The sequence below is a fragment of the Otolemur garnettii genome, unplaced genomic scaffold (genome assembly GCF_000181295.1).
Source record: "Otolemur garnettii isolate 467f Iridium unplaced genomic scaffold, OtoGar3 scaffold00010, whole genome shotgun sequence".
NCBI classification, from domain to species: Eukaryota; Metazoa; Chordata; class Mammalia; order Primates; family Galagidae; genus Otolemur; species Otolemur garnettii.
Window position 1 is genome coordinate 14,921,360 of NW_003852405.1, and position 72,089 is coordinate 14,993,448.

Genomic DNA, 72,089 nt, shown 5'->3' on the forward strand with positions numbered 1-72,089 from the left:
AATGGAATTCATTCCCATAACAGAACAGAATGCTTCATACCCCCTTTTTCATCTTCTTTATACCATGATTATGTTTAGGCAAGCTGTAACATGATCCTTCTCTTCACCCTTGATGATGAAACTTACTTGCCAATATGAAGTCTACCAAATACATACAACAATGTGACCAGCACGAGGGAGGGATGAATGAATGAGCCAGACTCCCTGTCCTCAGAGAGTTCACCCCTTTTGATCCCGTTTTGTTTGTTCATTCACTCAAACAATAGTTATTGAGTATCTGAAGAGAGGGCAGTAAATATAACTGGGGGGGGCACTAATGGATTTGGGGAGGAGCAAAAATATCCCACCTGAGGTGGTGACATTCAGATGGAAACCTAAGGGATGAGGAGTTGGTAAGAGACAGGCAAGGAAAATACAGACGTGATCTGATGAAACAGGACGTGCAAAGCCTAAGTGGGGAGGGATGGCCAGGTGGCTGGTGGGCAGGGAGGGAGGGCTGGGTACATGAGGTGAGGTGACAGGGTGCTTGGGTGGCTCCGGCCATGATCAGGTATCTTTTCTCCCAGAGAGCCTCCTGGTCATGCCCTTCACCTCCTCTGAGTCTGCTCTGGCCATCTTCTCAATGAGGCCTCTCCTGAGTGTTGCATGTAGATTATAACATCCTCCTTGCTCCCACGGCATCTACCACCTTCCCATACAGCAATGATTGTGTTATTTATTAGGTTTCTTGTTTGTGTCCCCTCCCGCCTCCCCACACCCAGTAGTGCATAAGCTTCAGGAAAGCAGGAATTTCTATCTGTTTTTTTTTTGAGACAGAGCCTCAAGCTGTCCCCCTGGGTGGAGGGCTGTGGCATCACAGCTCACAGCAACCTCCAGCTTCTGGGCTCGAGCGAGTCTCCTGCCTCTCCCTCCCAAGTAGCTGGGACCACAATGCCCAGCTATTTTTTGGTTGCAGCCATCATTGTTGTTTTGGTGGCCCAGGCTGGATTCGAACCCGCCACCTTAGGTGTATGTGGCTAGCGCCTTAGCCACTTGAGCCACAAGCACCGAGCCTCCATCTGTTTTGTTTACTGAAACACCCCTAACATCTAGAACAGGGTCTGGCATATCCCGTGTCTTCAATCAATAGCTATTAAATAAAAGTGATTTGAAAGTCAATGAATGTTTTGAGCAAGGTTGTGGCCTCACCTCTTTTATGTTTTTGGAAGATAACTCTGGATGCCAAATGAAAACAATGCTTGAAATCCAGAAGAACCTTTTCTGAATGGTTCTATATCAACTCCAGAATTTAAAACCAAGCCTTGGCCGGGAAGATGTTAAGCTTCTTCCCTTTTCATCCCAAGTTACCCAGGGGGAGGGAAAGCAACAACACGGGTATTACGGAGGTTTTAGGCACATGGGTGAGAGCCAACCACCCCATCAAGTCAAGTCAGAAGCACGGACTGTGTGCATGTTTACCAACAAAGCCCAAATTAACTGGGATCCGTTAAATGACAGGCTACAAAAGGTGTGTTTGTGTCTTGAGTCTCCTTGCTGGGGCTTGCTACCGCCTTGAGGAAAAAACTGTTTACTTTTTATATCGGATTTTTTTTTTTTTAATTTTCAGGTTTCACTCAAAAGCAAAGCAATTTGTACTGGTTAATTCTTTTTAAAGAAGTCTGTTGAAAGGCATTGCCTCAGGACGGAGTGTTCAGACCCCATTAAGAGGAGATTTATTGGTTCCCACTGGCTTAGGGAAGGCTGATTCATTCATTCAACAAATATTTATTGAAGGTCTTCTCTGTGCCTGGCCTGGTGGAGAGCTAGGGGTGCAGGTTCCTTACAAAGCTTGCCTTCTGGTTGAGGAAATGACATGTGTGCACAGGAAGTTAAATAAAGAGTCAACAATGTAAAACGCACCCCAAGGCGGGCTGTGATTAAGCGCCCAACAGGTGGTGGAGACCAGAAGTGCTAGAGAAGGCCTTCCCAATGCCAGCCTGAGTAGTTTTCACTACTCAGACAGTCAGTCACACAATAAAGAAAAGTATCCTGATTTCTTCTAAAGTTAAATGAATTACGTTTAAAGAACTGTTATCTGAGATCATGCCTTTGGGGGTGGTAAAATGTCTTTACCAAGATAATGTGATGGTGGTAATTTTTTTTTTAAGTTCTTATTTGGCAGAATAAAAAATGAACAGTCCTATATTGTACTTTATTGTTATGTTTTTAAAATCTTGCCGGTCCATTTAAATCTCCCGCATTTAAACTGTTGCTATTGAAGCAAGCAAGACGGCAGGCAGGAAGAGCTCATGACCAGGGGAGGTCGGCTGGGCCAGGATTTTCACGGTCAGGCCGGGGGTAGACGGACATTCTGGATTGTCTCGGCACATCTTTGTGGAGTTGAATTTTATCAGACTCTTGTGTGTGAGATGGTGCAGCAACGCTATGGACGTGGCCGTGGGGACAACCTGCTGGGGAGCCAGGGAATACCACACGCTGTGAAGAGTGTGAATAGGTGATTACAGGGAAATAAGGTTACAAAGTAAAATTAGGGCAAATTATGGAGAGCCTTGAATATTCAAGTAATAGACTACAGGCACATGGGCAGCATCTTAATGGGCAGTTTTGAGGTGCAAAAGTGAAATAGGAACGTGTTACATTTAAAAGTCAGTGTTGGTGTACACTGTGGACTTTGGGAGATGATGATGTGTCAAGTAGGTTCATGGATTGTAACAAATGTACCACCGGGTGAAGGACGCTGATAGTGGGGTGAGAGCGGGGAGGCTGTGCATAGGGGTGGGCAGGAGGACACAGGAACTCTCTGTCCTTTCTGCTCCGTTTTGCTGCAAACCTAAACCTGCTCACGAAATTAAAATCTGTTTTTAAAAAGGATTAATCTGGCAGCAGAGGGCAAAATGGATAGGGGGTGTGGCAGATCAAGAATATACAGTCCCCAATACAAAATTAAGTACAAGCTCTTGAAAGGGGTCTTTGTGTGCATGCAAGGTGTCCTGGCGCTTAAGATTTATTAGCTAAATGACAAATCCACTTCCAGAAGGGAGCAGCTCTAAAGGCAGGGAACCAGGCCAGGAAGCAATTGCAAAGTCCCGAGATGAGCAGGACCCAGAACAACACATCCGCAAAGAAAATGGAAAACAGGGAATGAGTTTGGTCATGAACAGGAAGGAAAACTTTTGGTACTTGAGGATCAGTGGGATCTGAGGGGAAGGAGGGGTCAGCAGAGTGACCCTGAGGTTCGGCCAGCTGGGTGATTAACTTCACTGCAGTCAGAAAGAGAGAAATCAAGAGAAGACATTGTGAATGGAAGGACAGAAACCTGGGAGGGGCTGCCTCTGGGTTAGCGGCAGCACCTCTCCGAGGAGGGGGGAGTGGGCCTCATCCCCCCCCCCCCCTCAGGCGCCCTGCACTTGTCCAGCATCTGAACCGGGCTGCATTTTCTAACCCAGGCTACTGAAGCTGAAGAGAGCAGCAGCAGCAGCGGGAGAACATTTTCAATCTGTGACATTCTCAATTGCATTCTCCTATGGGCTTCAAGAAGTCCTGGCGGAATAGAAAATTGTATTATTTGCTCCAGGAGTCAGAATAAAGACAGGAAGCAGGGTTGCTGGTCACCTTTTCCGGGAGTGGCTTAAAGGATGTTTACAGGAAAGATTCCTTTCTGCCTTTTGACTTTGAGCTCTGAGACTAGAAATAGAGACTCCGGAGTGGAAGACGTCTGGGGGTCACAGCAGATACCAATAATAGATAAAACTGACATGCGCTTCCTAAGAGAAAAGCGAGCAGCACACCCTTCACACAGAAAGAAAAACAAAAAGGTGGGGGGGGACTCTGCCTTCCCATGGCCGCCATCTCTGCTACTTTCTCTCCCTCTGCTGCCTCACCCTTTTCATTCCCCACTCTATCCTAAATGCCTTCAATCCACCAAACAAAAACACTTAAGTGGGGGTAGAGGCAGGTAAAACCTGTATAATAAATGTTTTCCTCAAATCATGGGTCATTTAAAAGACCAGCCAGTATGGTTGTTGTTATTGCAGTTACATCAGGTGAAATTTTACTATTTACTAAGCACACACCTAATTTAACATGAACTACAGTGACGTTTGGCCACCTCCAGTGTTCAGTGGGGTTGTAGAGTGGGCCTCAGGTGCCAGAGTGCAAATTTGTGCGTATCGCTCCCTTGTGGGGTAACCGTGGAGGAGTTATTCAGTTTCCTCCTCTCCGAAGTAGGGGTGACAATAGCACCCACCTCATCGCATGAGGAAACCATGGAAAATAATGAGTAGAGTATTTTGAAAGGCAGTAAGTAGAGGGGCAGATTCAGGTTTTGTGGGATGTGAAGATTATATGATTTTGAAAGCCCTCTTTATTTTATTTTATTATTTCAGACAAGGTCTTGCTCTGTCTCCCCTTTTGGAATGCAGTGGCACGATCATAGTTTACTATAACCTCAAATTCCTGGGCTCAAGTGATCCTTCTGCTTCCCTCCCGAGTAGCTGGGACTACAGGCACACACCTGGCTAATATTTAAATTTTTTGTAGAGCTGTGTTGTCCTGGCTGGTCTTAAACTCTCAGCCTCCAGTAATTCTCCCACCCTGGCCTCCCAAAGTGCTGGGATTAAAGGCATGAGACGAAGCACCAGGCAGGCTCTGGAAGCCCTCTTTAATTAAAAGGAGATAAACCTTACTTTTACATGTTGTATATGAATATATAGCTATGTACCACATTGCTAAGCCCTTGCCTCAGCCCCCCTCAACCTTCACCAAGGTCTGGGAAAGGCTTGTTGAAGTGAGAGGTCCTAAAGCTTAGGTTTCATCAACTTCAAGGTAAACCTACTTCTGGACAAATGTTCAAAGTAAATATTAGCTTTTGCTGTTATTTATTTATTTGAAAATGTTTATGGAGCACTTACTATGTGCCAGGTAGTGAGCTCGTAGCTGGGTGTTTGGAGTGCTGCACATCTGGAAATGCTATGCCCTAGCTAAAGAGAAGGTCACTACATATCAAAGCAAACCTAACTCCTTATCTAAAGAATGTGGTTTGATTCGACAAAACATCCCCAAGCTAATAAATGGCTGTAAAGAACTTTGCAGACCTCTTTAACAGAAACACTGCGCCAATGGACTAGATGAACTATTTGTGGCTATTGTTTTATTTTTCGATTTAAAAATTGTGATAAAATAGGCACAATGTAAAATTTGCTACCTTAACCATCTTTAAGTGTACAGTTCAGTGATATTAAGTACATCATAGTGCCGTGGGACCGTCACCACCATCTACCTCCAGAACTCTCTTCTAAGGGCAAAACTGAAATTCCAACTTTCATTCATCCCTCCCCCAGCTCCTGGCAACCACTGTTCTACTTTCTGTCTTTATGAGTTTGATTACCTAGAGTAGTCAAACGTCCTGAGGAGTATTTGCATCTTAGATCTATAATTATGCACTGAGAGATGACCTAATAGAAGTGGAATCATACAGTATTTGCCTTTTTATAATCGGCTCATTTCACTTAGTATAATGTCCTCTGGATTCGCCTTGTAGCATATGTCAGAAATTTCTTCCTTTTTAAGGCTGAATAATATTCCACAGTATATATACACCACAGTTCACTTATCCATTCATCTACCAATAGACATTTGGATTGTTTTCACGTTCTAGTTATTATGAATAATGGTGCGATGCCCATGGGTGAACAGTGGATATTATTTTTACATTGCTTTGTTTAGAATATTTGCATCTCTATAACCACTAATTAGAATATACTTAAATTATATCTTCCTTTCTTTTTAGAAACAGAGTCTCACTTTGTCATCCTTGGTAGAGTACTGTGGTATCATAGCTCACAGCAACTTCAAATTCCTGGGCTTAAGTGATTCTCTTGCCTCATCCTCCCAATAGCTGGGACTACAGACACTTGCCACAGTGCCCGGCTATTTTTAGAGATGAGGTCTCACTCTGGCTCAGGCTGGCCTTGACCCGGTGAGCTCAGACAATCCACCCGCCTCAACCTCCCAATACGTTTGCCTTTTTTCACATGTGAATTAAATAAAGCAGTCAAATATCCACTTAACCCTCGTAATTGAACCTATATCTCACTGTTAGGGAAAAGGACAGTGGGCCATGGAGCCCTGAACTAAGACTTAGAAGATTTGAGACCTGGGACCAGCAACACAGCCAGTGTTAGATAACTATGTAATATTGGGGCAAAATCTTTCATCTGGCTGGTCTCAGCTTCCTCACCTGTCCTGCAAGTGATTTGGACTAGGGTTTTTCTTTTAGAGATCAACTTAGCTCAGTTTGCCAAATTATAGAAAGTCCCATGTCCCAGAACATCCCTCATTCCCAGGCAAGCTGTGATAGCTGGTCACCCACCTTTAGCAAGTACTCAAATCTGATACCAGGTTTTTAAAAATGTACTAGATTAAATAGAATAAGGCTGTTTATCTTTTCCCCACCCCCCAGGAAATATCAAAAGAGAATTCAGCAGCCAAGTCAGACTGGGACAAAATTCCAAATGTGTAATTTTTAACAGGCTTTTTGGGAAAGGGTTGATTTTAGAAGTCATCCCCCACAAATATTCTGGTTAGGGAGGTTTGTATGTTAACGATTAGACAAGAGCTGTTAAATTCTCAGCTGAGCAACTTGAAATATTTCCCACTTTTAATAACCAGCTTGGCTTCTCAAGGAATTGACTGTAAAACAGGCAGAATTTATTTCCTCCTTAAAGTATATATACCACTATGCATGGGGTGGGGTGGGGGGGGAACCAAACAATAGCAACAAACAACAAATAAAACAAAATCAAACTAAGGTTGGCTCCTTGTCTGGTCTGTAACTAAAAGGAAAGTTTTGTTTTTGTTTTTTTTTAGAGATAGAGTCTTACTTTGTCGCCGTGGCGTCACAGCTCACTGCAACCTTCAACTCCTGGGCTTAGGTGATTCTCTTGCCTTAGCCTCCCTAGTAGCTGGGATTACAGGTGCCCGCCATAACACTCGGCTATTTTTTTGCCAGGGCTGGGTTTGAACCAGCTATCCTCGGTATATGGGGCTGGCATCCTACTCACTGAGCCACAGGTACTGCCTACTAAAAGAAAAGTGTAGCCGGGAATATGTTGAAATCATCTTCCTTTTATACAGGAATGTGCTGACATGACTGCCTGAAACCCCAAATGAGCCCCCTTCACTAGGGAAGATGATTCAGCTGGATTCCAGCTACTATCAGCAAAGAGAAAGCTGGTGTGCTCAAAATCAGTGATGATTCAGGGACTGTTAACTTCCAGGGGTGAAATGGAGGCCTGGTTGATTCAGGCACAGGAAGCATTTCAGCTCAGTCCTGTTGATTGCATATTTTTAGATTATCTGAGAATACAATCCTAGGTCTAAGGGCAGTTATAGTGGATTATTGATTTGATTGGGTCTTATTGATTATTGATTTGATTATTGACATAAGGCCTGAGGAACAATCATGGGCCTGGAAGTACAACTTTCTCTCTACAAGCACAAAGAGACACAAAGACAATTCTTCATATCAATTACTCCCTATAGGCAATGATGTAGTGACCCATTTTTATCATGGACTCTCTGTTTATAGATCAGGTTATATTTTATAAAACCTATCTACACATGCATCATTCAAATCGTATGCATTAAGACAGTGTATGTAAGGTAAGATGTTAATTACCTTCATTTTATAAATAAAGAAACAGATGTCTAGAGAAGTTAAGGAGTCTTGTCCCTAGACACAAAAATGGGTAAGTGGTAGAACTGGGCTCAAACCCAGGTCTTCTGAATCAAAATCAGGAGCTTCACCAAGATTCAAAGCAAAATGTGCTTTGATGTTTTCATATTTCTTCTAGAATTTTTGCTAATATTTCTCATACAACTGGTATCGTTTGAAGATAACCATTAACAGGAATTTAGAGTATTAGAAGGGAAGAAAGTAAAAAACAGTGTTGGATAACACGCTGGCTTAAAGGACGAGTAAGAGGAAGAGAAGCCAGCAAAGGGGCCCAAGAGGTGGTAGAGAAAAGGGGTGGAGAACCCAGTCAGCTCAGTGCTGCCTCCTAAGCAAGGGAGGAGAGAGAGGAAGATGCGCTTCCCAGACGCTCAAGGCTCACAGCTCGTCCACCTCAACAGCACTGGGGCAGCCTTGTGCTTTTGAACAACTGGGACTCCCTGGGAGTCCATTCTTAAACCTGGCACTCGCTGCGTACCAGGCACTGTTTCAGGGAGTAGTGCAGTGACCAAAGTGTTTAAGCTCTCTTCTCCTTTCATTGGAGAAATATACCTGAAACAAAAAGACAGGTAATATCAAGCCGGACGAAGTGCTGTGTAAAAAATATAGCATGGGGTGGTCAAGGGCATTATCTCTGATATAAGTCATCATGGAGGAGGCCCTAATGAAGTGAAGAAGCTAGTCATTTGGATGGATGACTAGGGGAAGAGCTTGTAGGTAGAGAGTTCAAAGGGGCAAGGAACAGCAGGAGGAGAAAGATAGGGAGTGAGATTTGTCCAGAGCCACGAGAATAGTGAAGTTGTCGTTTACTGAGATGGGAAAGTCTGCAGGTGTAGGGGTAAAGATCAGGAACTTGAGTGTTGACATGTTAGCTTTCAGGTGCTCATTAGACCTCCAGGAGGATATGTTGAGAAGGTGGGTGGCGTCTGTTTGGGTTTCAGGAAGAAACCCAGGCAGGGATTTTAATGTTATGATTATCAGCATGTAGATGGTCCATAAAGCCACAGACCAAATGAGGGATGGACGGGGAAAAGATGAGGTCTGAGGACTGAGCCCTGGGCACTCTCCCATGGAGAGTCCAGGAAGCTGCTGCCTGCAGCAAAGGAGACTGAGGAGTAGCCACCAGGTCGGAACACTTAGGGAGATGACACCTTAGAAACTGACGGAGCAAGTATTTGTTGTGAACCAAAACTGCTCCAAAAAGAGTAAGAGTAAAGTCTTTACTTAATAAAGAAGGAGGAGGTGGGGGGAGGGTGGGACCAGATGTGTACAGTGCTGATAAATCAAGTGAGAACTAGTCACTGGATTCGGCAATAGGAGGTTCATTGGTTAATTGGGACAATGGAGTGGAAGGAAAGGGAACGATGGGGAGGACAGTCTGCATGGAGAATATTCAAGAGAAAATGAGAGAAGAAGAGGAGGCAGCAAGGACAGCAACTTTTTAAAGGAATTTTGTTCTAGTGAGAGTCAGAAAAATGAGACCGAAGCTGGAAGGGGACTTGGGCTGAGAGGAAGATGGTTTTTGTTAAGGATAGGAGATATCACAGGACATTTGCGTGTTTATCTGAATAGTCCAGTAGAAAGAGAGAAATTGATGATGTAGAAGAGGGGCCAACCACAGAGCAAGGTGCTTGTGTGGGGGAAGGAGAAGAGGCCCAGGGCATAGATAAGAGCTGGCCTTGGACAGGAGCACGGTTACAGAAGAAGACGTGTGGGAGGAGGGAAGGAGCGTACCAAGTCACAGATGCACACATTGGATAGACTTTGTGGTTCATATGTGGAAGTTCTCATTTTGCTCTTATTTTCTCAGTAAAAGAAGCCACAAGCCCAGCACTCGAAAGCAAGGAGGCTTAAGGAGAGAGAAGAATCATGAAATCGTCTCTTTAAGAGAATGATAGAGGGCTGGGTGAGGTGGCTCCCACCCATAATCTTAGCACTCTGGGAGGCTGAAGCAGGATTGCCCTGAGTTCACAGGTTCGAGACCAGCCTGAGCTAGAGCAAGACCTCGTCTCTAAATACAGCCAGGTGTCATGGTGGGAGCCTGTACTCGCAGCTACTTGAGAGACTGAGGCAAGAGAATCACTTAAGCTCAAGGGTTTGAGGTTGCTGTGAGCTGTGATGCCACGGCACTCTACTGAGGGTCACAAAGTGAGACTCTGTCTCAAAAAAAAAAAAGGATTAAGGCATGGGATGAGTCAGGGGATGAAGAGAGGGTGATTAATGAGTATAAATGTATATTTAAAAGAAGACCTGGTATTCGATATGTAAGTAGGGTGACTTATCAAAATAGCTAGAAGAAAAAAAAATAGCTAGAAGACAATAATTTGAATGCCCCCCAAATAAAGATAAATGTTTTAGGTGATAGATATCCTGGGGTAATAAAATTACCCTGATTTGATTATATTAATGTATCAAATTATCACATGTATGCCAAAATATCTACATCTAATATGTAGCAATACATTTTTTTAAAAAATCAAACCACCAAACTATAGGCCTCCTATTGTTCCTACCTCTCCAATATGATCTCCTTTAAAACATAATGGCATCTATTATTTATTTGATCTCACAAACATTCATGTTGCACTTAGGTCCCTGGTGCATAGACACAGTCTCAGCCTTTACTTGGGCACATTCTCTTCAAGGACAGACTGGGAGGTGAGTAGGGAGGAGAACAGAGAGAAATCAATGTTCTTTGAAGACAACAAACTCCCCTCAGAAGGGAGAGAAGTAGCTGAACAATGTGGCTTAGATTTGAGAAGGAAATAGCTACTGTACCCTGAACTCTAGAATTAGACAGGCCCACCCACTGAGGCCCAAGCTTCAGTGACCCCTCCCAGGCCTCTCCAAGGGGCCTTGTCTGAAACTTACAGCGTAGAGCAGAAAGAACAGAAAGTCAGTGACTCCCTGCAGGCAGCTCATCACTAAGAGGAGAGAAACGAGGAAGGTGTTCCAAGGTGGTGCAGGTCCAGTTTCTCCTTCCAAAGATGCCAATCAGAAGGAGAAGTGAGGTGGCTCATGCCTGTAATCCCAGCACTCTGGCAGGCCGAGGTGGGCAGATCCCCTGAGCTCAGGAGTTGGAGACCAGTCTGAGCAAGAGTGAGACCCTGTCTCTAAAACTAGCCAGGCATCGTGGCAGATACCTGTAGTCCCAGCTACTTTGGAGGCTGAGGCAAGAGAATCACTTGAGCCCAAGAGTTTGAGCTTGCTGTGAGCTATGATGCCATGGCAAAATGAAACTCTGTCTTTTTTTTTTTTTGAGACAGAGCCTCAAGCTATCCCCTCAAGCACCACAGCTCACAGCAACCTCCAACTCCTGGGCTCAAGCGAGTCTCCTGCCTCAGCCTCCCAAGTAGCTGGGACCACAGGCGCCTGCCACAGCGCCTGGCTATCTTTTTTGGTTGCAGCCGTCATTGTTGTTTGGCGGCCGGGGCTGGATTTGAACTCCCCACCTTAGGTGTATGTGGCTGGCACCTTAGCCACTTGAGCCACAGGCGCCGAGCCAAAACTCTGTCTTAAAATAAAATAAAATAAGGAAAGACAGAAAAGCAAAGACACCAATCAGATATGTCGTTCTATCTAGTAGGAGTGGAGTAGGGAAGGGCAAGAGGGAGAATAGAATGACCCAGGAGTGTGACATTAGTTCATGTCCCCCACGTGGAAGAAAATAGCAGGCACAGAGAAGGAAGGTTCCGCCCCAAACAGCCATGAGTTGAAATGAGATCTTGGATCCTGGAAGATTGTCCTGTCTCATGCTTAGGCCTTTGACTGACTCTGCTCCCCCACAGCTTTATCCCTAAGGAAAGCACCAAATGGGTGAGAGAGAGTGAGAAATTTGAGGGAAATGAACAAGAAATTGATTACCATGTTGGCCTGTGAAATCTAAGGCCTGAGGGAAGTGAGATAGTGAAAAGGAGGTGGGATCCATCAGTTGGAGGCTTAGATGATGTTAAAGAATGATTGACTTTGAGGCTTTAAAGGGAATGTGCTAGAAAGATTATAGGCTTTCACATATTTGCAGATCATTATTATGGTCCTTTTGAGTCCTTGTGCTGGGTTAAGCACACTCGGCTGGAGGAATGTCCTTACGTGAGTCTGTTTCAAGCATATTCATAAACAGCATGGTTGCTTGCTGCTGCACATGTTCCAACACGTTCCTTTGAAAGGGTGGCACTGAGGACCACTCCCTGGCCTCGGGCAGGTAGTGACCACCTTTCCCAGGCACAGACACCGTCCTCAACTGGTGTGGAAGCTGAAGATCTCCTTCCTTTCAGCCTTTCCCTTCCCCTGCTCACTCACCATACCTCTTTCTCTACTACAATGCCTGCTGCCAGGGCAGGACTCCACCACCCCATACCTGAGCAGAGGTTTTCTCTGGACTTTATATGTCCATTACCCCTATTAAATAGCAAGGACCGGAGGAGTGATTTACCTGTGGGTCATTTGAACTCTTGCTAAAATTCCTACTTTATGACATTTTTTATCTCTTTCTAGATCATTTACTCAGGAAGTTTTAGTGCTAAAGGGAAATGTGTATTTACTTGTATCTTTATTCAGGAACCATGGATGTTCACTGAGGACTTTCTGCACGGTCAGTATTGGGCTAGAGCAGCAGGCAGGGTGGACGTGCCCCTTGCCTTCATGGCGTGTACAACATAGGATGGGGGGAAGCTCCTCTTGGTTTGTATGTTTGAATAAGGAGATCTCACCTACAGGAGTTTCTTCTTCTTCCCTCTAGTTTTAACAGAGGAACTGCCTCTGATTCCTTCAAAACCCCAGCTCTTTACTTCTACTTTGGGACCTATCTTTTTCTCCTGCCTTCTCTGTCCCTCCCTATCTTCTAAGTGATCCCACACACCTCTGCTTGTATTTCTCACCTTCAACACCCCTCTCCTTGTCTCCCATTCCCCTCGCCAGTCACTGCTCGATTCCTTTGTACTGTTCACAACAAAAACAAGAGATTCATCAGTGCATGGTGTATCTGAGGCTGGAAAAAGCGTGGACGTGTTTGGAACAGCTGTGAGTGTTATGGCAGCGAGCTGATAAGCGAGCTAGAGCTCTCTCCAGAGTGCGAGGCAATGAGATCAAAGCCCTCTGCAAATATTTTGATAGGAGGCAGCTGTGTTATAGCAGAGTGGGAACTGACTCCCCCCTTGGTGGACATTTGCTGAGTCCTGCTTCTACCACCCTCTAGCTGTTGGGACCCTGGTGAAGGTATTTAATTTCTTTGAGTCTAACTGTTCTCATCTGTTAAATGGAAAGTGACATCACGCTCATGAGTTTGCTCTAAGGATGAAATAGGGATACTTGAAAGTATGAAACTGGCTCGGCGCCTGTGGCTCAAGTGGCTAAGGCGCCAGCCACATACACCTAAGGTGGCAGGTTCGAATCCCCAGCCCGGGCCCGCCAAACAACAATGATGGCTGCAACCAAAAAATAGCCAGGCGTTGTGGCAGGCGCCTGTGGTCCCAGCTACTTGGGAGGCTGAGGCAGGAGACTCGCTTGAGCCCAGGAGTTGGAGGTTGCTGTGAGCATGATGCCATGGCACTCTACCCAGGGGGATAGCTTGAGGCTCCGTCTCAAAAAAAAAAAAAAAAAAGAAAGTATGAAACAGACATTAGAAAGTATTTATTACAGGATATCCCAAAAGTCACCCCCAAAGTCACCATACCTAGGGAGAATGGGAAATTATAGCTAAATGTACCTTTCACAAAGAGGTGGCCATCATTTAGAGAATGGTTTGTCAATATTTTGTGAAATTTTGTAGTGAATATTTTTTAAATAAAGGTACATTTAGCTACCTTTCTCATTTTTCCTGTGTATGGTGACTTTGGGGGTGACTTTTGGGACATTCTGTATTTGTACAGCAATAGCCCTCCTTTACAAGGAAGTGGTTAACCCCAGTTTGGGTCTGGTTTGCACCAAATCAGAGCCTGAGCCAATGACCCTCTGTTGCACCTTTCAGAATGTGATTCCAGGGAACAGGCCTGGGAGGGGGAGCGGTCGAATAGGAAAGAGGGGAGGCCAGTGCAAGGCTGGGGCTTAAGTTGCTCAGAGATCCAGGAAGCTGGTTCTTGATCCCATGTGACCTTCTGAGGAGCCTCCTAAATAGGTCTCAGGACTGTCCACCCAGGGGACTGAGCACCCAGGCTCTCTCCCCTCAATCAGGGGTGCCCACAGGCATTGATATCCCCTCTCTTCACTGTTGCAAGCATGTGAGTGCCAAGTGGACAGCACAGAAGTCCCGGGGGAGAAGTGACCAGTAGAAGGTGCAAGATAAGACATGGCCACGTTAGGGTGCACCTTTGAAAGTGGCTCAGAAGTAAGAGGTGGGATCAAGAGGATTAACCCATCTGACAGAAACGAAAACAAAGAAAAATGATGACATGGCTTGGGTATTTACAGCAGGTATTATGTACCATCTCTTTGACCTCAGACATTCGTTCTTAATCCCGTTTTTCCAGACACTGTGTGTTTCTGTGGAATTAAGGAATGTGATTCCTCGATGCCTCACCTGGCTTTTTGTATCAAGTTTTAATTAGAGGCAGTATGACCCGGTGCCAGACCTTGGAGAAACATACTTATATCATGCTTAATATCTCTAGTGAAGCAGGGGCGGGGAAGGAGGGTAAATGGTGACCCCTACTACCACCTGCCTACATTCTAGAGTTTGGGGGGCTTTTTGGGGAGCAAGGGGAGGCCCATCAAATAATCTAGGTGAAAATATTCTATAGATGAGGAAGGATTATTATCATTTGGGTGTTAAGTATTGATTACTGAAGTCAATCCCCCTCAGGATTCTACCATAATCAAAGTAATTTGAGTTTGGTTGACTCAATAAACCTGAGCACATACTTTGTGCCGGGCCCTGTGTTGTCCATTAAAGATGCTTAAAGAAGGCGGAGCAATGCTACCTCTTTTTTTTTTTTTTTGTTGCAGTTGGCTGGAGCCGGGTTTGAACCTGCCACCCTTGGTATATGGGGCCAGTGCCCTACTCACTGAGCCACAGGCGCCGCCGAATGCTACCTCTTGAGCACTGCTCATGACTGCTACACAGGAGCACCAAGGCTTGGCTGGCTGGAACTGCTCAGAAACAAAGTCTTACTTATGGGTTTCATCGTGCTTTGAAAAGCCCCCCCCCCTCTTTTTTTTCTCTTTTCTTTTTTAGACAGAGTCTTACGGTATCACCCTTGGTAGAGTGCTGTGGCGTCACAGCTCACAGCAACCTCAAACTCTTGGGCTTAAGCGATTCTCTTCCCTCAGCCTCCCGAGTAGCTTGGGCTACAGGCACCTGCCACAATGCCCAGCTATTTTTTTGTTGTTGTTGCAGTTGTCATTGTTGTTTAGTTGGCCCAGCCAGGTTCGAACCCGCCAGCCTCAGTGTATGTGGCCAGTGCTGTACCCACTGTGCTACGGGCACCGAGCCTGAAAAGCCTTTCTCATTATGAAAATCAAACCACTCTCCTACATTTCCATAGCACGTTTATACAACTTTTTTAATCTATGCATTTTTTTTTCAGTTGGCGAGAAGTAGAAATATAACTTTTTGTCCCCTGTTCCATAGCCACAACATCAATTTAAGGAAGCTAAATATTCTGCCTTTCTCTCTACTGTGAAATGCTGCCTTTACCTTATTTTACTTTTATATGTGGTCTCTGGTCTGGGCCGTGGATGTCTCATTCCCTCCAGCAGTAAATTCACATTATTTAATTACGGTAGCTCTACAGTTTATTTGATAACTAGCACAACGATATTATGCCTGTTGTTTTTCTTTTTCTCATCTTCTTCATTATTCATATGTATTTACTTTTCTTGACAGTACATATGATCACTTTATATTCCATTATAAAATTACCCTAGAAGAGCTAGTTTATCAGATTGTCCCACAAAGGCGGGGGCAGCTGAGTATGTATAAGAGTATCCGTGGGCAGCCTGGGCGATTCTCTTCATCTCAGGAGCAGGCGTGAAGAATGACGTGGTTGGACTCACACTGGGATTGGGTTTGGTAAAACAAGCGTAACACAAGGAGAAAGGGGCAAAAAAAAGAAAAAAAAAGGAAGATATTTTTATTTCTTTCTCTTCATTTCAGTAAAGACAGAAGAAAAACAAGCACTTGCTTTGTTCCCCAAATAAGAACGTATGTGTAGAAATGAAGAAAGGTGAGCTTTTTTGTTTTAAATATCTTCATAAGATGAAAGTGTTAACTTGTGGGCAAGAAAGCCAAATTACAACTGAGCTTTGTACTAACAAATAACTTACCTTAGGGCATATATTTTTCATCATGTTGCACTTGAAGTACTTTTCCTTGTAACAGGAGAACACTTTAGGTGTAAACTCCTAGTTTTCGAGTGTGTCTATTTTCCTCTAACTTTTTCTTTCTTTGGAACTAAGCATGCTCAGATGTGTTCCCAGGGGCATCTGGAAATGTTGGTACACATCCATTTGGCAGTTCAGGGATTTGTTAGAGTGTGGGAAAATTCAGAGGTTATTTTCAGGTTATGACATCTGAATATTTCTTTGCAGGTCGGTCCAAAGCACAGTTTATTTTTAAAGCTGTAAAGATACCATGGCCTTGGTCCTCATTTAGAGAAGAGTTTGCTTCCATCCTTAAAGACACATAATTTGAAATAAAAGCCTAAGTTAGAAAACTGAAAACCTAACATTTGTTTTTGTTTTTGTTTTTTGAGACAGAGACTTTGTTGCCCTCAGTAGAGTGCTGTAGCATCATAGCTCACAGCAATCTCAAACTCTTTTTTTTTTTTAAATACAACAGTTGTTTTATTATTATTATTTTTTGCAGTTTTTGGCTGGGGCTGGGTTTGAACCTGCCACCTCTGGCATATGGGGCCGGCACCCTACTCCTTTGAGCCATAGGCACCGCCCCAGCAATCTCAAACTCTTAGGCTTAAGCAATCTTCTTGGCTCAGCCTTCCGAGTAGCTGGGCTACTGGCATCTGCCACAACACCTGGCTATTTTTAGAGATGGGGTCTCACTCTTGCTCATCTTGAATTCTTGAGCTCAGGCAATCTACCCACCTCAGCCTCCCAAAGTGTGGGGATTACAGGCATGAGCCTCCAGCATGACCTAAACTTTGGATGAAACATAACAGTCTACAATGTCTCAAATTCTCTTGGTTTATTTATTTATTTTTTTTTTTAAAGACAGAGTCTCACTTTGTCACCCTTGGTAGAGTGTCATGAAGTCATAGCTCATAGCAACCTCAAACTCTTGGTCAAGTGATGTTTCAGCCTCCTGAGTATCTGGGACTACAGGCGCCTGCCACAGTGTCTGGCTATTTTTAGGGACAGGGTCTGGCTCTTGCTCAGGCTGGTCTCGAACTCGTGAGCTCAGTATTATTCTTTTCTTTATTTAAGCAAGTAAGCTAAAGAACTGTTAAAGAAGATGATCAGGAGGGTAAATCCTCGGATGGCCTACAGCAATCTTTTTGTTGCATTTTGCCTCCCTAAGTACCCTTTAGTACTTTAGTAGGGCAATTCTCTGCTCCAACCTGGGGGAATAACTCAAGTCTTCTTTCCTCTGGGGATTCTCAGAGTAAGATGCTCCCTATTCCCACCATAGCTCTCTAAGTCTGACTGCTCAGTAGGTGAGGAAAGACTCAAAGAAGCTGTAGGGATGTCAGTGATACGCAGGGCTCACTTACTGCAAGGAAGAGGAAACGATGCCTTGTCAACTGGCTATGAAACGGTCCCATCCGGAGGCATCTGGCTGCTGTTTTCATAGCTCCTGTCGACCTTTATTTCCTTCAGCCATGGGAAGCTGGAGCCATGTAATTCTGAATGAGCTGTTAGTCCAGTCCAGACTCTCAGGATGTGGTTGGATAGTGTGACTGCATTTTTCAGGAGCTGCCAGCAACATCACATCCAGCTCCTCTGCTCACATGAATTATGTATGATCAACCACAACCTATTCCCTGAACTTTGAGGTAAGACAGTGAAAATACACATGAAACTCCAATGTATTCTCAGGACCTACCACCAATTAATATGCACCTTTCAGGTTCTGACTCCTCTTGACACCTCTATTCTCACTCTCTCCATCTGAACATAAATCCAGTCAATTGAACCTAAAAATATAGCTTTCCCGTTCATCCCCTCCTACTATGTATCTATGGTCATTGCCAAGGTCTTGGTTCAAGTCTTCACCATTTCTCAGGGTCCATTATAGAAGTCTTTTAAATAGTCTCTCCCTCCCTCAGCAGTGCGCGGTCACGGCCCTGCTTTGTGCTTTTCCACGGCTTGTCCTTCCAGATGGAAGGGTTGACCTGTATCCCTTCATGCTCTGGTCCTTCCCTGTGTCTCCTGCCACATTTTCTGTCTTTCTCCCATTGTGCTTTGCGCTCCTGTTCCCTCCACCCAGAGGTAATAGGCAACAAATTTGGAGTGCAGAAACTGACCCGTCCAAATCAAGCCCACGACCACTTAGAACTGGCACATCAGGGCATCCTGCTCTCCGCTGCCCAGTTCCAGCACCTTGGTGCTCTTCCTGGGGAACTTCTGCAGACATTTTATATGTTCCACAGAGGACCAGCCTTTCAGCAGGGGCTGGAGGTGAGGCAGTGTCATTGAGAAAGGTTTAAGGACTTAAAGAGAGCATAATTAACATTTCAAGTACTGGTGTAGAGACAGAAGTATTTGCATCGTGGGCATTATTTTCAGAACCTGAAACGACCTTTCATATTTTTTAAGATATCCTCAAAACAACCACTGCCTCATCTCTGGCTGCTCCATGAATGCTTTTGCCTGCTTCTGTTTCTCTGAATTTAATCAGCCAGAGACATCTACCTCTCACACAGCCAACCCCCCCCTGCCAGCAGATCTGTTTTTTTTTTTAACCAGGCTCAACCTTTTCATTTCCCTGGTAAGTGGGAAGCATTATGTCCTGAACTGACCTAAACACGCAAGGACAAGCTCCAGTATCTTTTCTAACAAGAAAGGAATACGTATTTTTCTCCATCCAAATCATGTGATGCTTTGTGAGCTAGCCATCCTTAATCATATTTCCTGCATCAGCGTCATTCATTAAAAAGTTGTTACGAAGTTACTACTCCATGCAAAACAGCAAACTGCTCTCCATGAGCAGAGAGTCTGCTGCAGAGGTAAGACGTGAACAACGAGTGACTTTTATCTAAGCGGTACTACATTACGCATTGATAGAAAATGAGGAACACTAGGTAGTGAAGAGGAGGAAGTGGCCATGTCCCTCGGTTAGGTGAGGCTTTCTGAGGAGCTGGGTCTCCAGCTAAGCATCATAAAGGTGGTGAGAATCTCAGGGCTGCCCCAGCGGAGCACTGGTATATGCTTTGAACAGAGAGAAGCATCCAGATGCCCCTAGAAAATTACCTGGGGTCTGACTGCAGATCTGATTATGCCCGCAGGGAACATTTACCCTTTACTCCAGCGGTCCCAGTACTTAAGTTGTGTTTGGCAGGAGCTTAACATAATCAAAGCAGCATTTAAAAATATAGTGCAGGCAGCTCCCATAGCTCAGTGGGTAGGGTGCTGGCCACATATACTGAGGCTGGTAGGTTCGAGTGGCCCGCACCAGCTAAAACAACAATGACAACTGGAACAACACCAAAAAAAAATAGTCAGGTGTTGTGCTGGGTGCTTGTAGTCCCAGCTCCTCAGGAGGCTGAGGCAAGACAATTGCTTAAGCCTAAGAGTTTGAGATTGCTGTGAACTGTGATGCCACGGCACACTACCCAGGGTGACAGCTTGAGACTCTGTCTCAAAAAATATATATATAGTAGAGGCCAGGTGTTGGGGGCTCATGCCTGTAATCCTAGCACTCTGGAAGGCTGAGGCAAGTGGATTACCTGAGCTCAGGAGCTTAAGACCAGTCTGAGCAAGAATGACACACTATCTCTACTAAAAATAGAAAAATAAAATCTAGCCGAACATTGTGGTGGGCCTTGTAGTCCCAGTTACTTGGGAGGCGGAGGCAAGGGGATTGCTTAAGCCCAAGTGTTTGCAGTTGCTGTGATCTATGATGCCACAGCAGTCTACCAAGGGTGACAGAGTAAAACTTTGTCTCAAATAAAAAAAGAAAGAAAAAGAAAAACAGTTAAGAAAAAAGACTATAGTAGAACATCTATAAGTTGACCACCCAAGGGACTTGTAACAAACTGGTCAACATAAGGAACTAGGCCTTAGTACATGTGGTGCATGGCCAGTCTGTGAAAATTAGGTCAACGGAAGGAGGTGGTCGATGTAAGGAGGTGGCTAACTATGGGGGTTCTACTGTACATCGTATTAGGCAATGGTAGTTGGCAAGTCGTGTGCTGGGAAGGAACAAAGCAAAATAGAAAATAGCAGGGGCTTAAGGTCAAGTACTGGGTGGGAATCTGGCTCTGTCCCTTTCAAGCTGGGTGAACTTGGACCAAGTCGTTAATCAGCTTTAAGCATAGGGATAATAATACCTCCAGGGTTGTTTTGAGAAGAATAATCCTTCATGTTTTTGAGCACTTACACTGCTCTAAGCACCTTATGCTTGTGGTCTCATTTAACCTCCTGTCACCATTTTGTTTGGGTTTGTTTTGATTGTGGTAAAATGTACATAACATAAAAACTTACCATTTGGGCCACTTTTGACAGTGTAGTTCAGGGGTGTAAGTACATCTGCAGTTTTTATACAACCCTCACCACCATTCATCCCCAGAATTCTCTTAATCTTGCAAAACTGAAGCTCTGCACCCATTAAGCCATCACCACCAGTCCCTCCTCCCAGCACCTGGCACTACCTTTTGACTTTCTATCTCTGAATTTGATGACTGTTGCCACTTCGTGTAAGTGGAATCATACAGTATTTGTCCCACTGTGACTGGCTTACGTCGCTTAGAATAATGCCCTCAAAGTTCATCCAGGTTATAGCATGTCAGAATTTCCTCCCTTTTTGAGGCTCAGCAGTAATATTCCATTGAGTATCTTACATCACTGTTTTGTCATGAGGAAATTTAGTGTAGGTTAATTTGTCCGAAATAACATAGTTAATAAAAGAAGGAGCAAAGGTCTGAGGCAAAGCAATGTGATTCCACAGAGCACCCTCATTCCTCCACTATATCCAGACTCAAGTAAGGGCCCCTGCTGCACCTGGCCTGGGAAGGCATGCTACTCTTTTGATTGTCTAGCACCACTTTTCGAGCTCATACTGGAAAAACAATTCCTCTTTTCCTTGAGAGACACAAGGGTGAGTATGTTATGTTGTCCAAGCCAGTCAGAGCCTTGTACCCTGCCCCCAGCAGGGGCAATTCAGGAATGGTCACATGGGTGCAATCAGCCTCTGGGTTTGTTTTGATTGTGGTAAAATGCCTCTCTGGGGCCACGAGCAGGTAGTGAGCAGGGGTTGTAGGTGTCCATTATTTTAATTGCTTAGCAGGGAGGTGATGAGAGGTGGAATCTTGAGTAGGGTGACCAGACTTCCCGATTTTGGCGGGACAGTCCCGCTTTTCAGCAATTTGTCCCGCATCCAGCGACGTTTTAAAAAAGTCCCGATTTTTGGAAAGAATACAGGAACAGGCTGGAGAACAAGAAGGGAATATACGGTTTTCGGCCGCCGTATGGCTATTTCTCCAGAATATGAGTTTTATGTTATTTTTGTTAATTTTATAATGTTAAACTGTAATAAATAATTGCTGAGAAGTGATTATCAAGAACTGCTTATCAAAGTTTGCATTGTTGTCAGGCCCTGCCTACCCGGTCCCTTGCGCTCCACCCCCGCTCCGCCCCCCCGCCATGTTGTCCCATCTTACAGATGTTAAAATCTGGTCACCCTAATCTTGAGCAGCATCTGAGCCCCTGGATGGAGACATGCCTGAAGTCGAAATGTCCTCATCAGCTACTAAAGGGCATGATGCAATACATTCCCGGCAATACTTTCCCGGTTTTTGCTTTTAAGCTAATTAGAATCAAGTGTTTGAAACCCACAAGAGAAAGAAACCTCACTTATATACTGGATCAAAAAGTCTTCCTAAGAATGAAATGGAAAAGTGAACAAGAAGTATTATGAAGCTGTGTGGTAAGAGGAAGGAGGAATAGTCAGGAATCCCTCTGAGGCTTCTGTACCTGGTCACCAAGAATAATGCTATTACTGAGAAAGAAGAAGTTGCTGTTTGGGGTAGAGTCAGAAGTTTCTGATGATCCCAGGGGTTCAGAGTGGAGCTGTCTTCCAAAGGTAAGATGCACAATGTCACTTATTTGCTAAGCACTTCATCCTCTTTCAGAAACTCAAACTCATGAATTGTCCAACTTACTGGGCAGGGTTTTTGGACTCTGACCTTTATCCCCCAACCCTACTTAGTCACCTAGTATGAATTCTCCTTCCAAATACAATTTATTCATTAATCTGCTCATCCATTCATTTCACAGGTGCTTGCTGAGTGCATACTGTGTGACCAGTGCAGACTGGTCCCCTGTCTTCCAGGAGTTTGTAATCTGGTGGAGAAAACAGAGGTAGGATGGAATATAATTAGAAATTGTGTTAAGTGCCAGGGGGAAAAATGAGAAGATTTAATGAGAGGTATGTTGGAAGGATCTCATTTAAATGGAGGAGAGTGGGAGGATTAAGAGATGGCTTCTCTGGGGAAATAATACTGAAGCTAAGGCCAGGCCAGTGAGAGGCTGGCACTGAAATAAAATGAGAGGTGGAAACCAGAGGAGCTGGTCTCACCCACCCATAAGAAACAAGTGATTCACCCATTAGGAATGTGAGACCCAGAGGCTTGAAACTGGTTTCTTTGAAGTGGAGCTACTCAGGGCCTTTGGAGCAGGGACTAACAAATAAATTAGGTATTAAAGGGCCCCTACAGCCTGTTCTCTCCATGACTCTGGCCATTTATTCATTCACCCACTGACTCATTCAAGAAATAGTTTTGGAATACACATAGTTGGAGGGAATCATGTTTTGTTTTGTTTTTTAATTTTTTGGTGGAGGGGAAATGATGTTAAATGATGAGGATTTGGGAGAAGGAAGACCGTCTCTAGCCCAGCTCTCAGCAGGAGGGCAGAAGCAGGTGGGTCTTTCCTCAAATGGCACAAGAGACACTTCAGTCTTTCCCTAGGGAATCCATTGGCCTCTAGGCCCCAATTTCTAACACACTTGTACACTTTTCTTTCCTTTTTCATAACTCAGAGAGTTATTAAATGTAGTCCTCCCAGCAGAAGCAAAGGTCCTCTATTCACATATAGCTAAGAAAAGGGGTCACGTGGGGCAACACAGCCGACTGACACCAAGTACAGCGTGGCTGCCAGTCTCTCCAGATAAACATAAGGAAAGGTCATCTAAACACAGGAAGATAGCCGTCCCCTTCCCTTTTCCTTTACGGTCCCCCCCCACCCCGCAGCTCCCTTATCCCCCAAGGGTGGACCTAGCCTTTCCCAAAGTTTATTCTGAGAGTCCAGGCTCCCACAGCGGAACATGCTGTGGACGTGGGAATACAGCAACCTAGCCAACAGGGAAAAACCAAAAATATAAACGGAGATATTTAATAGATTTCTGTCCCCTTCCTTCACACACACACAAAAAGATCATGGCAGCAAGTCTGCTGGATCTAGGTCACCCTTCCCGGGAGGACGTCTTCTGAAATGTGCTGCGTTTGTCAGCAAACCCTTCACACAGAAGTTAAGCTCTTTCTTAGGCTCTCAGTGCCATTCAGTTGATCCACTAAACAAATGCAAGAAATGTTAAGAAACAAAGTCCAAAAAGCCTGGTGTCTCAGACACCAGCAATGAGTTCAACCAGAATACAAACAACATGAAAACTGCAGGGAAAAAAAATGAGAAGGCTAAATTTCCTCTCAGTGTACCATTGGAATTCTGTAAAGGGCCAGGACTCCCAGAGCCCATAAATAGGAAGTCACTTTGTCTTTTTTATTGACATACTCTGATCAAAACAGTGGTGAGAACATCAGCTTTGGTTTTTACTCTCCTCTTAGGAGAAAGAAACGCTAAACTACGGGCTTGTGTACCTCAATCACTACAAACCAGCATTTGTGATGAAATGTGCAGTACTCATTTCAAAACAGACCCAGGGTTTGAAAGGAAAGCATAATGGTGACCTTTCTCATTAGCTGTTGTTCAAACAAAGATATGTTCCAGCAATATCCGATGCTTCCTTCCTGCCGGGGCCTCCACCCAATGCAATTTAAAACACTTGTGTTACATCCAAATCAGAGCTGAGAACGTGGCCTAGCTGACTAGCGGGGTAGCACTGTGTTTATCGTTTATTATTGCTTTCTACGTTTTTTAATGTTTGGTTTTATTTTTACATTGTTTTGTTTTTACAAGTTTATTGTCAAGATTAAACATGTGAAACCATATAAATAAACTCATATGTATTGACTCTTTTACGGGATCATCTCTCTGTTTTTTGTGACAAATAGCATCATAGGCTCATAACCACCCACACAGAAATTTATCTCATTGCACTTTGGGGTTTTTATGAATACTTCGGAGGCAAAAAACAAAAGCAAAAACAATTTTTAAGCATCCTGTCTAACTTGTTTTGGGTAGATGCTATAAACACAAATAAACCCAGATCTAAGGACAGAATGGGAGGAAGAAACAGAGAGATGGAGAAACTGCTTATAATCCTTGTCTTTAACTGATCTGATGCTTCTGAAATAGGTCAAATAAGTTGAAAATGGTCAAAGGAGATTTTCCCAACAATAAATAATAAAGAATTTTGCTACTGACCAAAACTCGATGCTGGATCTTTACACTGTGACGCTAAGGCACAAAAACCATTTACATTTTCTACATTGGGCACAATTTTGCAATGGAAAAAAATTGAATGCATGTTCTTTTAAAAAATAATTTTACTTCTTTATATTTATGCAGCATACAGCTTTCTAGAGTATAAGTTAAAAAGAGCTATATACAGATCAGTCCCCTGAAAGAGTATTTAGGATGGTACATTGCCACCATCTACTAGAACAAGAACTATTAGAGCATCAGTATTTTCCAGCCTGTATATTATTTCATTTAATTCTCACAATAAGCAAGCAAAATTCTTTATAACATTACCATTTTAAAAATGAAGAAATGAAGGCTCAGAGAAAATAGTTTTCCGAGAGAAGGGGCCTTACTGGGTCATGTAACTGAAGTTTGGAGGTGAGGGTGCCCCAGTCTGTTACATGGGCTCCAAGCTCAGTGTCTGTAACCTTCACTCAGCTCTGCCCTTTGCTGCGTGATCATTGCATCCTTAGACCACTTCCTCCCATAGCTGCAGCCATTCCAGGCCTCCCATTCACATACCACACAGCTCAGAGGAAAAGAGAGTCTGTGCCTGAGCATTCCTAACAAAAGCCCCCAGTCGCTGACTAGACGGGTTGTGGCACGGGTCCAGCTTTGCACCATTTATTGAGACCAGAAAGGTGATTCTGATTAGCTTAACGCACTCAGGAACTATACTTCAACAATGATGCTAAGAATGGGAGATTCTCTTACTTCTGCAAAGAAAAACTGGGCACTAGTAGGAAAAAAGAGAATGGAAAGCAGAGAGTCAACAGATGCCATGCTTCCTGGAGGTTGTTGTGAAGCCCAAATGATGTTAAGGATATAAAACTTTGCCCAGTGCTCAGCACACATGTGCTCAAGAGGTGACAGCTGTAACTCTCATTTGCTATTGTGTAGAATTTTTACCAACTGAATGATGTGTGTGACCAAAAAATACCAAGATTTTCAAAGAAACTCATGAGAACATGTACTGTCATGCAAAGAAGACTTTTTGAGAGTCTCCATGAGCTCCTTACACAATGTAGTGTTTCTCCTCTGCACCTCATCCACTACTGCGCAACACCCCTATTTTGTTTTGGACAACTTCCTCTCACCCACCACTTTTGACACTGGAAAATGCGCCAGGTACAGCACTTCCTTCTCCTCCACACCCTGTAGCAGCCCGTATAGCCTATGGCTAGGAGGAGTGAGAGTTATAGGAAACACCTGTAATGGAACACCTTGGTGAAAAGGGCATGGAGAGAGATTTAGTTCTAACAAGCATGAGAGAGCTCGCCAGCTGAGAACATTGGTGAATTGGCAGTCTCTACACCTGTGGTGGTGAGAGGCACGAGCTCAGCCTTATATTAGGCTGGAGGAGCAGGCAGTCGGGAGCATGCGCGTTCTATTACGGGCATGCTTACTCTGACTCTGTCTCCTCTCCTGCCTGCAGAACGCCAGCACGGCATCTCTGCTGAAGATTACCAAGCTCTGCTAAAGACTAAGCTCTATCTGTTCTAAGAAGACCTTTACTCTCTCTAAGATACTCTGTCTCTCTCTCTCTCCAGCTAAAGTAGATAGCCCTCAAGCACCTACGAGAAACTGTTCCTGAGCAAGGGAGCTTAGTGGTCCGTGTCTGGAACCTAAGCTGGGCCTGAGACCTGGCCAGTCCTGGGCCCTGACAAGTGGTGTCAGAAGCAGGATAGTGAACGCCACTGACAAATGGTGCTGTGAGCAGGATTCAGTGAACATGGACCGAGAAGGAAATAAGCTTTAGCAAAATAAGAAAAAAAGAGAAATAGAAATACTTAAAAAAGAAATATCTAAGAAAGACTACCAACAGCAGGCCCTTCTCATTCGGTTTTTTCCTCTTCTTTCCTGCATTTTCTCTTTCCAAATTCTAACTACTACTTCTGTGGGGAAAAAGCTAGTAAAATCCTTCAGCCTCTTCTGTGAAGTGGCTGGAGAAAAACAGAAAAAAGCCTCTAAACAAGAGGGAAAGAGAAAGGCTAGACCTAGGAGATAAGAATCTTTAGCAAAAAGCCTTTAGCCTCAGGCGTGAGAAAAGCCTTCGGTAAAACAGCAAAGAGAAAAGTTTGGGAACAGGTTGCAAGAGTTTATTAAGTTAGGGAAGAGAACTTCTAACTGCCTTCCCCTAATATCTTCGCCCAATGCCAGCAGGAAGCAGCTTTTGAGAGACTGACGCCCGATTCCCCTTTTTGGCAGTTAAGAGTTCTATTTAAGGCTAGGCGCCTATAGCTCAACCGGCTAAGGCGCCAGCCACATACACCTAAGGTAGCAGTTCGAATCCCCAGCCCAGATCCGCCAAACAACAATGACGGCTGCAACCAAAACATAGCCGGGCGTTGTGGCGGGCGCCTGTGGTCCCAGCTACTTGGGAGGCGGAGGCAGGAGACTCGCTTGAGCCCAGGAGTTGGAGGTTGCTGTGAGCTGTAATGCCACGGCACTCTACCCAGGGGGACAGCTTGAGGCTCTGTCTCAAAAAAAAAAGAAAAAAAAAAAAAAAAGAGTTCTATTTAAAAAGAAAAGAACTGAGGTAGATTGAGGCTGGTGAAGAAATAGTGGAAGTAAAGTTTTGTAAAACAAGACTCCAGAGTAAAAAAACAGCTATAGAGCTCCTGTCTCTTTAAGGCAGCCAAAGGTTCTAAGAATTGAAAGGGAAAGATTGTAAAAAGTAAAAGGCCAAAAGAAACCAGTAGAGAAAAATCATGGCAAATGAGATACAGGAGTTGAAATACAGTTGAGAGATCAGGTGAATCTTATAGTAGAAGCAGGTAAATGCTATATTGACATCTCAAATTGGGCAGCTGGAAGATCAGAGGGTAAATCCCCCAGTTAACATCAAATGCCATAAATGTGGGAAGCTAGGCCATAAGAGAAAAGAGTTTAAAAGGGAAAAGAACATTGATTGCTAAAGAAAAGGAACAAAAAGCATGTAAACCTCCAGGTGTATGTCCCAAGTGTAAAAAAAGCTTTCACTGGGCAAACAAATGCCGTTATCAATTTGATAGAGATGGAACACCTTTATTGTAGGGAAATTATCAGTTAGGCCAGAATCGGGACCCACTAGTAAATGAAAGAAAAAACAGTTTAATATTTTCATTTCAAACCATTCTCAGAAAAAACAGTATAGTTCAATTCTATGCCGTGGGAGCACTCTGCCAGCTTGGTTAGACCTGTGGTGCCTCAGAGTAAAACTGGGGAAATTAGACCAATGGATGACAATGGAGAATAATTAGATTAAGTGTTTGTGAAATATTAAGTTATCCTGCGTAGTGAAGGGGTAACCGACCTCTCATCAGTGTCTGTGCACTACAACCGGGTCCAGCTAAGGAGACTGGACCCGGCCCAAAGGGAAAGTGTCACTTGGAAGCAAGTGAAGCCTTTGGGAGATTATGAGAGGTGAGAACAAAGGGAGGGAAGAGTAAAAGTTAAACCACCTCTGTGCTAGGAAACTCCATTTGAAAAAAAAGTCTGGAATCAATTAGCAAAAATTTCGCTGGAAAAGCAGGAAAAACTCTATCAAGGAATTGTGAAGGGTGGTACTTTTTGGACCACGAGTAACAGTTTCATGAGAGGAACTGCCAAGTGTGGAACCATTAATCCACGAGTAACAGTCTCTTGTGATCTGTGAAGGGTGGATTTCAGGTCCTCGAGTAGCAAAACCTTTGGAATAGCGAGAGAAAAATCCTTGCTTGCAAAGATTGCAAGTAAAGCGTTATTTTTTGTTCGTCCGTTAAGTAAATATCAAAGGAAAGTTCCTACAGTTAAAGAAATGATAAATTCTATCAGGAAAGATTTCAGTTTTCTCCATTTAAAAAGACCTTTAAGGGAATTAAACATCACAATCATTTTCCTCTAGCAGCGGCTACTAGTTTACATCTGTCTTGGGCTTCCTCATTTAAAGAGCCCATACCTGGAATTCTGAACTCTGATAATGACCATCTTTTGCCTAGAAAGAAAAGGGCTAGATAACGGGAAGAACTGCCCTTACCACGTTTAACCAGTTATTTTGTTTGTAAGGGGGGAAACGTAGCAGCCCGTACAGCCTATGGCTAGGAGGAGTGAGTTATAGGAAATACCTGTAATGGAACACCTTGGTGAAAAGGGCATGGAGAGAGATTTGGTTCTAACAAGCATGAGAGAGCTCACGAGATGAGAGCATTAGTGAATTGGCAGCATCTACACCTGTGGTGTTGAGAAGCACGAGCTCAGCCTTATATTAGGCTGGAGGAGAAGGCAGTCAAGAGGCATGCGCGTTCTATCACGGATCCACTTACTCTGACTCTGTCTCCTCTCCTGCCTGCAGAACGCCAGCACGGCGTCTCTGCTGAAGATTACCAAGCTCTGCTAAAGACTAAGCTCTATCTGTTCTAAGAAGACCTTTACTCTCTCTAAGATACTGTCTCTCTCTCTCCAACTAAAGTAGATAGCCCTCAAGCACCTACGAGAAACTGTTCCTGAGCAAGGGAGCTTAGTGGTCCATGTCTGGAACCTACCTAAGCTGGGCCTGAGACCTGGCCAGTCCTGGGCCCTGACAAAACCCTCTCTCCTCCAGGGTGGTTACGCAAACCAGATCTGGCCAACCTAGGAAGACCATCCTCCCTCCATGGTGACTCAGGGATGGGCTGAGATCCAAGCAAGAACAGTCACAGACTTCTGGGAAATTTGGTAGTGCGATGCTTGGAGAATCTCTCTTCCTAAAGGATCATCACTTGCCCTGAGATGGGCTTGTGGCTGCCAGCAGCCATCTTTATCTTTCCATATGGAGCCATGTGGAGAAAGGCTGTCTGCTGCAAGAGAGGGTGAGGAGTAGAAAATTTTAAGAAATCTTAGTGATGGAAAAAGAGCATTGATAATATCCTCCAGCTCATGGATACAGGTATTTTTGAAGCTACCTCTACCCTTGGACCTCCAGGGTTTTTTTTTTTTTTGAAATAGTCTCAAGCTGTCACCCTTGGTAGAGTGCTATGGCGTTATAGCTCACAGCAACCTCCAACTCTTGGTCTCAAGCGAGCCTCTTGCCTCAATTTTTCTATTTTTACTCGAGATTGGGTTTCAACTTTTGCTCACACTAGTCTTGAATCTGTGAGCTCAAGCTATCCATCCACCTTGGCTTCCCCAGATTGCTAGGATCATAGGCGTGAGCCACGGTGCCCGGCCAACCTCCAGGTTTTATGAACCAGTAATATCCTTTTCAGTTTAAACTAGGTTGAGTTTAGTTTATGTTACTTGCAACCAAAAAAAACACAACTAAAATCACTAATTCAAGTATCCTTTTCCCCACAACTTGTTATCTTTCTAGCTTGTCTGTTCAACTAGGCCTTATTGGGGCACCCAGTTTGCTGTCAACCCCACTGATTGTTCCCGTCCACTTTTACTTTCCTCCCTCTGCAGCTTAGGCTCATGGTCTATTGTTTCAAAAACTCCCTTGACTCTGTTTGGCAAAATTCATTCCATGGAGCTTTCCCTGCTTTTTCCCTGTACCGAAACATGAGCTGCTAAACAACACTAGGGAAAAATCATGCAAAGGGTAGATTGATTCTAAATCCATCATCAAAACAAATGGTCCCTCCTGCACAGCAGTCCTGTTACATTTCTCTGATCAGCTTTCTCTTATGTTCCCCGATGATATCAGATATTTTCCATTATTCTCAAACCTTTCACTATTTTCATCCCTTTCCTCTCTACATCTCAATAGATGTCCTCTGCTTCACAGACCAAATAGAACTCATAAAACTGCCTGTGTTCTCTGTTACTTCTCTCTTCTCATAATACTGGAGCTGTCTCTCCTATTTAAGCCCTATTCATCTACCTAAGACTTGCATCTCGTTCCATCCCGACTTGTGAGAAATCTGCGCTATGAATTTGCCCTTCTCTGACCTGTATCCCTCATTCCCTTAGGCTGGGCAGCTGTCTGCCTCTCCAGAGTTTCCTTTTATCCTTCTCTACCCTGCTTGATCCCGGGGCTGTAGGAGCCATATCAACAGGCTTCTCTGCCTGCTACTTCTGGTGGGGTTTGGCTAATGGGGAGCTCCAGGAGGGGATCTGAGAGAGGGAAGAGTGTAAGATAGGAGTATAATAGTCCCTCCTTATGCAGGGATATGTCTCAAGACACCCAGTGGATGCCTGAAACCAAGGGTAGTACCAAACCCTATGTATCTACTATGTTTTTTTCTATACATACAAAGTCTAATTTGTAAATTAGGCACGGTAAGAGATTAACAACCTCTGATTGTAAAATACTAATAGTATCATTGTGACAATGTGCCAGCATTCCTCTTGCACTTTGTGGCCATTATTGAGTAAAATAAGGATTACTGGAACCCAAGCACTGTGTTGTGATCCTGCTCACAGTAGATGTGATAACAGAGATGAGTACTGAGTGATTGATGGGCAAGGAGTGTATATGGCATGGATGTGCCGGACAAAGGGATGAGCCGTGTGCTGGGCAGGATGGTTAAGATTTCGTCACCCTACTCTGAATGGTGCACAATTTAAAAATATCAATGGCTTATTTCTGAAATTTTCCATTTAACGTTTTCAGATCTTGGTTGACCACAGGTAACTGAAACCTTAGAAAGTGAAACAGCAGATAAGAGAAGACTACTGGATTTGTTTCTGACTTCTTCCTGGCACTCTTCTTGAATTTCCCGTTTCTTTGACCAAAGTCATTGTCTCTCAAAACAGCCTTCCTCTGGGTTCTGGTAACTGCTCCCTACTTTGCTCCCCTTAAATCTAAGGTAATTGGTCCACTGTTTCTTAATCCCAGGGTACCTACAATCCCTCATGTGTTCTCTGCCTTGTAACTAGACCATTGCAAGTAGTTCCTTCCTCTAATTATTCGAATGTGGAATTAGAATACTCCATATTACATGGAGTTGGAATTCCACCTTAGAATTAGGATAGGTATTTCATCTGCTTCCTACTGGCTGATGCATGCTCCTTTTCCAGTGAATTCTTTGCATCAGGATATAAATCTGCTCAAGTATCCTAGCTTCACAGATCCTTAATCTCTTCCTATCTACTTTTTCCTAACCTATGCTCTTGATTACTTCCTAGATCTTGTTATCAGTTGGGATTGTTCCTTTTCTGAAATCTTGAACTACAGTATCAGAGTACGGTATTGTTATCAATGTATGTTTTTAAATTGCATTGAAAGCTCTAAGCCCCTTGGCTCCTCTACCCCACCCCAGTCTTTTTTCCTCTTATTGTCATTTCCTTCTCCAGGAAATCTAAAAACAAAGTTTCATTCCTTCAATCTTTCTCTTGCTTAATAGTCAATTCCAACCCCCCTCTTTCTTCTCTTTCTCATTTGGCAAAAATCTCAATCCTGGGTCAATCAAACTATCTACTTTCTCTAACCTATACCCAATTTTGATGAAGAGATACATTTGTGCATGGTGATGTCCCTGTGCTTATAAGATCTCTACTTTGGATCCTTCTAGGTGTCCATAGTCAACATCTTTCCCCTCAGTGATATGATTTCAAAGCACTAATAGGACTGGAGGGGGGTCTACACCTGCCATTTTATCTTTCTGGCCTCTCCTCTTACTTTAATTCACTCACATCTCTTTGTCTTGCACTGTCCACTGAAGTTGCTTTTGTGATAGCAATAAATTCCTAATTTCTCAATAATTGAATTTTCAGCCTTCATCGTATTTGGCCCTCTCAAAGTCATTTGACATTGTTGTCTATTGATTTTCTTAAAACTCTTCTGACCTTGACTTCCAGAACAATATTATCTCTCGGTTTCCACTTATCTCTTAAATGTTGGAATCTCCCAGGGTTCCATCCTTTTTCCGCTTCTCATCTTCTTCCTGGTTTCAAGGCAGAGAGAAAGCATAGACAACCAAACACTGGCTCCTAAAGCTTCTGCCCAGACGTGGCACACATCATTTCTGCTCACAATTCATTGGCTAAAGTCAGTCAGATGACCATGTCTAGATTCACACAGTGAGAGGCAAATAAAGATAATATCATTTGCCATGCTATGTGACCAAACCCATTCAAGTTCCTGTTTTATCAACTATAAAATAATAATAATCTCTGCATGGATGGTCAAGGTATGGATGCAAGATAATGTTCGACAACATTGTAGTCTATCAGAAAGGGTAGCTCTTTCATTTTTAATACTTTTAAAAGTTTAAAAATCCTGATATTCAGCCTAAGAAATTCCTGTAAGTAAAGCTTTTTAGACACTTAAGAATAAGTAAATTAGTTTTTTCTTCCTTTGAATTTTTTTCTTTGAAGACCCACTTAAACTGTATAAATTATGTTTCCAACCCAATCAACCCTGGCTTGATTTTTTTTTTTTTTTTCATTTCTGCCTTTCAAGTTTTTGCCAGAATCTATGAAGAAATATGTTAGATAACAATTCTATGATTTATTACTCATTTTTTTAATGTTCAAGATCTGTTTTCCAAACAAGATTATAAGTAACTGGGTACAGGACCACTACGAACTAGCACTATTTGCCATCCTGAGGATTTCTAAAGATGGAATTGGGACTTTATGTTATCATTTCATAGTAGCCACTGATTTTTCTATGTAAGTTTATAGTTAAATTTTAGCAGTTCTAAACTGCTAAAACCAGCCTGTTTGTTAAATTTCTATAGCATTTTGTCAAAGTAAAGAGAATGGTTGTATGACTTGGAAGATAGGTCAAGATACACAAATCCTGGTAATATTTCTTCTCGATTCATCCATTGAAAACTAAGTGGAAGAATACTTTATTGCCTTTTCATTATACTTCCTAGCACAGCTCAAAGAAATTCTATAAAGAATGGAAAATTCTTTTCATGATGTAATAGATTCTATTCTTTTAAATATTTGGCAACCATATGAGTTATCAAATATGATTTTAGAAAAATAAGTATACAAATTGGGGACATTCCAAAGCAAAACTTTAAAGTATATCACACATCATCCAGTTTAACCTCTTAATACATCTCCTTTAAAGTGAGGGACAGCAGACTTGGTGTCCAGAGCTCAGTGGGTAGGACACCAGTCACATGCACTGAGGCAGGCAGGTTTGAACCAGGCCTGGGCCTGCTAAATAACAATGACAACTGCAACAAAAAAATAGCTGGGCATTGTGGTGGGCACCTATAGTCTAAGCTACTTGGGAGGCTGAGGCAAGGGAATCGTGTAAGCCCAAGAGTTGGAGGTTGCTGTGAGCTATGACACCATAGCACTCTACCAAGGGCGACACAGTGAGACACTGTCTCAAAAAAAAAGAAAATGTGAGGGACAGGAGTGATGCCTGGGAGTCACAAGGGTGGCATCTTCTAAGACTTCTCTAAACCACTCAGCCCTGCAAACCATGTGTACATGACAACCAGTTCATCCCTCAGCAATGTCATCTTGTTTAGAATAAGCTTACCAACCTTGTGCAATGCTTAAAAGATAAAAAGAAATGGGACCCAGGCAGCTATTCACACTAATGGCCAGCTATATGGTACAAAGACAGCCTCCATGTTTATAATCTCATTAAAATATACTCTAGTGATAAAAATCTTACAGGGTTGATCCTGGGGTTTGGAATAATGCTTTTGTGCATTTTTTCCCTAAACTTAAATAAAAAAAATTACTGTGCCTTTACTAAACCTTTTTTAGTTGGTATATATTTATAAAGCTCTAAATACTAATGCCAAGATTGTCAAAGGAAAGAAAAGTGAGAGAAAAGATCATGTATGTAAAGGGACAGGAATACATCCTTCCTTGTGGAAAGGAGAAATACTAATTTGAACTAGAATTCAGTCATTTAGATTCACTCAGATCTGAAGTCCTAATTTTTGCCTGGAGACAAAGCACACAGAGAGGAAAATCGTCTTACTCTGTTTGCACATGGCCCATTCTTGGTTCTTCTGCAGCTCTTAGTTCTCTAAGCTGCTGGGCTTCCCTTCTCATTATCTAGAAAACCTCAGGGCCATGGACATCCACAGCAGAGAAGAGGGTTAGAGACCCAGCGAGATGGTGGGGACTCTCAAATCCCATTCCTTCTTCTCTTCTTCCATTTTTGCCACCCATTGGCAAAATTGGACTGTCACTTAGACCAGCAGTTCCCAAGCCTATTGTATTATAGAACCACCAGGAAACTTTTTTTAAAAAAGTTTCTATCCCAGACCTACTGAATCAGACTCTGAGTGGTAGGGCTCAGGAATCTGCATTTTTAAAATAAGTTCCTTGGTGATTCTGATAATCTGCCAACTTCAGAAACTTTAGAAAGGATGGCCTCGCTATGGGCTAGCTTGGGCATTGCCCTTGGTAAAAGGACTATACCTGGACCTTGGATCATTTTGGCAATTAGAGAGATCTGGTCTTCACATCACCACTCGGCACTGCCCTGCTCATACCTCCCCCACGCCTTCATACACACCGAGAAGTGCAAACCTATGGATGGAGAATGTTTTGTGTAGCCCATGTGATTGTATGCCCATCATAATGAAGGTCCTAAACCATCACGTCCCCAGGGGTGGGAGGCATCACTAGCAATCCTGCCAAAGCTGCACTTACCCTCAGAATTTTCACCCACCCTGGCTTTACCTTGTCCTACTATTTACACTGCATAGCATTTGCCCAACTGTGTGTAGCTGGTCCCTCGTTGATTTTGTCCAGAACCCCCTTTACCTGGAGTGTTTGCAAGCAGTACCTACTGGAGGGACTCATTTAAAAGAGAAGTCTGTGTATACATAATTCAAATTCTAGACCCCAGTGATAACGCTATTATGTGTGAATGCAATTCTCTAAATTCTTTGAGCTAATTTCCTGTCACCGGAGTGACGAATGCTTTGATATGTTTCTGAATTTCTGTGATGCTCTGCCATGAAGTCCTGTAACTCATCACACTGACGGTGTTGATCTCAAGGTTAGCTTTAAGTGCTAGGCAGTTCCCAGAAAGAGCAGCTTCTGGGGCACCTCCTGCCTTGGGCTTGCCCAGTGAGATGTGATAGCACAAGGGCCCCAACCCTTTCCCTATCGTGCTGTCATGTTCAGTAAACACAGGGATTTAGTGTAATCTTAGAAAATTTAAATTACTGATCCTTGTTTTAGAAAGGGAGTACAAATATGTGTGCACATGTATCCACATTAATATTTTATAAATGCATGTGTGAGAATACATGTTATGTGTGTAGAGGAGTGTGTGTGATACTAAGGTACATGTGTATGCCAGTACACTGGAAGACACAAATATTCCACTGTTTTTTGTTTCTCAGAGAGCAGTATTATGGAGGAGGAAGGGCCATGTAAGGTTTGAGAATTGGGTTTAAGTTCACAGGAAAGAATCAGGATAGGCTTTCGGCATTCTTTCTCTCCTTCCTAAAGCAACCTCCCTTCCAGCTAGTGGCCCAAAGTTGTCTTCTTATTTTTTATTTCCCTAACTCCAGGGAAAAACATTTCTGCACCTCTTTTTTCTTGTGGTAATATATACATGATATAGTGTGTATCCTTTTAACCATTTGTAAATGTACAATTCAGGGAAATTTCTGTACTTCTTAATGGTGAATTTCTTTTTTCATATTGAGACAGAGTCTCACTTTTTTACCCTATGTAGAGTGCTGTAGTGTCACAGCTCACAGCAACCTCAAACTCTTGGGCTCAAGCTATTCTTGTCTCAGCCTCCCTAGTAGCTGGGAATACAGGTGCCCACCACAACACCTAGCCAGTTGTTGTTGTTGTTGTTGTTTAGCAGGCCTGGGCCAGGTTTGAACCCACCAGCCCTGGTACATGAAGCTGGTGCCCTAACCACTCGGTTATGGGCACCCCCTTAATGGTGAATTTCATGAGACTGCCGTGCTCATTATGGCCAGCTCAGGGGGTTTTGGGGAGAGATTAATAAGAGGTAAAAGTGAGAAGCCTAGAAGCCTTGAACTTTTCCATTTCCCTTATAGTTTCCTTAGTGTTTCAATTGAACTCACATTTAATTCAAGAGACTTTTATAGTGGGGATGCTGCCTGCAAAAGGATGTGCCAGGGTGGGTGGGAAACATAGTATTGCAGACCATCTTCTGTCCTCCAAGAGCTCCTTGTCAGCTGCTTATGAAAGCTACACCAAAAAAGTAGTCATCAAAGAAAATATACTAAAAGTAAATTAAAATTCAAATTAAAAAACCCATCATAGTACACTAGTGCTAAGAAGTGGAAGGAGAAGGAAGAATTAGATCTAACTGGAGGAGATGAGTAGAATTTCCAAAGGAGGGCAACAGTAATCCTGGCAGAGCACTGCAAATAACAGCGCCTGACAGAGCAAGTGCCTAATAATTATTTATTGAATGTATAAATGAAATATACAGATAAATGAATGAATAAATGAATGAGGGCCAAATTTTTGTGAAGGCCAGAAACCATGAAAGTGTAAGGAAAATTTGACGAATGGTATGTAATAGCTGGCTTGTGCCCAGGATGAATGGTGGAAGGTAAAACGCTATGATTAAGATTAGTCTTAATCTTAAGCCCCAAACAGCAATTCTTACCAAAGTCCCAACAGAATAAATGGAAAGAAAAACCTTGAGGGAAAGACTATAGGTATAGTGAAAGCCCACATCAAACCTCTAAGGCTTAAGAGTTTCCCCCAGGGAATTGGGGTAGGCAGGCAGAAGGAGGTGGGGCCCAAGAATTAAGACAGAAATTTAAACCGGAGAAGAGAATCTCTGAATACACTTACAAGAGAGTCACAGAATAATAAAACAATGGCATGTGTTCAGCCAACATGGACTGAAGGCCTACTTGGCTATGCCCACAGTGACCACAGAAGTAGAAAAGATGCAGCCACTGTCTTCATGGGTCTCCATTCTACTCTGAAAAATACAAAGTTAAATAAGTGATTTTGATGTGATTTGAAAAGTGCTATAACAGAGATTATAGCACGAGGTGTAATAGAATGTAGTGAAAGGAGAAATTAGTATCTTTTCTTTGGGGTCAGGAAAAACCTCATAGAGGAGGTGACATTTAGTCTTCCAGTCTTTGAAGTAAAAGCTCATGAGAGAAGTCAGACAAGAGAGGCAGGGCATTCCAGGCAGAGGGTCCAGCACAAAGAGGCATGAAATTGCACGGCAAGTAAAGCATTGCTTCATACCACAAGCAGCTGCCCACTAATCTGGGCAGAAATACTAACACTGTTGGACATGAACCATCTGGAGGACCCTCACAGCTGCTCTTTGAGAACCACTGTGTTAATGGACAAAGGGAAACCATGCAAAATAATAGATCTGGCCAAAAGGATGAAAGAAGCTAGAAAGTAGGACGCTGTTGTCTGACACCCATATGAATGCTAGCCGGATTAATAAGTTGTAAGTTGCTTTGATGCTTTACAAGTGTAAATTGATCAATATTAAGGCCAGTTTATTCTCCTATGCTTTGGAAATCAATGTTTGTCCTTGTGGTCACTGAGATTGACATCTGCTTATTTATCCAAAAAGTTTGACTATAGTCCTTTACTTCCTCTAAAGCCCATGTTAACCAAAGCAGCAACAGGAGTTGTCCCAGGCAGACTTGGGGCTGTTAAGCATTTGCTTGTATTTATTGACAGCTGGGTTGGTCCAAAACCCATCTTTCCAGGCTGGTGTGCATGCTGAGTAATTAAAGTGGGGTTTTATATGGCTGAAAATATTTTAATGTGAATGTGCCCTGAGGGTCCTCAGCAAAGAGTCTGGTTAATAAATTTAATAACTAAGCCACCCTCAATTTCAACTTTCATTAGGTTAATTTTTTAATGAGTATCAGGACGTTTCTTCCCTAGATGTGGTGAGAAACACACATGCATACACGTGCACCAGGTGTGAGCGTTAATCTTTGATTTGCTAAGTACTAGCTATGCAACCTTGGGGAAATCACTGAACACCTCTGGGCTGCTTTTTCCTTATCTATAAAGGAAAAGGTTTGAACAAGGTTTTCTTTTTTCTTTCTTTTTCTTTTTCTCCCCCCCCCCCGGGCAGTCTTTGGCTGGGGCCAGGTTTGAACCCACCACCTCTGGTATATGGGACCGGTGCCCTACTCCTTGAGCCACAGGCACTGCCCTGAGCAAGGTTTTCAAAGATTCTTCCAGTTCTTACCTTTTTGTCAATGCAAAGTTCAATGGCTGTTATTGGTTCTTACCCTTTAGGGAGGCAGAGGTTCCTAAACTGCACAAAAGACACTGGGGGTGGGGGGTGGGGTGGGGGGAGGTCTGACAGAGAGACAACTGGCCAAATATGAGCTTGTGTGTGTTTAAATGACTCCGATATGAACTGGTGGCTTTGTGCAAATAGTAGAATTAGGATTGGGCTGGGTATGTTATGAGTGTGCAGATTTGGCATATGAACCTAACCACTCCGAATGTTTCTTGTTCTTAGGTGGGATACTTTTAAATTGTAAAGCACATAAATTGCTTTTCAAAGTAAATTGGACCAGCAATGGTGGTTCACACCCAGCGCTTTGGGAGGCCATGGCAGGAGGATTGCTTGAAGCCAGGAGTTCAATACCAGCCTGGGCAACATAGTGAGACCACCTTTCTGCCCAAGTTAGTGGGGCATGGTGATACATACTTGTAGTCCTAGAAGCTTGAAGTGACAGAGTCTTTTGAGTCCAAGTATTCAAGGTTACAGTGATCTATGATGAATCACTTTCAGTCTAGGTGACAGGGTTAAGACCCTGTCTCTTAAAAAAAATTGTGTACAATCTGAAGTTGCCAAGATGTGTTTATTTTTCCCAAACTACATACCCCCTTTGCTCCTGAGGGCTTGAAATGTTTCCCCTTCAGAAGCTACACTTTGGAGGACCCAACAGCAACTGATGAAGAAGAGCTCTCACCAATTTGCCTGTCTTCAGTAGGGGTTTTAGGGAAAAGCAAGTCACCAGCCTGTCCTTTCTGTCATCACCACGTTAGGCCAAGCGCATCACAGAAAATTTACCTCGGTGGCTAAAGAGAGAATTGCAGAGAAAAGGCCAAAATAAAAGTATCGACTGTTTCATTTGCTACAACAGAATGGTCCTTCTCCTTCCCAGGCAGACTTGGACAGTGTAATCATCTACTTTTTTTCTCTTCCATACTAAGACAAAAAGAAAAACCAACACACACAGGAACCCAAGATAGAATAAAATGCTGAATCTGAGCCTTGCCTACAAAAATGATTGATTCTTTCAAAAAAGTAACTACTTATATATAATATGTTTAAAACACTAGTCAAAATAGGCATTTTCCTTTCACCTTAGCAGTAATGTAGGGGAGCATGATCTGAGGAAAAATGGAAAAAGAAGGCCTGAACTGTCTCATTCAGGACAGCCAAATGTCGATTATACCAACCCATGACAAATCTGCCTCTCAGTTCCTTTGTGACATGACCCCTTCCCTCTGCATATTTAACTCATCTTTGAGAATGAGAAGTTGGCCTGCTTCCCAATTTCCTGGGAGCAAAATCTCCCCAGAATAGCAACATTATTTTGTTTTCAAGTCCATGTGAATTCCCAGAACTTTAGAAATATCCATATTCAAATGTTACAATAAAAACACATTCCAAAGTAAGATTTAAAAGTACATCCTGCTCTGAACCTGGTATACTGTTGGAGAAAGTTCCTGCTGTGTCCAAACCGGGTGAAAGTGTGCCTGTTTGCATCATCCGTACCCGGAAAAGCCTCAAGGATGATGTGGGGGGCACAGGGTGGTAATTAAACCCCGCGGTCAGTTAGTGTTAAGACATTCAAGTTATAATTAATAGGTAAAGTGAGCTGGCCCTTTACAATGCCCGGGAGCAGGATGACAAATTTCACGAAGAAGGGAATTGAGGAAAATACAGGATGAGAACTTTTCCCAATGTATAAAAAATAGGAACTATAGTGACAATGGAGAGGTGGGACTCAGGCCTTTCTAATATTTACATACTTACATATATATTTTTTAAAATCTCTAAAAGTCACCTCAATGTTATGAACAATTATAACTTAATATGATCATTTGATACCTCTATGCGATTGTTTCTAAAAGATCGTTTTATTCATATCTCTGTAGTCTAACAAGACGCTGCTCTACCTTATATTCTGAAGAAACAAATGCAGTAACTTAATATCCAGGATGGGTACCAAACCTTTATAGGTTGAAGCGCATCCCCTGCCCCCTGCTAATCTTGTAGCTCTGTGTCTATCCAAATGCTCTGACTTGGGCATTTCTAAAGGATTTCTAAAGATGGAATTGGGACTTTATGTTATCATTTCATAGTAGCCACTGATTTTTCTATATAAGTTTATAGTTAAATTTTAGCAGTTCTAAACTGCTAAAACCAGCCTGTTTGTTAAATTTCTATAGCATTTTGTCAAACTAAAGAGAATGGTTGTATGACTTGGAAGATAGGTCAAGATACACAAATCCTGGTAATATTTCTTCTCGATTCATCCATTGAAAACCAAGTGGAATAATAATTTATTGCCTTTTCATTATACTTCCTAGCATGGCTCAAAGAAATTCTATAAAGAATGGAAAATTCTGGCTCAGCGCCTATAGCTCAACCGGCTAAGGCACCAGCCACGTACACCTAAGGTGGCGGGTTCAAATCCCCAGCCCGGACCTGCCAAACAACAATGACGGCTGCAACCAAAAAATAGCCGGGCACTGTGGCGGGCGCCTGTGGTCCCAGCTACTTGGGAGGCGGAGGCAGGAGACTCGCTTGAGCCCAGGAGTTGGAGGTCACTGTGAGCTATAATGCCATGGCACTCTACCCAGGGGGACAGCTTGAGGCTCTGTCTCAAAAAAAAAAAAATGGAAAATTCTTTTCATGATGTAATAGATTCTATTCTTTTAAATATTTGGCAACCATATGAGTTATCAAATATGATTTTAGAAAAATAAGTATACAAATTGGGGGCATTCCAAAGCAAAACTTTGAAGTATATCACACATCATCCAGTTTAACCTCTTAATACATCTCCTTTAAAGTGAGGGACAGCAGACTTGGTGTCCAGAGCTCAGTGGGTAGGACACCAGTCACATGCACTGAGGCAGGCAGGTTTGAACCAGGCCTGGGCCTGCTAAATAACAATGACAACTGCAACAAAAAAAAATAGCTGGGCATTGTGGTTCTCTTAGCTGAGAATCCCAGGTCTTTGGAGTACCAAAGAACTCGAAACACAGTAATTGAGCCAATGTTTAAAGCAAAACTAAGAAATAGGAGATTTTCTCCTGCTCCGGGATATCTTTTCTTTCTCATTGCTTCCCAGCACACCCTCTCTGAGTGTTCCTTCTCCTTACCCTCTCGTTCCCCCTGCTTATAACTCTTGCCAACTGGCACCCAATGACCCTACTGGACATTAGTTTAGACCAAAGCTGGGCTAAGAAGATGGCCCACCCTTGCCCGTCTCTAACCTGGAGGCATGAAGAGGCTTGCTTGTCTTTTGCCATGTAGGGTAGCCTGGAGTAAGCGTGCAGGCATGACCCATCCAAGGTCATGTTTGTTCTGTTACCTAACAAAGAGGAGCTCCCAACCATTCTTCAGCATCTGAGGGCAACAAACAGGACTCTCACAACAGCCTATCAAACAAACGGTCGCCCTTAGATGGTGGTGATGGGAAGGTAGAAACCGTGGCAAGCATCCCCCAAATCTTAGATTGTTCCTTCTTACTTGGTAAGATGTTTGTAAATGTAGTCATAGCAATAAACAGCTGGCTGGAAAGGTTCATGCAACTTCAGAAATTCCCCTGACTGGCAGTTTCCAAACGTGGTTCACGCACGTCAGAAATACTTGTGGGGATTGCAAGTGGATTCTCATATACTTAACTCTACCTCTCAAATCACTAGGATCGGAGTCTTTAGAAGGCTTTTTTGAGTAAGCAGCTCAGAGAGAGCCGTGTTTCAGAACCACTGGTGGACTGACACCTGCTCACCCACATGCTGTACCTGCCGCTCTTTGGGGGAGAATGTAGATGACAAGCGAGAACCAGCATTGTGTCTTGCTAGAGAGGGTCAGGATTTAAGGGAAAGTTAGAGAAACTGAGACCATTAAAAACAAACTGATGTTTTCTGAACAGACCAGGTGCTACTGCAGGGCATGGGACATGAGACAGTTATACTGTAAAGAGCCTGAGACTGAAGCAGTGGGGCCTGGACAGCAAGCTGAAGCCACCATGCTCTAGCTGTTATTCAAGTGACCTTTGCTCTTGGAAAGTGGAGTGAGTAGTAGAAGCAGACAGTTGGCACTGAAACATTGGCCTGTTCTGCCAGAAGTCCCCTGATTACCAGGCCAGAGTAGTTGCCCTTTCTCTATGTTCCCTCGTATCCCAATCACTGCCTTGTCATACAGCACTCGTGCATGGAAACAATAATCATCTATTAAGTTGTCTTCCCCCAACCCCTGCAGTAAACTCCACTAAGGGATCTGTTATGACAGCGCTGCCAATATCCCAGTATTAAGCACGCAACTGGCATTTGCTGAGCGAATGAGTTTTGAAGCTTAATTAGTTTCAATTTGGTTAGAATTTTCTCTGCAGGATTCCAAATACATTTACTTTGTCTTTTATGTTTTGTTGGAGGAATTAGGGAGGGACAGGGTCTGTTCGGTTTGTCACCCAGATCAGAGTGCAGTATCGTCATCACAGCTCACTGTAACCTCTAACTCCTAGGCCCAAAAATTCCTCCTGTCTCAGCCTCCCAAGTAGCACTTGCCTAACTTTTAAAGTTTTTTGATTTTTTACGTTTTTTGGATTTTGAGATCGGGGGGTGGCGGGGGAGTCTCACTATGTTGCTCAGGCTGGTCTTGAACTCCTGGCCTCCACTGACCCTTCTGCCTTGGCCTCCCAAAGTACTGGGACTGTGGACATGAGCCACCATACCTGACCTGAACACATGTACTTTGAAAAGCAACCTGTGTCCTTTATAATTTAAGACGGTGTCCCACCTAGGAACAAGAAGCATTCACAGTGCTCAGGCCCCCATGCCAAATCCAGCTGTCCTGGTTTTGTAAATTAAGTCTTATTTGAACACAGCCCTGCCCATTCACATACTTTATAAGGTGTAGCTGTTTTCATGACATAACAGATGGAGCAGCTGCAGTGCAGGCCCAGAGACCCCACAAAGGTGAAGATGTTTTACGTGTGGCCCTTTACAGAAGAGATTGCCAACTCCTGCCCTGGCGCCACACAGACCTGACTGTGGGACACAGTGCTTAGCCTCTCCACATCTCATTTTTCTCATCTGAATAGTGGGGATAAAAATGGCACCTTATCATTCGCGGGTTCTTGTTTGGAGTAAATGAGATAATCCCTGTAAACCTGCCCTCAGTCTGTGTTGTCATTATTAACTGTTATTTTTGTAACTTTAAAAAACTTGCCTTAATTCAGCTTATCCTTCTTATGCTACTCCTCTTCGGCTTTTTAAGTTTTAATCAAAATAAAGGCAGAGCATTCCTTAGCCTTAATGGAGGCATTGATGTATCAAAGAACTTTGGTTTCAATCAGTGTTGGGTGATTAAACCACTCAGGTCCTTAGAACAAAGACTCCAAAAAAATTCTATCATTTTATAAAAACTCCAAGGCAAGATCTCTTGGATGTTTCATAAACATGCTGTGATCCGAGATGTTTGTTTTGCACAAGCTTCAGTTGCGATGGACAGAAGCGGGGCTTGACTTCACATGTGTTTATCCGCTCCTGCGGTATCTATCGTACATATTATCTCATTGCCTCCGAAACCAAACACCTGCAGCACTTCTACTCAATTTCTCCTGAAAATGCAGGTGGCGAGGTGGGGTGGGAGAGAGCACTAAAAATATCAAATAGTTTTTGTATCAAGAAAGGTCTGAAGATAAACAAGAGACCAAGCCAAGAATTTCCAAGGGTATCTTTTACTAAACTTGCAATCTTCGTTGCTGGAAAGCCTACTGACCACTCTTATTAAAATAAATTGCTTAAGCCTTTTAATCAGAAAAATGCCCTGCAGAGTGGATTGTAGGTCATGCAAAGGAGGACAGCATTCTGACTCATCTCACATTTTATTTATTAGTTTCTCTTGCTGATCTTAAATGGAATTTCAATTTTTCCTTTAAGTATTTTCCCTTTAGTATTCAAGATGTCCAAAGCCTTGGCACTGATGAAAACTATGTCTCATGGGAATTCACAGCAGAAGGCAACTCCTACCTAGACTCCCTTTAAGTACTCATCTGCCTATCAGTGGAGTTACCTGCGTGGGCACAGGATCTAACTGCTCATAGTAACAGGAATTTGCAGTTTTTGTTCATGTAGAAATCTGTGCTGTGAAACTTGAACTCTAGTCTGGTTTTGTAGGAATTGGATACTACATGTTGAATTGGAATCTATCTAGATTTAAGACATTTCCTCTGGAATTTTAACCCCAACTCCAAGAGACGAGCTTGCTCTGTTCCATCTCAGCCCAGATCCTCCAAGAAGCAGTCACCAGGAAGGACTTAAACATACATGAAATTTACTGGAGGCATAACTCATGAAGGACACAGGGACAAGGGAGTAGGAATAGGCAGGAAGAGGCTTCAGACTGTGGTGCATGTCTGACACGTGAAAAGAGAATTGTATGGAAGGAAACTTGAACTGCAGCGCACCACTGGGGAAGCCTCAGCCAGACCAGCGCAGAGCTCCAGAGCTAAGGTTATATCCATCAGAGGAATCTCAGCTTGGGCATAAATGGCCCACTCTAGTACTGCCCATTTCAGTCATTGTCTGGGACCAGCCTGGGTAGACCTTGGCCTTGGAGTGAATGCTTGGATGGACCCAAAGTCATAGCAGCTGGTGGCCAACTACCTCCTTACATCCAGTCTTCTTGAAGGGAGATCTGACAACACACGTCCACAGAGTATCCTTCTTTATAAATTCACTTCAGGTACAAGGGGAATCCTCTGTATTTCCCTTAGTCCTGTGTTCCTGAAAAAATTCTTAGAAACAAGTAGTGAGACAAACTATAGTCTCGTCTCTGTAGTTGGTCTTAGAGCAAAACTGGTACTCACCCTCTCCTCTCTCTGCTGTCGTGAATCACCCTGACCCTCAGCCTTCACTTAGACAGGTATTGGGGCTCTCCTGGTGAGCCCAAACCTCATCTCTAAAGAATCTTTGGCTTTCATCTCCTTCCTATGCTAGGGCTGCTGTCTATGCCCATTCAGAGTTACCACTGGGTAAGGATTACTGAGAAGTGCCCAAGTAGATAACATGAGTTCATCCCCGTTCCCACTGTATAAAAGCAACCCTGTCAGTCTCACTGATTAGGATAGATTACTCCTGCCAAGATGATTGTGCTTCTTGCCAGCTGGTCTCTGGATACAAGATTTCTAAGTGTCCAGGTAGGAGTTGTACCTTGTAATTCAGTGGGGCTCCTTGATCAGTCCCTTGGTGAAGGGACCACTATCTTTGGGGACCAGGATTTCTAAGAGCCAGAATTTGCAGGATGAGTCATTAGGAGTAATGGGAAGTGAGACGACTCCTGCTTCCACTCTTTCTTCCTAGAGGGGATACAGTTTCATGAATAGGCCTCTAAAAGGTACTGTGTCCTGAAGGATGGAAATTCGTCTTCTAGGATACTGCCACCCATCTGGCACTTCAGCTGTATCTTCAGTAGGCCACCCCAGTGCTCTAGTGGGCACTGCTACTGGTCTTTGCCCAGGAATCTCTATTGAGGTGGCCAGTTTCTAAGATGGCTCCTAATGATCTCTACCTGCTAGTGTTTATGCCCTTATAAAATCCCCTACCCTTGAGTGTGGGCTGGACCCTCGTGACTTACTTCTAATAAGTAGAACACAGCAAAAGTAATGGGATATCACTTTTTCTGTCCTTTTCTGGTTCAAAATATTGAAGGGAGGATATGGTGTGTCCTCTAGTGCAAAATTCCAGATTTTCCTCGGTCTTCTGGTAGGAGCTGTGATCAATTATGCTGATAACACAGGAGCCAAAAATCTGTATATTGACATCCAAGAAGGGGATCAAAGGGTGGCTGAACAGACTTCCTCCTGCCCACTGCTCATGTGAGTGACATGGTGATGGCCACAGTCAAGTAAAGCAAACCAAGGCTCAAAAAAAGAATGTATATCTAGCAGTGGAAATTTGACATGAAAGTCATACTGGAGAAAGATGGTGTATTTCTTTATTTTAAAGATAAAGCAGGGGTCGTAGTAACCAATAAAGGCAAGATGAAAGGTTCTGCCATGACAGGACAAGTTGCAAAGAACTATGCGACTTACAGCTCAGGCTTGTGTTCAGTGTTGGCAGTGTCACATGATTCTCTGATGTGCTGCTTGGGCTGAGTCCTGGGAATACAAGTTCAAGTTTTAATGGGCTGCTACAAGATGACTTGGCAGGTCTAAAATAATCCAACTCAGAATGAATAGTTCTGGGTACCATGGTCACACATTCCATATATACCAGGGCACAGTTACACATCAAGAGCTATTTCTTGGCTGGGCACCCATACTCAGTGGTTAGGGCACCGGCCACATGCACCAGGGCTGGTGGGTTTGAACTTGGCACAGGCCTGCTGAACAAAAACAAACAAACAAAACAGCCAGATATTGTGGTGGGCACCTGTACTCCCAGCTACTAGGGAGGCTGAGGCAAGAGAATGGCTTGAGCCCAAGAGTTTGAGGTTGCTATGAGCTGTAATGCCACAGCACTCTACCAAGGGTGACAAAGTAAGACTGTCTCAATAAAAATAAAAATAAAAAAGAGCTATTCTTAAAAGGTGCATGATGTTTAGCTGCAGACAGCATGACTATGCCCCAGATCTCTGAGGACCTGCATTGTGGTCTCCTGCTGGGACTTAACCATAAACTCCACTTTCCCACTATGGACACTCCCACTACCATGGGCCCGGCAGAACGCATGCCTCAAGCACAGGCTGCTCACGTCAGACCCCTGCAAACTGGGAATCCTTCAACCAGGACTCCAATTGTATGCAAAGTTTTTTTTGCAGTTTTTGAACCCACCACCTCTGGCCTATGGGGCTGGCACTCTACTCCTCTGAGCCACAGGCACCACCCTCAAGGTCACATTTACCTGTTATTTATTCATTTATTTATTTTATGAGTCTGTCTCCCCAGCTGGAAGATAAACCTGGTCAATTAAGTCCCTGCTGTATCCCCAGCACCAATAAGAGTTTCTGATACATAGTAGGTGCTCAATAGTTGAAGGACTCTATTACATTATTATGTTAATTTGCATTACTCTAATTCTGAGCATTTCTTATCCCATAAACTCTCTTTCCTCCTCCTCATTATTATTAAAAATAGAATAATTGTAGTAATAATAAATTAATGTTTTGCTCCCTCTGTTTCTGGCCACAAGCAATTGCCATCTCAGAGAAGACAAAATGGTTGACCCAATCCTCAGCCTGTGAATGCCTAAAGGTGAACTTGGCAGTGGTCCGGATCACTTAGAGACTGCGAACATATCCTAACGTCTTGTGTTCCCTTAGCATCCTGTCGTCACTGTAATGAGGCGTTTATGTTGAGTTTTAATTGCGTTTTTTACTTATCCTATGACTTCCCTCAGATTAGACACCTTACAGGAAGGAACTCTGTCCTTTCATCATATGTGATCAGGACCTAGCACAATGCCTGACAAAGAATGGGAAGTGAATATGTTAATTAAATGAAAGTTCATAAATAATTGAATCAAGTCACCCTGCCAGGGCTAAGGAGTAACTAACAAGTTTAATTTAGATACAAACAGATTTCTGAGCTTCACTCTAAAATGATACCCCATACCATTCACATACCACAGCAAATGATTCAGTCATCTAACTGACTCTGGGCCAAATGGATTCAACTCTGGGAGTTTTGAAAAGGAACTTTTTTATGAATTTTCACCCCAGGGCATTCATTACTCTGTGGGATGTGTGATGAAATAGCTATTTCTTTGGAGATAAACATTGCCTCAGAATAGAAAAAAGGAAAAAAGCATACTCTGTTGAGAGACTTGAAAGTTATTGCACCATGAAAAAACATAACTTTCTTATATATGTATGTGTATATGTATTTATATGCCTATTACATACGAATATACATGTGGACATACACATATATACAAACAGATATTACTAAAGTTTAGTTCGGCTTAGTAGGAAAATATGAAAAGACAAATAGAAGTTATGGCTCAGGAATTTGCCTGTATTTATACTATAGAAGATAATCATTTGATAGTTTAAATAGATCTACTTTATTTATTTATTTTTTTGAGACAGAGCCTCAAGCTGTCCCCCTGGGTAGAGTGCTGTGGCATCGCAGCTCACAGCAACCTCCAATGCCTGGGCTCAAGTGAGTCTCCTACCTCTGCCTCCCAAGTAGCTGGGACCACAGGTGCCCGCCACAATGCCCAGCTATTTTTTGGTTGCAGCCGTCATTGTTGTTTGGCGTGTCCAGGCTGGATTCGAACCCGCCACCTTAGGTGTACGTGGCTGGCGCCTTAGCCACTTGAGCCACAGGCGCCGAGTCAAATAGATCTATTTTAATAAATATGCCGGCGTGTTCATTCAACAAACATTCAATCAATACTTAACTGTAGTTACTGAACACATACTATGCCCCTGGCACTAGATTAGACACTTAGAAACATTAATATGGGAGACTGAGAGAGAGAAGCAAAAATCTTTGCCTACGTGGAAATATATAATGAACTCAATACGGTTATTAGTATGTTAGAGGGTGATAAGTGCTATGACAAAATTAAGCAGAATGAGGTGCTCAAGATGCCATTGTGTATTTGGAAGGAATGTGTGTGGTAGCAGTAGAGGAGGGTGGCAGTTTCTGGGGCAGGGGGATGATAAGTGTGGAGAAAGTAGGAGCCTGCAGAATTATATAGAATGATCAGAGTTAGCCCCATTAAGAAGATGAGATTTGAACAAAAACTTAAAGCAGGGGTGTTTAACCCACAGCCTGTGGGCCACATGTGGGCCAGGATGACTATAAATGTAGCCCAGCACAAACAAAATCACAGGCTTATTTAAAATATGATGAGTTTTGTGTGTGTGTGATTTTTTAGTGGCACTTGATCACACAGTGCTCTAGCCTGAGGTTTTTAAATTTCCTTCTTCATCTCTTTATTGACCACTAGTCATTTGAAAGCATATTGTTTAATTGCCATGTGTTTGTGTAGTTGCCAATGTTCTTCTTCTTATTGATTTCTGGCTGTATTCCATAGTTGTCAGAGAAAATCTTGGGTATAATTTCAGGTATCTTGAATTTTCTAAGACTTGTTTTTTGGCCTAACATATACAATCTGTCCTTGAGAATGATCCATGAGCTCAGGAGACCGTGTATTCTGGAGCTGTTGGATGAAACAGTCTATAAATATCTGTTAGATCCATTTGGTCTAATAGAAAATAAGTTCAATGTTTCTTTGCTGATTCTCTGTCTGAACGATCTGTGCAAAGCTGAAAGTGGAGTGTTGTGGTCTCCAGCGATTCCTGTATTGGAGTCTATATCTCTCTTTACCTCTGATAATATTTGCTTCATATATTTTGGTGATCCCATGTTGAGTGCATATGTTATATTTAGAATTGTAATATCTTTTTGCTGCATCGACCCCTTTTTCATTATATAATGACTTTTGTCTCTTTTTTAGAGTTTTTGTTTTGAAATCTAACTTATCTGATAGAAGTTTAGCTACTTCTACTCTTTTTGGTTTCCATTTGCATGGAATTATCTTTTTCCATCCCTTTATTTTCAGTCTATGTGTGTTTGTGCAGTGTAGCTCTTTTTTTTCCTAATCCCTTTAGCCACTCTATGTCTTTTGGTTGGAGAAGCTGGTCTGTTCACATTCAGTGTTATTATTGATAGGTAAGGACTTAACTACTGTCATGTTGTTATTTGATTTCTGATTGTCTTATGGTCCTCTCTTTTTTACTTCCTTTCTCTTTCTTTGTGTTTTAATTTCTTACATTGCTGTCAAAGGTTTTTTGAGGGCTGCCATGGGGCTGGCAAAAAACATTTTATAATCAATTATTTTAAACATATGACGTAACTCTGCTGACAAACAAACAAACAAAAAAGACCAAAAAGAAATCTAACAGAACTTCTACCCTTTACCTCCATCTCCCTGCCCCCACTTTTTAAATTTTTGTTGTTTTCATCCATATCTTTTTATACCATCTATCTCCCAAAAATTATTGCAGTTATTTTTGATAGGTTTGTCCTTTAGTCTTCTTACTCAAGATGTAAGTGGTTTATACACCGTAATTACAGCAACAGAGTATTCTTCCTTTGTGTACTTACTGTGACCTGTATGTTGTACACCTTCAGATGATTTCTTATGGTTCATTAATGTCATTTTCTTTCATATTGAAGAACTTATTTTGGCCTTTCTTGCATTGTAGAATGCATCTTAGTTGAGACGACACCAACAAGGACTTTCCAAGACTTGAGATTATTAACATACCTGTTGATGATCTAGGATGGCTTTCTGATGTCACAGTTCTCTACTTTAGCAGTAAATAGTATTTAAAGGATGTTTTGTAGAAAGCCAGGAAGAAAATGTTAGTGAAGCAACTGGCCTATTTCAAAGCTATGGGGATAATATTGACTTAAGATATAGGGTTGCATAAGCCAAAGATGAGCAAAATCCTGAGGAAGGCATGATAGCATAAAGAAAAGATTCTTGGATTGAGGGCAGAAGATCTGAGTTCTTGTCCTGGCTCTAAAATTAACTCATGTAACCTTGGGCAAGTCATGTCACCTCTATGAACCTTGGTTTCCTCACATGTATTACGTCTAAAGTTGCAAAGCTTCAAGAATGCCAATGGGTGCACTTCCTCTAAGAGCTAATGATTGCTTGTTACAAATAATTGATTTGTGTTTGTGTCTCTGGGACTTGAGGGCAACCAGAAAGTTTGATTCAGGAAGCTTAGGATATGAAACTCCAGCACTGGGGAGGCTATTGATACTCAGAGGTGAATTACCATGAATTCAGTAAGGGTAGGCCCACGGGTACTCCACCTAATGGATTTTCTTTAGAACTGGAGTTACGGGAATGAGTTGATTCTTCCAGCCTTTCTCTGGGTCCCACACTCTAGGCTCCACCATAATGCAGGTGAAAAGCAGCAAAGACTGTAGTACTCAGAGGCTTAGTTCATGAAGTAAGAAGGAGAAAAAAGTAAAGGAGAAGAAAGCAGAGGGGCAAGGAGATAGAGGTAGCTCTTAAGTTAGCACAGTGAACACAATATTCAGGAAAGCTTCCCTCTCTATCAGGAAGAGAGACCCAGAATCTCGTTCAAAGCTTGGTAACTCCCCAACATAGTTTGGAGGTGAGAGAATATTGACTTGGTTGAGAGCAGTTTCTGGAATGGTGTGGGCTACAAGAGTTCATAGTCTTTTTATAGCCATAAAGAAGTCTGAAATAAGCCTACCACTGAAGGAGAAAAATGGCAGTAACCAGTGTTCATTCATTGCTTGGGTTTTGAGTCTTACTGACTCATTGCCCTGGACGTGGTAGTTAATTTTTCTGTCATTCCCTACTTCCCTGCTAGGTTTACCGTAGAAGGGCCAGAACTTCTTCTCTTTCCAATTTCTTGAACTGTTAACAAGTTTCAGTTCCTTTCAATCTAAACCAGCTTGAATACAAAGAAAGCCACCATGTGCTTTGCCCTCTTGGCTCACAAAACAGGCCAGAAACAAGAGCAGTGTTTCTCTCCAGGCTTTCTGGATCCACATGCCTGATTCTATGCCAAGTGTACAACAGCTGCTAACGTGAAGGGGCACAAGACTTTCATGGAATTTTAGACTTTGACTTCCAGGGACCAAGAGACATCTCCTCACCCTTTTGTTTTTTATGCTCTACATTCCCTCTGATGAAATAGCTCGTCGCCTTGTAGAATTCAGGAAGGTAACCAGCCACCTCACCCTCCAGAAGCAGGGGCTACAGATAATCAGTAGCAGGTCTAATGAAATAGTCATGAAGTCTGGGGAACGGAAGCAGTAGCAGGAGAGAGACCCCAACTGTCTGATAAAGAACTGTGGCAGCTCCCATTAATTTGATGACATGGAGCTGGGTAAGAACACCATAGAGATATGATCAGGGCTTCCCAGGCAATAATTGATGGTTTGTGTCTTAGAGTTTCTGCAGATCCAAGCGGCTGCCCCTACTCTCCACAGGCATGTCCCTGGAAAAGTTTGCTAGAAAGGAGATGGTCCCATATTCAAGTATTAGGCCTTACCTCCTCAGAGAAAACTGAAATTCGAGGGGTTAAAATATCCTATTTGCACAGCTTCTGGAGGAGGGCCAGAGCCAGGGAGGAGGCAGAGCCCTCAGGAATGCCAGGTCATGCCTGCCAGGGCAGCTTATGGATACAGCTCACAGGGAAGCCAGACAAGGCCAGCAATGCCAAGGTGGGAGAGGAGAGCCAAGAGAGAAACTGGGATATCACATGGTGGGCAAGAGGCCAGAGGGCAGCTCAACCAAGCCAAAACCAGAGAAGAGGCTTAAACAAATGGGAGGCTGATGGGACCAAATGGAAGTAGGGCAGGGCAAGGATGACTGGGGAGTAGAATGGGGTTTATTAAGATGAAACTGGCAAACTGCCACAGCCCTTCTATGTGCATTTAGCTCACTCCCTTCCTATCCTGAAGCAAAGTGTATGTTTCTCATTGGATTTGTAGCACACGGGCCAGGGCATCCTGGGAACAGGGAAGAAGCCTAAAGCCAAGGTGAGAAGGAGTCTCAGGAGTCAGGGGCAAAACTAGGCAGAAGCAGCAACCCAAAGGAGGGGAAGGCAATAAGAGACCAAGATAAAGCAAAGGCATGAAAAATACAGCCCCATTTCACAGATGTTGAGCTCAAAGGGACAACAGGAGAACAGCACGAGGGAATGGCCTCAGCGGCCTCTGGCAGGGAGCAGGGATGGGGGGAGAAGAGAAAGAGATCCCACCCCAGGGAATGGGGCAGACAAGGATGATGCAGGAAAGCAGACACCAGCCTGATGACAGAGAATACAGTGGGACTCCCCTGAGTGAACTCCAGAGCCCAAGGGCAACAAGTGGAAGGGAGGCATACGGGGCATCCACAGACATTTAGGGAGAACCACTGCCCACATGTGGGTTTTATGTTTCAGCCTATGAGTTAAAGACCATTCTCAGACTCCACTGACTCATAGTGCAAAGCCTACTGATGTTCTTCCCAAGTGGATTCTTCCTGGTCTTGGCATGGAAGGTGCAGCCTTTGGATGGCTGAGTATCAGCCATGAACAGTGAAGATGAGAAGAGTATCAGCACAGAATCTAACACAGAAAGACTCAGAAAGGAGTCACCAAGAACTCCTGAAGCTCAATAAGAATTACACTAAATCGTGGAAGAAGCCAAGAGCTGCTACAGTGAGATGACCAATGCAATTGCCAACATCGGAAATAGCTGTGTTCTTTCTGGAGACCAATTTGGCATTATATAGGAAGAGCTATAAAAATGCACCCAGACTTTGACCAAAATCCTCTACTTCTAGAGATCGAAATTTGAGAGACAGGATTGATGTGAATTCAGCTTTATGTGAAAGGAAGCTCACCATCACCTTATCTATACCCAAGGAAAATCTGAAACAATACAAACGCTCAATGGCAAAGAACTGAACTGGCTCAAGTTAGGACCTTCTAGAAAATGAACTATCATGTGTCAATACTAAATCATGCTTTTGAGAATACTAAAGGGCCTGGAGGAAATGTTCATATTGTAAAATACCAAGTGGAAAATGGATAAAACAAACATTGGTATATACAGAATAATTTTAATTTTGTGAAAAAAATCTAAATATATCAACACAGGAAAGAATATAGATTGAAGGGAGGAATAACAAGGCATTAATAATCACTATCTTGGGTAGTGATATAGATATTTTAGAATTTTCACCAATTTTCTAAAGTGAGACTGTATTACTATGAACGGAAAATATAAATGTGTAAAACTCAAGGGGAAATGGGGAAGGGGACAGAATCTTACACTGAGGGATTCTGCCTCTTTATGTGAGATTTCATAATTGTGCCTCAAAATTATGTGCACACACATAGTCTGCATAAACTTCTAACTTCTTTAGAGTACTGCTACTTCTGATTGCAGAAAAAAAAAAAGCTAGACATACAAGACCTTAAACCTTTTACTTCCAAATGACAAAATCTTCTCTAATTCTGTTTTCTTTAATTCCATTGAGATAGAGGCATAACACAGTAAAGCCAAGTAAGACCCAAACTTGTAATAAACACAAGTGTCTATTACTTCATCATATCCAATTATGGAGGTGAAATGATGATAATGGGATCAGTGTTATCATAACCCACTTGCCTTGACTTATAAAGCATGCCAGAGCTTCTGGAGACTGTCAACTGGGCAAGGTGAAGCAGCAGAGCTGGGGACAAGAAGGACTAGCCAAGCAGTATCATGAAACAGGCCACATGTCAGTGTCTAAGAGGGGCATGGATACTCAGGATCACTGGATGGTGTCCAAGAAATTCAGTCTGATGGAATTCGGTAGTGGGAGAAGGTGGTTTCATGGCCTGATTTTTTTTTAACATTTCCAGAACAGAAACACATTTACCTTAGTCAATGGGGCTGTAGGAGTAAGAAGGTGGTATTGTGGTGTTGTAGGGATACAGGAGGATGTAAGGAAGTCGGGAGACACTCAGTGGCTGCCCAGCTGTGCCTCACAGAGACCAGAGCATCCTTTACAAAGGAGAAGCTGCTTTAGAGCACAGTGCAGTTGGGGTTATCCGTAGGTCCCTCGGCAGGCACCAGCGTCAGCTGCCCCAACTCTAATGATGATGCAGCTGATCTTGCACTCTGTTTCTGTTGTTCCTGACACTTCTGGCCAACTTCCTTTATTTTTCTTCTTCCTGTCTCACAGCCTCTGCTCACTGTTGTATCTGCTATCATATGTTTTCTTTTTTCTCTCCATGTCTTTCCAACCTCTGAACCTGCTAGCAACAGCAGCCCCTTCCCCAGAGCCTTCCACTTAAACCCTCCGAGATGGAAGTTCCTATTGGTGTGATTGACCACTCTTCCTGCCTGAGGAGAGCTCAGAGCACTGACAGGTCTACAGATGCGCTGCCCTTGGATCACACACCCAGTTGGCTGAGGATGGGCTGTAGGAGCCTGTGGCCAGCTTTCCTTGGAAGGGGGTATGGGCATTCTAGGAAATGAAAGTGTAAGAGATTCCTTTCTCAATCAGAAAGTCCATCCAATTTAAGGCAGAGCCTAGGTCAGAGGTTAAATGGAATAAGGCAAAGCCCCGTCCTTAGAGAAATGAAAGCTGGTGAGATTGTCAGGATCACAGCCCCAGATGGGAAACTGAGTCAAAAGCCAGTCAGATATGTAGGACAAACTTGGCAGAGAATAGTAGAGAATAGTATAAGGCTACCACATAATGCACACTTGAGTGCCCATGGCTCACCCCAGGCATAAGAGATTTCAGCCTTGGGATGGCATGACAAATGGTGGTAGATTTGTATGGATTGCAGCACAAATGAGTCTTGCTTAGGATTAGTACAGAACTGAGCCATGTTGAATCAACACACTGAATGCTTATGATCCTCTATAGAAACCCATATGTTTGCATCACATAGGGAGGAAACTTTTCCTCTCTAAAGAGTTTACTCTTTAGCTAATAGTGAGTCAGGAAATACTTGCTGAACTTTTGATTTGGGAACTTTGAATTTAAACATCACAAACAGATCCCAGTTCTACTTTGAAAGGGCATTTCTGTGTTTAATTTTTTCCCCTTAACATGTGCATTAGTTTCCCATGGCTGCTTTAACAAATTATCGTGAACTTGGCTATCTTAAAACATCAGACATTGATTCTATCACAATTCTGGAGGCTGGAAGTCCAAAATCAAGGTACAGGCAGGACCGTGCTCCCTCTGAAATCCCTGGAGAAGAATGTCTCCTTGTCTCTTCCTAGTTTTTGATGGTTGTTAGCAATTCTTGGTGTTCCTTGGGGTACAGCTGCATCACTCCAGTTTCTACCTGTCTTTATATGGCCATTTCCCTATGTTTCTCTGTTTTCCCTTTGTGTAAGGCCACCAGCTATCAGGTCAAGGGCCCACTCTGATGAGGTATCACCTTATTCAAACTAATTACATCCTCTGAAATTCAGTATAGACATGAATTTTAGGAGGATATTATTCAATCCACTACAACATGTTGACATTTTCCGATCTTTGGTCACATTAATAAAGGAAAAATAGCCTATGCTTTTCTTAGTCTCTTTGGATGAAGTGTACTTATTACACATATCTCTAGAATGAAGACAGGTCACAGAGATGACTTGGATTTTGAAACCTCGAATCTTCGATCTGGCTGTCACCTCACAGAATCTCAAGGGTTCTAAAGCAGAAAGGACAGATACCTAGTCAATGAAGACTGCTTATGACCAATTGGGATTTGGGCTCTAAATCCCCATGCCCTCATGCCCCCTACGTTTCTAGAGAATTGGGCTGAACCACTGGGCTTCTGGTCTAAACACTTGAATAGAAACAAGAAAATCTTCTCTACAGGTCCAGAGTCAAGAATTTATGATTTTCCCTAGTGATAAGAGTTCAAAAAGGACTCATTCAAGTGAAAGCTGCCCTAAGGGAAAGAAAAAGTTGACTTTTGTACAGTGAAGAAGCAACAGACACAGAGGATAAAGGTGTGGACTTTGGGGTCAAGTCTAACACGAGTTCAGATCTTGTATTTTCCACTTACCAGTGAGTGGACATTGTCTAGACTAGTGAGTTTCTATAAGTCTTAGTTTCCTCATTGGAACAATGGAGATAATATCTTCCTTATCAGCTATTATAAAGTATAGGAGGCTGGACATGGTGGCTCACATCTGTAATCCTAGCATCTAGGAGGCTAAAGTCGGTGGATTGCTTGAGCTCAGGAGTTCAAGACCAGCCTGAGCAAGAAAGAGTGAGATCGCCTCGCTACTAAAAATAGAAAAAGTTACCTAGGAATTGTTGTGGGTGCCTGCAGTCCCAGCTACTTGGAAGGCAAGAGAATCTCTTGAGCCCAAGAGTCTGAGGTTTCTGTGAGCTATGTCACCATGGTACTCTACCCAGGATGACTGAGTTGGGACTCTGTTTCTCAAAAAACAAAAACAAGAGTACATGAGATAATATATGTAATGTTCTTAGCATGGAAAGTGCTAGCTAGAATCATTACTAAAGCCTAGAACAATTGGCCTAAACTGCCCATATCAGGCTTATTGTCTCCTGGACCCCACCCTGATTACCACTGAGCTTCCTACAGCAGTAGGCTCTCTCTAAGACCCTCTCTCACCAGACCCATGAGAGCCAAGTTCTCTGAAAATACAACGCAACAAAGTAGAGTTTTTAGCTTTAGAGGTTGCAAACTGGTAGCTCCCTGGCCAGATTCCACCCCTCATGAGTCTTATTTGGCCTGGAAAATTTTTTAAATTTGAAATTGATTACTCATGTTAGAAATCCAGAGATGTTTTGCAAAAATTCAAATTCCTGATTAAAAAAATTGGAAGACCAGGCAATACTAAGCCTGAATTCTCCTATGACTAGAGTGCCCATTTCCTGTTCTGTGCAAATTGGCACACTTGTGAGAGCAAGAGGAAGCTCTGTTAATAATTATACCTAAACAACCAGTGTTAACTGAGACTGCCCGGGCAAACTGGTTGTGGGGTCCGTCACCTTATGTAGGATCCCAATGGTCTGGAGCCAAGAAGGAATGGGTGCCTCCTGCAGGGGGTCTTGTCTCTGTTTGTCTGGTGTTTTGAGTTTTCAACCTCTATTTTAACTCTTTCTTTCTTTCTTTCTTTCTTTCTTTCTTTCTTTCTTTCTTTCTTTCTTTCTTTCTTTCTTTCCTTCTTTCTTTCTCTTTCTTTCTTTCTCTTTCTTTCTTTCTTTCTTTCTTTCTTTCTCTTTCTTTCTTCAGAGCCTCAAGCTGTCCCCCTGGGTAGAGTGCCATGGCTTCACTGCTCATAGCAACTTCCAACTCCTGGGCTCAAGCGAGTCTCCTGCCTCAGCCTCTCAAGTAGCTGGGACCACAGGCGCCCACCACAACCCCAGGCTATTTTTTGGTTGCAGCCGTCATTGTTGTTTGGCGGGCCTGGGCTGGATTCAAACCCGCCACCTTAGGTGTATGTGGCTGGCGCCTTAGCCGCTGAGCCACAGGCGCCGAGCCTAATAAATTAATATACGTTCTTTTTTTTTTTTTTTTTTTGGCCAGGGCTGAGTTTGAACCTGCCACCTCTGGCATATGGGTTTAACACTTTCTTATATCACACCTAATATTTGCTCTTTCACCATCAGAATCCAACATCTCAAACCAGGACTTCTATTATCATCTTCCTTTCTAAGAAGGAAAAAGTACGAAGTGAGTTATCAAATCAGTGCATAGGCTGAACTTCACTCGGGTCTATCAGGGGTTCTGATAGGATTCCCAATGGGTTAGCACCACCATTGCAATGTCACAACCCTCTGTCATCATCCAATGTCTAATTAACTAGTCCTTCTCTGCTCCTAAAAGGCATATATCATTGGGATAATGTTACATAAGTCATAATAATCATTTAGAGACATTGCAAGATTCTTTTTTTTTTTTCATTGCAAGATTCTTGAAGTGCCTTCTGAATCATGAAAGGATTGATTTGAGAGGAACATAAACTAATTCTTTGAAAACTCTTCATTTTCAAGGAGTTTCCATCTGATGAATGGACTGTGTTCACAAAGTTTGCTTGGAAGTCTAGCATAAAGAATTGAAAAGATGTATTCCTATGGAAACAATCTTGCTTCTCCCCATACAGACACACAAATCCTGAAAGCAAAATAAAAAATAAACCACAAGATATATAAAAATGAGTCCTATTAAGTCTATTTCTGGGTATAGAAGTTGAAACTCTGTATTTATGTAGGAGAAAGAATCTTCTAAGCACTCCCTCTACAGGAAATCTGACCTAAAGACAGTAGTCGGAGAATTAACCTGTGAAGGGGTGCTGGGGGCATTCTTCTTCTCCACCCACTTGTACATGCAAAATGTTTATTCATGTAATATTTGCAGGATAGGTACAATCTGTGTAATAAATATCAAAACTTTTTATTACCAAGAATGTTTGATGAATATAGAAAATGTCATTCCTTGATTAAGGTGTATTATTTGAAACTTACAGGGTAGAACAGAACTATCTAGAGCTGGTGGGTATAATGGAAAGCATCCTACTTGAGAAGACAGAGGACCTTGGTTTGAGCTCAGTCTTAGCTATTAATGTGTTGTGAAACTTTGAGTAAATAGTTCACCCTCTTTGAGATACAGTTTTCTTATTCTCTGAATAAAGATGATAACAACAATTCATATTTCATAGATTTATTTTGAAGATAAATCGAGATAATGTATGTGGCCAAGCTTTGTATACTGTGAAGTGCTATAGAATCACAAAGAACAGAAAAGTAAATTAATGCTTATTGAGCTCATATTATGAACTAAGCACTGTAATGGAATTTTTTGTTTGTTTGTTTTTGAGACAGAGCCTCAAGCTGTTGCCCTCAGTAGAGTGCTATGGTATCACAGCTCACAGCAACCTCCAACTCCTGGGCTTAAACAATTCTCTTGCCTCAGCCTCCCAAGTGGCTGGGACTACAGGTGCCCACCACAATGCCCTGCTTTTTTTTTTTTTTTTTTTTTGGTTGTAGTTGTCATTGTTCCTTGTCAGACCCAGGCTGGATTCGAACCTGCCAGCTTTGGTGTATGTGACTGCCACCTTAGCCGCTTGAGCTACAGGCGTGAAACTGGAATTATTATTAACTAGCCACCAAGACAATTTCAGGGGCCACAATAGTATGGTGGCTCAAAGGAGTAGGGTGCTGGCCCATATGCCAGAAGTGGTGGGTTCAAATCCAGCCCTGGCCAAAAACTGCAAAAAGAAAAAAAAAGAACTGCCACACCAAGTCTATCTCTGTTGGGTATAAATGTAGAGACCAGGGCATCCTTTCAACTCTGAGCAGAAACTATTCAACCTCCTCCCACTGAAAATACTTTGCTTAGAAGAACTCCAGGCTTGTAAACATCCTGCCTTCTTATTCTAATGATAATATTACAATGGATATGATGTCGCATCCTGGCCACACCCCACAGTAGGAGTGACATTGACTCATAGTGATTTGTGAATATTGGAAAGAAGAAATGCCCCACTTAAAGCACTGGATAAAGGCAACTTCATACAGACCTGATATTTCTACAGGATAGGGGAGGGGTGGTCTTAGGTCCAACTAGAATCTACCACTGTTGTTATTTAACTCCAAGAATTTAAATGGTATTCCCTGTGTGCTAGTTTGCTAGGGCTGCCATGACACAGTACCTCTCAGTGGATGGTGTAAACAACAGAAATTTATTTTCTCATAATTCTAGAGGCTAGAAGTTCAAGGTCAAGACATCAGCATAGTTGGTTTCTACTGAGATTTCTCTCAGCTTGTAGATAGATGGTCATTATCTCTCTGTTTCTCCACATGGCCCTCCCTCTGTATAAGTCTGTGTCTTAATCTCTCTCTATAAGAACACTATCTTTGGACAAGGAGCCACACCACTCATTTTTACTTAAGTACCGCTTTGAAGGCCTTATCTCCAAAGACAATCCCATTCTGATGTAAGGAGGGTTAGGACCTCAACATATAAACTTGGGGGGGACACAAACACGTTGCATCCCCATAACAAGTTCTTAGCTAAATCAGCGGTCTACTTTGCTCTTAAGAAATTTTCCCTATGCTGTGATCTCTCTCTTCTCCATCTCTTCCTCCTCCCCACAGTCCTGCCCTACCCCCACTACCAAAAACACCTAGTCCCCTCTGCTTCCTCAGCACTCTAAGTACATTGCTATTGGCATCAGCAACTCCATTTCACTGACTTGTTGTAAATTAAAATACCAGTTATCTGTGAAACATCTTCACAGGGTCCTTCTAGAATGTTCTGCCCCTTGACCCACTTCCTATGCGTCTACTTTTGAGTCTCTAAGCAACTCCAAGGTCTATATAAGACCCTCTGTCTACCGTTCTACTCATTTCCTTAGAATCTGTCTTCTTGGTAGGTTTGTTTTATCTTTTAGTCATTTTTCCTGAAGGGAGCTCTTTTTTCCCCCCGTCTTGATTGTTAGTCATTACCCAGAAGGAAGCTATTAGAAGTTAGGATGTTAAAAAGTATTGTCTCCGTGTACTCATGATCTAAAGCATTTTTCACTTTGCTGCCCAGTTCAGGCTCGCTCCTAAGCAAGGCAACTTGCCGTCCTGAGGCCTTATTTGCCATTCCCTCTGCTCTCCACCCTGAATATACTAAGTTGATGGTTTCAGTGATGTTATGTAACAGGGATTGCATCAGTTTTTTGGCTAGTAGGATAGATGGTTATGTCTATGACCTCATCTTGTCTAGTCCCATGTAATCAATTAATTACATGGATGAACATCCTAAACCAAATATGTCATCAAGCAGAATAAAGCAAAGGATGTCATCCATCATTGATAATCAATATTTTTGACGGTCTACACATTTCTAGACACCAATGTTATAGGATTATTCAGTCATAGTACTTTTTCCCGCATATTTTCATTCTTCTAATATACATGCCACATTGTCAACTATTGAGATAACTTCAGAATAAAAATCATTTAAATCTAGGTATCTAGTGATTGGATAAGAATAGTTCTTCTGATGCTGTGAAATGTAATGTTCTCTTGAATGAACTTAAAAACAGATTTTTAAACCAAATATTTTCCAACTTTTATAAGCAGTCACTTCCCAATTCTTTGGCAAGCATGCCACAGGCAATCACCCCTATATAAATATGCAGTTAGAAAGATAAACACTCATTAAAGTCACTAGTGGTAGTATTGTTTCTCAGAACACTCAGCAATATTTGTTCAGTGGGTAGATAAAGAAAGAGATTAGTAATGTTTCCACTGGGCTCTACTTCTTCCTAAAGCCAGCCTGTCTTCCCCCTAAGAGAAAGGCATTAATGTGTGTGTGCACGTGTGTGTTAGTGCCGTGCCTCCAGACAACTTTCTACTTCAAGAGCAAACCAAGCTCCTCACTGGTTCCATGCTAAGCCATGCTTTTTTTTTTAAGGCCATTATTTTTGAGTAACAGTAAGTCATAACAGGACTAAATTAGTAGGACAAACTTTATATTTAAACATGTTAGCATAGCTTAAATATTTACTAATGAAACTAAGAACTATTCAGGTAGGTGCCCTCATCTAATTTTGTACATGTATAGAGATTTTAAAACTTAAATCTGTTAATTAGTATAGAAAGAGCCCTGGCCTTTGTTCCAGTCTAGTTAGGTCAACACATGACCATGATCCCTGGGAAAGCTGGACTGGCCTTTTCTCATGTAGTAAAGAAGAATGGAGTAAACTCTAGCATCCCTCTGACTCTGAAAATCATAAAATTCTTTTAGGAAAAATAGATCTTATTTTATTGTCTTCTAGGGATGAGGATCATAGGATAGAGTACAGAGGTTAAGGGTAGTTATATTTGTTATTTTTATCTAGTTAGCATTGGGTAGAATAGATGAAAGAAAAACAATAGCAGAAAACATTCACCCTTCCACTTCAAAGAAGGAAGGAAATAATTTAAGATTCTAGAGTTATTTATGGCTCTCTCACATAAAGATTTGATGAAGTAATTAAAGTTCGCATGTGATCATATTTTGGTTGCGAGCAGCTAAGGTAAAATCATTGTCAAACAAAGCAATATAGTTCTGATTAAAACTTTCAAAATGTTAACAAGCTAATCTTTCAAGAGAGAAAGCTAAAGTTTGGGCCTATGTATTGTTATTTTCTTTAAAACTTTCATTTATTGATTAATTCCAAGTGCTTTTCCAGAGGTTAGAGATATTGTGGGGAATCAAGCAGCCAGAGTCCCTTCTTCTTTTTTTTTGAGACAGAGTCTCACTATGTTGCCTTGGGTAGAGTGCCGTGGTGTCACGGCTCACAGCAACCTCAAGGTCTTGGGCTTAAGTGATTCTCTTGCCTCAGCCTCCCCATAGCTGGACTACAGGCACCCGCCACAATGCCCAGCTATTTTTTGGTTGCAGTTGTCATTGTTGCCTGGCAGGCCTGGGTTGGATTCGAACCCCAGAGTCCCTTCTTTATGGAGCTTACCTTCACATACTATAGCAAGGGGAAATAAAATATATGTAAACAGACTAATAACTCGATACCAAGTCAGTAGCAGGAGAAGAGCTGTGGCAAAAATTAAAGCAGAGTAAGGGAGATACAGAGCATCAGAAAAGAGGGATGCTATTTTAATTGGGTGGTCAGGGAACACACCATTGATACGGGTCTTTTGACGAGAGACCAGAAGGCAGCAAGGAACAAGTCACATAGATATACAGGAGAAGCCCACTCCAGGGAGGGGGAGCAGCACAGGCAAAAGCCCTGAGGTAAGAGGAACTTTGGGGGATCTGGGGAAGAGCAAGGAGGACAGTGGCAGAGACAAAATAAGAGGAATGATTTCCTACTATCTTTTTCTAAGAAAAGTCAAACTCTCCTTCATGCTAATGTTAATTTTTATAAATCCAACCAATTCTTTACTGAACTTCTGTTATGTGCCTCAGTTTTTCATCTGTAAAATGGGTATGATAATAGTACCTCATGGGTTTGTCAGGAGCACTAAATCATTTAGTAGATGTAAGGTATAATTAAAACAGTGTTTAGTACAGAGTGAATTATGGGTGGCTAGGTATAATTTCTATCACCATCATCTGTTTGTCCACAAAAGTATCAATAGTTGCATTTTTAAGGCCAATTATTTTTTCACTGAGCATTAATAATTATTAGGGGTGTTTCCTTGCAGATGTTGTCAGGACATTAGGTAGGGTTATGATGCATGGTGGCTTAATCACAGGGGCTTATAGCATCAAAAGTCTTACAAGAAAGTTTAAAATGCATAAAAAGTTGGTGTTTGAAATGTAATACTTAATTTTATTTATTTATTTATTTATAGACAATGTCTCACTCTGTTGCCTAGGCTAGAGTGTCCCAGCAATCTCAAACTGGGCGCTAATAGTCCTCCTGCCTCAGCCTCCCAAGTAGGTAGGACCATAGGCACCCATTGCAATGCCCAGCTGATTTTTCTATTTTTAGTAGAGTCGGGGTCTTGCTCTTGCCCAGGCTGGTCTCAAACTCCTGAGCTCAAGTGATCCTCCCACCTAGGCCTCCCAGAGTGCTAGGATTACAGGCGTGAGCCACTGGGCCCGGCTGAAATGTAATAATTTCATCTAGATATAAATTGAGTATATTATATTCATGCCCTCACTTAAGTTTTTCTTTATTTTTGTCAGTCTCAGTTTCTTCTTTAATGATGGCATAGAATTCTTGGATGTTTGCAATGGCTTTCACATTTATTTCCAGCATGTGTTCTGAATTGATTCCTTGTTTCTCAATTACAACCATCACGGAATCAAGATTAATAACCTGCTTGGTGAGTTTTGTCCACTTTGGAATCTGGAGGCTTTGTGCTCATTGTGTGCTGTCAGGTTCTTAGTCGTTCTTTGCAAATGCTCAAGCCCCGAGCTCAAGAACAGCAGCAGTCTAGGGAGCCCACCTCCCATTGGGCCACTCCTGCCTGCTTCCATAATTTTTCTTTTTTCAGTCTCACAGGAGCTAATCATGGCTGAGGAGAATCTGAGAGTGGATTTAAAGATCCCTGTGCTTAGAACAATGCCTGGAACATTGAAGTATTCAATAAATATTTGCGGAATGATTATAAAATAGGATAGGCCTGGTGGACAGTATTGGATCATCCTAGACAGACTGCCAATGGAGCATGACCTAGCCACTGTGCACTCATGTGGGGCTGGGCTCCCACCTCCACCATCTACATGCATTATGCACCTTCTGATTAGCTCCTCACCTCAGGCACTTGGTATCAGCCATAGGCTTTGTTTTAGGCATATGGTTTTTGTGGCCACTGCATTTGGTTCCACTAGACACAGTAAGAGGAGCATAGCCTATGACAAAAACAAACAAAAAAAATTCATCCTAGAAGAATTTTTATTCTTGGACCCTCTGATCATTCCCTCAATATTCCTCCAGAAAATACTCAGTAGGGGCCCCTTGTGTATCGGTTTATGTAGGACTGTAGGACTTCAAATCTAATTAGTATAAATAAACATAAATATGCCACCAAAACCTCAAGTGGCACAAGAATAGTATCCTATGTACCATAGGATTTCAAATAGGATGACTGGTTTTTAGTGGGGAGAACAGGAAGGTTTCAGAGGAGAAGTAGTATCCTCTGTCATGGAAGGAATGAAGAAAATTTTAATAGGCATGGTGAATATGTGTTAATGTATACTGTAATTATAAAATAGCAATACTACGTCATCATTGTATGTGTTTCCTTATTAATTCAGTTATGTCTCTGATTTCCTATCTGTTTGTTTGTTATTCTTTGTTCCCAAAGCCATGATAGTGAGCCACTTTAACCAAGAAACATTTATTGGCTAAAAAAAAAAAAAGTTAGAGGATTCCAAGCATGTGTTGGCACATTGTTCAAGGATTTGATGGAAGTATTGTTCTGTATTTCTTAGTTTTGTTGCCAAATACAGCTACCTGACCACATAGCAGATTTTTTTTTTTTTTTTTTTTTTTTTTGAGACAGAGCCTCAAGCTGTCCCCCTGGGTAGAGTGCCATGGCATCACAGCTCACAGCAACCTCCAACTCCTGGGCTCAAGCGAGTCTCATGCCTCAGCCTCCCAAGTAGCTGGGACGATAGGCGCCGCCACAACGCCTGGCCATTTTTTTGGTTGCAGCCGTCATTGTTGTTTGGCGGCCGTGCTGGGGATTCCAACCTGCCACCTTAGTTGTATGTGGCTGGCGCCTTAGCCGCTTGAGCCGCAGGCACCAAGCCCACATAGCAGATTTTTGATGTCCATTCTTTCTCAGTTCATAATCGTATTTATTTACTGTAAAAATGAATTACTTTTTTTGAGAATGTTTCAGATATCATATTCTTCCTGACTAATGAAGACTGAAGAATATGGCAATTCTTTGAAAAAGATCTAAATGGAAAGTGAAGGTGAGGGATTTTCCAGATTCCCATTCGATAATTTTACCTATTTAAATCAGCAAATACTCATGGAGTGCCCGTTATGTGTCAGGAAGGGTATTTTGGTAGAGTTCTTGGGTGCTACCCATACTCTGACTACTCAATATAAACCCGGTGCTACCCCCCACAGGTACTGTCTGATCCAACACCTAGATAGGTCTGAAATTTTGGCTGTCCCTTTCTCTCACCATAATAAGAAGCATTCAATGGTAAGAATGCATAGGATGGTTAGGCAGACACGGTCAATGAGCATTGACTAAGCACCTACCACGTGCCAGGTACCATGCATAACAGTTGATTTTTTTTGAGCTTGCGGAAAGTCATAATCAGTTGAAGACAGAAAAGAATGGGACAGTTTTAAAGTTAAGCACAAAATATATTTTTGTTTTGAAAGAGAGGAGGAGGGTGGAGGAAGAAGGCGAACAAAACACGTTGAAAACCAGAGTCCTGATTGGAAAGAATTCATGGTGTCCACAAGATAAATGTCCAATGAAGCAACAAGGACGGAGGACCTGCTCCCTGCTGGAGGCTGCAAAAGGTGATTTTTCTGTTAGTCGCCGTGCCTGCCCTGCTGCAAGCGCAAGGGCGGCCAACATGTCTTGCAACTTTGGGTATAGTGTCAGGCTGGGGCGCTGCTGACCACCAGCGCCCAGCACAGGAGTCAGTAGCCGCCCCCACCTGCTGCGGGACTCCGGGCCCCGCCCCTGTGAGCGCCGACCAATAGGCTGAGGTCTGGGGGCGGGCGGCGTGAGGCGAGGGGCGGGGCGGCCGCGGCCAGCGCGGTCGTGGCGGTAGTTGCAGGGGCGGCGGCAGAGGTGGCGGCGGCTAGGCGGGTTGTCCGCGGGCCGTGGGGGATGGGGGCTGCGAGCTCCAGCCCTCAGCGGCGGCGGCGGCCGTGAGTGTTGGGCCGGCGTCCGCGTCCGGGACGCGAGGATGGAGCGCGGCGGTGAGTGTGGGGCGGCAGTGGCCCCAGGCTGGGGTCGCCCGCGGCGGGCGCTCGGAAGTTGCCGTCTAGGGTCGGGGCAGCCCGTGCCGCGGCCTCTAGCGGAGTCGCCTGCGGGCTGTACTGGGACCGGCACCCACGGGCCAGGGTCCTCGGGGTTGCTGATCCTCGCGAGGGTCTGACCTGGGGAGGCACGCGCCTGGGAGGTGGGCGCGGAGCCGCGGGGAGGACGCAGGCGGGCGCTGTGAGGGCCCCGCGGGCCCGGGGAGCGCCCGAAGTTGACGCGGCGGGGGCTGCCAGGGAGAGGTTCGTGGAGTGACTTTCCTTCCTTTCCAGACCCTCTAGCGTCCCTCACCCCTGTCCCTTTTTCAGTCACTCGTGCTGATCGCCTCGCTGCGGAATTCAGGGGCTCCTTTGCCCTCCCCCCATTGTGTCGTTCCCTGGGTTTTCATGTTCAACTTACTGGGAATCGTTTTTGGAAGTTTAGTGAGGTTTTCTGAAGTTTCAAGCTGACAAATGCAAAAGTTGAGTAAAATAAAAGACATCTCCTGTGCCATATTTACTTTTCTTACCACTCTTCCCCTGACCTAGTCCCTGGCTGTTTATTACTTTGGGGGAGGGAGACCTAAAGGTGCAGAAACAGCCTCCTGCCCTTATTTTCTCCATGTGCCCTCTCTGGTGCGTCTCCGTCACCCAGTCTCACTCCTCTCCCACCCTCTCTATCCTCCCTTTATTACCGTTCCTTAACGACCCTCTCCCCGCCCGCTTTTTCCCAGCGGAAACTCTAGGTTAAATCGTGCGTTTTGCAGAATACTGGTGGGCAATCCGGGAGATTCGGAGAGGGTACTGCGGGGACAGCGGATCCCTGGGAGTTTGTTTCCCTACGTGTCCTGGACCCTGCCTGGGATAGAGTTCCGGGGGAAGGCCTTGCTCTGGCCGAAACAGAGTAGCCAAGGACTCTCCTTGTCTTTGGGCCTTTCTCATTTGTCCCCTCTGATATATTTATCTCACTTTTTCACCACTATCCCTCTTCAGAGACCCAGGGTGGAGTTCTGCATTGTGTTTTTTGATCTTTGACATCTTCTGTTTTCTAACGGTGGATCTTTTCGGGGGAGGAGTGTTAGGAAGTATTTTGTGAAAGTTCCAAGACCTCAGCGGAGCCAAAATAGCCCAGGAGCTTTTTCTTCTACGTTCACCTTTTTCTTCCTTCTTTGAGAATTAGTAGCCTGGTTTCCTCATTCAGTTTAGAAATTGTTCTTCCCTAGTCAAGAAAAAAACAATTCAAAATTAGATATGAAAGTTAATATTTAGAATAAGTACAGAAATCACAACAAATTATGGGAGTCTTAGGGATTAGACAATTTGCCATAAATGCCTCTGTAGAAATGCTTCTGTATTGTGGTAACTGTGCAAGTGAGGAACTCTGATGCTTAAGCTTCATTAGCAAAGTAAGGAACTCTGATGCTTAAGCTTCATTAGCATCATTATGCCTCATGATTTTCAGAAGAGTTTAAAAGTGAACTTGAAGAAGGATATGTCCCAGTAGAGAATGTTTCAATCCCCAAATTAGCAGGGAATAGAACTTTGGCTGAGATGAAGAAAGCACTGTTAAGGGAATGTATGGTCGCTGGTCATTACATCTCTCCCCACTTCCCTAAAATAGAAAATCCACCTCCCAGCACCTTCACTTTCCCCACTATATTTCCCCACCATAAAAGCCCTTGACCTGGGAACATGGGCTTTTGTAGCCACTAGGGGGTTAGTTCTACATCGAATGAAGCTCAGGTCCACAGGCATATTGGAAGAATTTTCATTCTTATGCCACTTGTGATTCATTTAGCATTCACTCAGAAAATTTAGCCTGATCCCACTCTGCTAGACAGAGTTCTTTAGAACAGTCTCACTTAATTTGGTGGCAATAGATAATATTAAATAAGGCCTAAGGCATAATATCATGGGTTTTCTGAGAAAAATATGTTTAATGTCCTGTGGGAAAGTGGAGGGACGATTTATCTTCAGTGGAGGAAATGAAAATGCTTCTTGGAAGTAGTGTTTTGTGTGGGCTTGAAGATTAAAGAATTATTTTAATAAGCACAGGAGGTAGAAAGGCCCTTCTGGGCAGAATTGCTGGTTTATCTAGGCAGCTTTTCCCCCAGATGTCTACTTGGCTAACTTCCTTACCTACTTCAAGTGCTTACTCAAACCTCACTTTTTTGTTATTATTATTATTGGTTGCTCATCTCACATCTGAAAATCCCAAATCAGAAATGCTTCAATAAACATTTCCTTTGAGCATCATGTTGACAATCAAAAAGTTTTGGATTTTGGAGCATTCTGGATTTTCAGATTTGGGATGCTCACCCTGTACCAAAGAGGTCACTGATCCAGCTTTCATATTTCTGCTTTGAAGCTTTGCAGGCTATTTTGTTTTTAATTTTCCACTGACCTCCAGTGTGGTGATGAGCCACAACACACAAGGGTGTGGCTTGTGTGTGTAAAGAAACAAGGGGTTCTAAAAGGAAGAGTAGAGTACCCATGGATAAGGATTTTTGTGGAGGGTTTATACTTTATTCTTTGTCTCTATTATTACTCCGATAATCAAATAAGCCGTGTTTCTTTTTGGCACATAAGAAATGCTGGATTGTATGTTAAATATGTTTACCTGTAACAGAAATGGTCAGGCTGTTTACCAAGTAATTGTGTGCCTTGTATAGAAGCATTGTATTAAAGTTAGACACTTTATCTCCATCTTCACCAGGATTTAGTATTTCAGTCTCTCTGAAATTAAAATTTCATGTGGCTATTTAGTAGTTATCATAGTTTAAGTTTGTATTTCCCTGGTACTTAAGATGTTGTGCACTATCTCATGTGCTTATTGCCCAATTGTGTATGTTCTTTTCTGGAGTGTATGTTCACTTCTTTAATCGTTGAATTATTTGTTTTCTTATTATTGATTTGTGAAAGTTCTTAATGTAATTTGGATATAAGTCCTTTGTCAGATTCCCCCCCCCTCCCCAATTTCTGGCTTGCATTTCATTTCTCAACACTGTCTTTCAAAGAGCAGAGGCTGTAAGTTTTGAAGTCTAGTTTGTCAGTGTTTTATGGTTCTTGCTTTTGTGTCTGAAATCATTCCCTAGATTTTCTCCCATATTGTCCTTTAGAAAAAGATCTTTAAACCTGTGCTTAAAGGGATCAGATGGTTAATAATCGTAGACTTCTAAGCCATACTGCCTCACGTACTCAGCTCTGCTGTTGTAGCTCAGAATCAGTTACAGACAATACATAGGCCGAGTGCGGTGGCTCATACCTGTAATCCCAGCACTTTGGGAGGCAGAATTGGGAGGATTGCATGAGGCTGGGAATTCAAGACCAGCTTCGGTCTCATAGTGAGCTCTCATCTCTAAAAAAACTCATAAAATAAATTAGCTGGGTGTGGTGGCATGTGTTTGGCAAGTCCCAGCAACTTGGGAGGCAAGGCAAGAGGATCACTTGAGCCCAGGAGTTGGAGGTTGCAGTGAGCTATGATCGAGCCACTACTCTCCATCATGGGCAACAGAGCAAGACCCTCCCCCCCCCAAAAAAAAGACAAAATATAAACATGGCTGTGTTCCACAGAAGCCTTTTATTTATAAAAACAAGTAGCCACTCCTTCTGACTCTTTTTTTTTTTTTTTTTTGAGACAGAGCCTCAAGCTGTCCCCCTGGGTAGAGTGCCGTGGCATTACAGCTCACAGCAACCTCCAACTCCTGGGCTCAGGCGAGTCTCCTGCCTCCACCTCCCAAGTAGCTGGGACCACAGGCGCCCGCCACAACACCTGGCTATTTTTTGGTTGCAGCCCTCGTTGTTTGGCGGGCCCGGGCTGGTTCGAACCCACCACCTTAGGCGTAAGTGGCTGGCGCCCTAGCTGGGTGAGCTATAGGCGCCGAGCCCCTTCTGACTCTTGAATTCAAAGATTAATGATTTTAGGTTGTATGCTTAGATCTATGATGTATGTCAAGTTAATTTGGGGGTTTGCTGTGAAATAAAGGTTGAGATTCACTGGTCTCCCTACCCCCCAGATAAGTTATTTTAGCACCACTTATTGAAAAAACTATTTTCCCCCATTGAATTACTTTGGCACCTCTGTCAAAATTCAGTCAACCATATATGCAGACATACCTCGTTTATTTGTGCTTTGTTTTATTGTACTTTGCAAGTATTGTATATTTTACAGATTGAAGGTTTGTGACAACTCTCTATTGAGCAAGTCTCCTGGCACCATTTTTCCAGTACCCTGTGCTCACTTTGTGTCTCTGTCACATTTTAGTAATCCTTGCAGTGTTTCAAACTTTAGCATTATTATATCTGTGATAGTGATCTGTGATCATCAGCTTTCTGATGTTACTGTTGTAATTGTGTGGGGGCACCATGAACCACTCCCATATAAGATGGCGAACATAACTGATAAATATGTGTGTTCTGTCTGCTCCACCAACAAACCATTCCCCTGTCTCTCTCCTTCTCCTTGGGCTTCCCTATTACCTGAGACACGACAGTACTGAAGTGTTCAAGTGAAAGAGTCACAGAGTTCTCACTTTAAACCAAAAGCGAGAAGTGATTAAGTTTAGTGAGGAAGGCATGTTGAAAACTTTTCAGTAGACTGAAAAGTAGGTCTATTGTGCCACACGGTTAGC